The sequence below is a fragment of the Bubalus kerabau genome, chromosome 3, assembly GCF_029407905.1.
Source record: "Bubalus kerabau isolate K-KA32 ecotype Philippines breed swamp buffalo chromosome 3, PCC_UOA_SB_1v2, whole genome shotgun sequence".
Classification (NCBI taxonomy): domain Eukaryota; kingdom Metazoa; phylum Chordata; class Mammalia; order Artiodactyla; family Bovidae; genus Bubalus; species Bubalus kerabau.
In genome coordinates, this window is record NC_073626.1 from 178,638,005 (window position 1) to 178,690,966 (window position 52,962).

The following is a 52,962-nucleotide window of genomic DNA, read 5'->3' on the forward strand; positions in this document are numbered from 1 at the left end:
CCAGTACTTCCCACCATGCAGACTTACCTTTAATGCTTTTCATGAAATGGGTTAAAATGCCACCACTAAACAGTCGATCCACCTGAGTTGAATGTTAAATTTGAGGGTATCTGGATTAATTCTGGTCTTCTTCCCCAAATATGGACAGAAGCATAAAAGAAACTTCACATGAAACAGCTTGAAATCCTAAATATTCAAGTCTATTGTTTCTTTTTTTAACTTCGGAATGGCAGGGAGTTTTAATTGTTTAATTGAGGGGACAGGGACGGAGCCTGGAAATTGAAAAGGGGAAGAGAACAGGCACGCACCAGACAGGGGCATGGCCAAGGAAAGACAGCTGAACAGTTGCTTCTGAGCCCTTTGTGAAAACCACACGGCAGGAACGTTTGGGGCATTTACCTTCTACCAGCTAAAGTCCAGTCCTGTACTGGATTCATCTGCTGGAAACTCTGAGAAGCTGATGAATGACTGGGCTTTCTCCAGTGGAGTGGTCTCAGGAGAGCCTATCTGAGCTGCTGACTGCCTAGCTCTGGAGGCAGAAGCAACAAGACAGTGGATTTTTTCCCCCTTCTTGTATATCTAAGTCCAACAACTTGAAAATGGAATCCAAAAAAGTAGCCAAAAATGGTCTGTCCTAAATCAGATTAGGTATACATCTTCCCCAGGAAGTACTCCCATTATTTACTAATCTCTGCTTCCAAGCTGGGTTAGATGCTTGACCCTTTGTTCTCTCTTCTCCCAGCCAATAGCTCTGCCACTGCACTTATCCCATTGGATGATTAGTTTCAGTATCTCCCTAGAGAAAGGCTTAACCATTTTGTACCTTTGGTAGCCTTCTGAAATCCATGGACCAGCTCTCAGAACAATATTTATCAATACATGAAATAAAATACATAAGGTTACAAAGGAAACCAATTGTATTGAAATACAGTTCTTAACTCCAGACAGTCTCTGGAGAATGAGTCCCTTGAGTGCATGGACTGAGCGAGCCTTCATCTCTGTACTGGGAGTGCCGAGCACAAAGCCTGGCACATAGGTGACACTTACAAACATTCACTTAGTGAGGGAACAGAAAGATCGATGGCTACTGAAAGCTCAGCCTGAGGAATGATTCACTGCAACTGCCTGTGCACACAGCAGTGCCTTGCGTGTGTCTCACCCCATCTGAGCTCATTTAGACCAGGGCTATGAGGAAACCCACACTCAACAACGGGTACATAGCATTGAGCAATAACGACAGGCTATTGGAAGACCAGGAAAACAACAAAGCTCATGTATTTCCACCAGGTGGAATATTCAGAGTGAAAAGAAACAGGCTCTGTCTTTAGGAGGCGATCTCTTGACTTAGGAAGCATGATGCTCACACTACTTTAAAACAGTACCAACAACTCTGAAATAAGAAAGGAACCTGAGCTAGTGTGTAGGTGTTCTCTAGGGCTCCTCCTCTGTCCAGAGTTAAGCCTGTTGTCTCTGGGAAAGAGAAAAGTGTCCTTAAAAACCACAAGAGGGATGACATGTGCCTTTCTAGGTTCAAGTAGTAGTTTTAGACTTAGGCAGAAATTTTGTTTTTGTTTATGTACCAAAAGAAAATCTAAAGAAGCAAGAAATAAAAGTCATTTTCCTCACTAAAGATATATTAAGGGCCAAAGCTTTGTTCTAAATTGATTGCTTTGTCTATTGACTATTCTGAAAAGAAAAACAAAACCCCAATCTTAAAGCTGAAAACCACAACTGCATGGGATTCAGAAATTTCACCCTTAAGCCTTTTAAGATTGACCCTTCCAAATCAGAGGGCTTCTCTAGCTATACACAGCTATCGGAGGGACGGCAGAACGCAGTTTTCACTTGCTTAACAACAGGGTTTCCAACATCCATTGGAAGAAACATAGCTTTAGGTGGGTGCCTTCAAAAAAAAAGAAGGAAACTACAGGTCAAAGTTTTGTTTTTAATTAAAAAAAAAAAAAAAGATCTCCCACTCCTAAGATGTGTGCTTTCTTTTTTGACCTACTTTTCCTTTAAATGGTCTGCAGTTTCCCTACATTTTTCTTAGTGCAGTAAACAATGCATTCTTTAGAAATAAAAACCAGGGTCCACTCTTGCCCCAAACACTGAAGATGGTCAAAGAGAATCACAGCACAGAAAATGGGCCCAGCTCCAAATATACAAAAACATTAAAAAAAGAACAAAACAAAATACCCCTCCCCACCCAAAGACATTATGGTTACATTCCTGGTACATTTCCTATAATATAATGCTGCAGACAATGCTTCTTTCCCAGGAAGTCCAGCTTGCTCAGGAGACATCTACTTGATAGGCTGGGGTGTTGAGTCCTCCCTGCCAAACCTAAGGGTCCTTTATGAGCTCAATATCTCACAGAAACATCTGTGGTATAAATGGTAGAAATGAATCTAAAAGGGGATGAAGGCAGGCAGCCACCTGTCACTGTTCTCTGAATCAGCCAAAAAGCTGAAGAGCGTGGGATCCAGGAGACAGATGCCATTAACCATTCAGGGATACAGGGGAAAACAAGAGGAAGCACCAAAGGAGTGGCTGCTTTTGGTTCCAAAGTCAAGAAAGGGCCCCGCAAAAAAGGGCAGTTGGTCTGGAAGAGGAACTCTCCTGCTCCTGGAGTCATGCAATAAAAATGATGGCCTTGGAGCCCCACCCGCCCAGAACAGCCACAGTCTAAGGACCAGAGCGATTTTATACCACAACACAGTTTGCAAATGAATGGACTAGGAGGGTAAGTGCTTTGACAGAGCGGCTGCAAGGTAAGCCTTAGCCCCAAAGCACAGCTGTGACATCTCTGGATTCTTATCTCTGCCAAGCTGCAGGTCCCTGACGCCACCTGCTTGGTGAAAATGTACCCTTCCGCTTAACACTGGCCTTGCCTCAAAACGGCACCCATGGTGGTAACCCTCAGAGACAGCAAGAGGCATCAGTAGCACTTCTGGAAGTAAGATAATTTCCTTGCCCCATCCTGGCCAAAGCACTTCCCTTTTTAAGCTTCTGCTAGTTTGTTATCTTCCCCTCTAAGCAGAGTCAACTCACTTTTGGGGGTTTTGCACTGGCCTCTGAGGGCTTGTTCCAGGATACAACAACAAGTATATTTTTGCATCCATGTGTGAGTGGGTTGCCTTCAGGGTCAGATCTGTGTTCCCTGGTTTGGTCAATGCACCTTTATGAGACTAAAACCACGTGTATACACAGAGAGACTAGCCTGGAAAGTGACTTCTGGAGAGGGTTTCAGGTTATCTTGATGCCTCCCCTCAAAGAAGTAACTCTCTTGATGTAAGATGGTTAGGACATTGAATGACCTACTCTCAACTTCCAGAAGGGCAGCTTGTTTTGTCCATCTTTCAGAGAGGGGCTGGAAGGGACCCGACATGTTCAGTTACAACAATGAGATCTTGTTTTTTTTAAAAAAAAGGATCCTATGTGGAAATGAGTGGGACAATGATAAAAATAAACAAATAATTAAAATTCCAAACCAAAACATATCTCCTGGCCCCGAGACCCCCAGTTAATCTTCTAAGACCACAATCTCCACATTGTGGACTTGATGCTGGTGTTCTTCCATCTCAGCCACGACTTTCTCCTCAGTCCTCAGTTCGGTCTCCAAAATGACTGCTTTGCCCTCAGTATCCTCAGCCTCTGGGTCTGGGGCTGGGTCAATCTCAATGATGGTCTGCCCATCCTCTGAGGTGCTTTCAACTGCCTGGATGGCCGAGGTTAGGCCAGACTCCATGGCCACCAGCTCCACAGGGCTCACCATGGTGGTCATGTTGCCCAGGGTACTCCCATCCTGCATGGCGGTGGAGCTTAGCAGGGCCAAGCTAGACGAAGGGTGGATGGTCACTGTGTCTGGTGAGCTGCTCTTGGCTGAGGAGACCACTGTGGCATAACGGAAGAGCTGAGGGCCAGAAGGCAGTGTGTGGACAGTCACAGGACTGGAGCCCTGGCTGAGGGTGGCCACTGGAATATTGCCCATGGAAAATGACTGACCCACTGGCGTGATGGTGATGGGTGAGATGACTGTGAACTGAGGCTGGTGGACAGGAGGAGAAGGGCTCAGGACGGTGGTGGAGGCTGGCCGCTGGAGCCGGGGCCTTTTGGGAGGCTTAGGAGTGCTCACAGGCATCAGTACCACATTTTGAACTGTCTGGGATTTCAGCCTGTGATCCTGGGCTTGCTTCTTCTGTTCTTCCAACTGGCGTTCCAAGTCTATGGAAAAAAGACAGACTTTGTGTAGAGAGAAGCGTAATCTTGGGAACAGTAAACTAGGAGTGAGGAGACCTGGGGTCTTGTCCTGGTTTTGCTATTATTTAGCGACTTCACTTTCACTTTTCACTTTCATGCATTGGAGAAGGAAATGGCAACCCACTCCAGTGTTCTTGCCTGGAGAATCCCAGGGACGGGGGAGCCTGGTGGGCTGCCGTCTATGGGGTCACACAGAGTCGGACACGACTGAAGCGACTTAGCAGCAGCAGCAGCCTTAGGCAAGTCATGTTATCATTTTCAAGAAGGAACCAGACTGGATCTTTACAACTCCACCAGTTATTATATTTCATTGTGTGATTACAGGCAAGGTGATAATTCAGAATCTTGCCATCCTGTGATCCTACTACAGCTCAACTCTAGAAGCTCCTGTGGCATTTTGCCACCTGTCACCAAAATGCAAACCAAAGAAGTCTCCATTTGGTCTAGTAGTTTATATATGCCCTGCCTACAGATGAAAATAATATCTGTACAATCCCTTTGCAGTTGCCATGGACCTACAAAGGAGCTACAATGGCACTCTGAAAAACAGTGATTTCCAAACTGTCCTTCAAGACAGGATCACTTGCTGGTGACCCAGATGGCTTTAATCTACCATCAGCCCCAGAGATGTCTACACAAAGTTACAAAGGAAGTCCCTAAGAATTACAAAACTGAAGGAGGTCTTAGAGTTCTAACACATTCATTTTGACAGAGATCCAGAGAAGTAAAGCTATTTATTTAAGGTCACAGAGCTTGGGCCAAAACAAAAGTCTTCTGATAGTCAATTTGGTGGCCTTCCCACCCCAATACACCTATCACTATCCCTCTCCCAAGGGTCTAATCCAACCTTGATGACTACTGGTGAGTCTGGTTCTACAGCAGAACTTCTCTGCTGCTTAGCACCTGATATACATCCAATAAATAACCAGTTACACCCGAAGAGCACTATTCTTCCTGTGCAACACCAAGAGCAAGTCAATTCCCTGTTTGGAATAAAAGAGTGTGTATGTGCATGCATGTATACTAAGCCGCTAAGTCGTAGGGATAAAGAACATAGTCAAAAATTTTACAACGCTGCCTTTTAAAGGTTATAAGATACTACATTTTTTCCCCATCTTTGGTGGTAATCAAAGAAACGTGAACCTAAACAAGATATCAATTAAATGTATAGTTTTAAAAAAAGTTAAATCAGAGTGTATTATAAAAAACAACACCCAATGTTGGGAGCTCAAACTTGTGAACTAAATTGGTATAATCTACTCGGAAATTTGATAATAGGTCACAAAACTCCATAAACAAATATCAATACCATTTAGCCTCAAGCTTAGTCCTGTGAAGTAGCTTATTTCTTTATTTTTGGGGGGCCTCACAGCTTACAGGATCTCAGTTCCCCAACCAGGGATTGAACCTGTGTCACGGCATTGAAAGCCTAGAATCCTAACCACTAGACCACCAGGGAACTTCCATGAAGTAGTTTAAAAGGACATAAGAAGAAATGTTATATTCATATAAGTTCACTACAATAAATAAACCTTTGAAGAAAATTTTGAAAATTTAAATTCATCCCTAGAAAAATGTCGAGGTAAAATACTGTGTAGGAACTTGAAAAAATATTAGTATATCATAGAGAAAAAAGCAGAAAACACAACTTTATGTATATTGTGGTTATAACTAAAATATATGGACAAGGAACCAGAAGCCTACATTTCTAACGAAAACCATTTTTCAGACTGTTCTACCAGTCTGAAAGAAGACAGTGCTACCCTGGGCTTCACTGTCAAGGAGTGATGTGATCCCAGCAAATCATTTACTCTCTCTCTGCCTTTACTGGGTTATCTGTAAAATCAGGATAATAGCCTATAATATCCCTAGGAAGATGAAATGAAAAGGGGGATCTCTGAGAATACTTGGTAAACTGAATTTAAAATATAAACTGGACATAAAAATAAGTTTAAAACAACCTAAATTGTTCTTCTCTTACCAAATGATCTTTCTTGCCTTTTGTCTTCCCAACTGACTATATTCTACATCATATAAGATTGATAATCTATACCTCTAACTTGCTTTGTACCTTATTTCCTCTGAAAGCTTTTCATGACTTTTCTCTGGATATAAATTGTCAGGGAATGTTTAACAGGAGAATTCCTATGTGCTGTTTCTCACAAGTCCTTTGTTTCTTTTTAAGCGGAACAGCACGCTGCTCCCAGGAACTGAGGTCATTGTGTGAGACAGGCTTGAATCTCCTTTAGTAAACATTCTCTTTACAACAAAACTGCTTAGTCTCGATTCCCTTTCTTGAGATATGGATTGTCTCCTGACCTTGTGACCATCATCATCCCTTGTTCCCTTGGTAATGGTTACTGTACATTTGGTTTTCTGATCTTCATCATTGACGAAAGAAACTTCTTGTACTACGGCCTATATATACTCACAGAAAAATCATTATAGCACCTTTGCTCCATCAGAGCTTGGGTCCCCGTGTCTTTCTTTCTTTCTCTCTCTCTCTTCAGCTGATTCCTCGGAGCACAGAGACCCATCTTGCTCACTCTCCTGCCCAGGCTTCTAAGACTTGCTAGAGAAGGTGCCCTGTGCCTTCACCCCCCCTTGAGAGGGTGCCTGGTGCCTTCATGAGAAACCAAGTCCTGTGTCAAGGACTTTATTGGTTTTCTGCGTAAACCAGGGAGTATTAGCCTCTTTCTCTCTTTCACTTTCTTATTGTTGCCTCCAGACCACCAGGTCCCGGTGCATTAAAGGACCCCAACAAGTGGCGCCCGAACAGGGACACTGGTGTATGTGGCATTTTGGTCGGAGGGACTCAGGACCTATTGAGGTCGGTAAGTATTAAGATGCAGGTCAAACGGCTGAGGGACTCAGGACCTATTGAGGCCAGTAAGTATTAAGACATGGGTCAAATGGCTGAGGGACTCAGGACCTATTGAGGTCGCTAAGTATTAAGACATGGGTCAATGGCTGAGGGACTCAGGACCTATTGAGGTTGGGACCTATTGAGGTCAATAAGTACTAAAACACGGGTTATACGGCTGGAAAGCCCCATCATTTCTCTACTTTACTTCACCATTTGTTTAAAGCTCAGGGACTTTTGGTTTCGGGCCAATGAATAGAGGCTTACTTTCAAACACTGGTTAAATGTAATCCTTGATTCCCTGATAAAGGCAGTTTTGATTTAGAAATTTGGCACCAGATCAAAGAAAATGTTAGACGAGCCACCAAGCAAGGAAAAAATATTCCAATTGATTTCTGGCCATTTCAAGGTAAACTCTAACCCTCCTAATATTCAACAACAGACAGAACATTTATTGCATGAATATGAATTAGATGATAAAACTTTACAAAAGGCCCAATTAGAACAACATAAAATATTTCAAAATTTTCTTACTAGCCCTGCCCTGGCTGCTCCAAATGCTCCTCCCCTGCCAACAGGTGCAACTCCAAAAGTCTCTCCTTTGTTGGAACCTAATGAAAGTTATACTAATTTTTTAGCTAGATTAGAAACTGCTATTTCCTGTACTGTAATTAGAGAAGAAACCAAGAAACACCATGTAGGAATCCTCCTGTTAAATATTCCCTGACAATAAGTGATAATTCCCTTTGTTCTACCACCATACCTTCTATATGCCTTTGTTACAGAACTACTTTTTGCACATATTTCTAAGTCTGCTTTCCCTTGAGTTCCTGAAAGCCCTCAAGAGACTGAGATTACCTTACTCAACATTATATTTCTAAAATCTAGCTTGGAGACCAGCACAAAGCATTGGGTTGGCCAAAAAATTTGTTCAGGTTTTTCCATAAGATCATGCAGAAAAACCCAAATGAACTTTTCGGCCAACCCAATACTTATTTTTTTTTTTTTTAATTTTATTTTATTTTTAAACTTTACATAATTGTATTAGTTTTGCCAAATATCAAAATGAATCCGCCACAGTTATACATGTGTTCCCCATCCTGAACCCTCCTCCCTCCTCCCTCCCCATACCATCCCTCTGGGTCGTCCCAGTGCACCAGCCCCAAGCATCCAGTATCGTGCATCGAACCTGGACTGGCAACTTGTTTCATACATGATATTTTACACGTTTCAATGCCATTCTCCCAAATCTTCCCACCCTCTCCCTCTCCCACAGAGTCCATAAGACTGTTCTATACATCAGTGTCTCTTTTGCTGTCTCGTACACAGGGTTATTGTTACCATCTTTCTAAATTCCATATATATGCGTTAGTATACTGTATTGGTGTTTTTCTTTCTGGCTTACTTCACTCTGTATAATAGGTTCCAGTTTCATCCACCTCATTAGAACTGATTCAAATGTATTCTTTTTAATGGCTGAGTAATACTCCATTGTGTATATGTACCATAGCTTTCTTATCCATTCATCTGCTGATGGACATCTAGGTTGCTTCCATGTCCTGGCTATTATAAACAGTGCTGCGATGAACATTGGGGTACACGTGTCCCAGTACTTATTTAAAAGGGTTAAATTATACATATTCTCATAAATTCTGATTACCAGAAATAAGGGAAGTGCAAAATGTGTATCTATCAACCAACTCAGTATTAATAATGTAAAAAAGACAAGGGTCAGCTTTATTCTTCTGCCACTTATATTACTGGGCTAATGGAGCAATCTAGCAAACATCTTAATCCTTCAAAGATATAAAAGGAGGATCATATTGCTAGTTTTCTTTTCTTTCCTTTTGTGCTTCCTCTGCTTGACCTGATTCCACCTCACCCAGGACTATGTACAAAGAAAAAGCCAAATCTAATACTATGTGATTTGAAAGAAAGAAAGACAGAGAAGGAAGAAAACAGAAAAGGCAGGAGCGAGGGAGAGAGGGAGGAAAAGAAGGAAGGAAGGAAGGAAGAAGCCAGTCCAGTCCCAACAGAAGACAACAAAGAAATGCCAAGACTCAATGATGTTAGTATATCACCAAAGAAAAGAGAGAAGCTATACATACCTGTGAGAGTATAGAGAAACTGCTCTTCTCCCTGTTCTACTTGGTTCTTCCTGTTGTCCAAAACCTTCTTGACTGTGTCCATTAGGCCAAATGTATGTGCTACATTGTTAAGAACAGCAGCATCTATTTAAAACAAAATAGGTCTGTCCAGTTAAAACAGAAATGCTCCACAAACTCCCTACTATGCTACTTATAAATATAAAACAATTCAGAAATTAGAATGCTAATTGCATTTTCAAAAAAACAAAGATTTATCACAGGGCATCCCTGGTGGTCCTGTGGCTGGGACTCTGCGCTCCCATTGCAGGGGGGCCTGGGTTTGATCCCTGCCCCACATGCCTCAACTAAGACCTGGTGCAACCAAAGAATGAATACAAAGAAATAAATATTAAGTAAAAAAGATTTATCACATGTGTAACTAATTTTTATTTAATTGTTATATCTTTATACATCTCTCCATATAAATGAATACAAAAATAAGGAAAAAAATCTTGCATCTGGTTATAGGTTCTGACTTGGTTTAGAAAAACATGGTCATTCTGGACTCTCCTGGCAGTCCAGTGGTTAAGACTCTGCCTTCCAATGCAGAAGGCACAGGTTTGATCCCTGGCCGGGGAACTAAGATCCCACATGCTGTGTGGTATGGCACAAAAAAGAAAGAAAAAGAAAACATGGTCATCTACTAAGCAGAGCTAAGTCTGAATCTTGGTTTTGATGTTTCCTGTCTGTGTGACCTTGGGTAAGTCATTTCACTCCTCAGTTTTTTCATTTGAAACAAATGTGACTAATAATACTTACTCTGCAAAATAGATATGAAGATTTGAAATATCATATGTTAATTGCCAAACATGGGCATTTATTATTATTAATAGTATTATCCTTATGCCCCTTTAAACAAAGCTTCTTGAAAGAGCTGTTACTAACTGAGCTGTTATTAACTCAGACCACTTCTCTACCTATAGCTAGCTCTCTTCCACAGTCATCTCATCCAGTTTCATCAGTTTAGTTCAATTCAGTTGCTCAGTCATGTTTGACTCTTTGCAACCCCACGGACTGTAGCATACCAGGCTTCCCTGTCCTTCACCAATTCCTGGAGCTTGCTCAGACTCATGTCCATTGAGTCGGTGATGCCATCCAACCATCTCATCCTCTGTCATCCCCTTCTCCTGCCTTCAATCTTTTCCAACATCAGGGTCTTTTCCAGTGAGTCAGTTCTTCACATCAGGTGGCCAAAGTATTGGAGGTTCAGCATCAGTCCTTCCAATGAATACTCAGGACTGACTTCCTTTAGGATGGACTGGTTTGATCTCTTTGCAGTCCAAGGGACTCTTAAGAGTCTTCTCCAACATCACAGAGCAAAAGCATCAATTTTTTGGCACTCAGCTTTCTTTATGGTCCAACTCTTATGTCCATACATGACCACTGGAAAAACCATAGCTTTGACTAGATAGACCTCTGTTGGCAAAGTAATGTCTCTGCTTTTTAATATGCTGTTTAGGTTGGTCATAGCTTTTCTTCCAAGGAGCAAGTGTCTTTTAATTACATGCCTGCAGTCACCATCTGCAGTGATTTTGGAGCTCAAGAAAAGAAAGTCTGTCATTGCTTCCATTATTTCCCCATCTATTTGCCATGATGTGATGGAAAGGGATGCCATGATCTTAGAATTTTGAATACTGAGTTTTAAGCCAGCTTTTTCACTCACCTATTTCATTTTCATTAAGAGGCTCTTTAGTTCCTCCTCACTTTCTGCCATAAGGGTGGTGTCATCTGCATATCTGTGGTTGTTGATATTTCTCCCAGCAATCTTGATTACAGCTTATGCTTCATCAGGCCGGCATTTTGCATGATGTGCTCTGCACATACATAAGTTAAATAAGCAGGGTGACAATATACAGCCTTGATGTACTCCTTTCCCGATTTGGAACCTGTCTGTTGTTCCATGTCCAAGTCTAACTGTTGTTTTTTCACCTGCATACAGGTTCTCAGGAGGCAGGTAAGGTGGTTTGGTATTCCCATCTCTTGAAGAATTTTCCAGTTTGTTGTGATCCACGCAGTCAAAGGCTTTAGGATAATCAATGAATCAGAAGTAGATGTTTTTCTGGAATTCTCTTGCTTTTTCAATGATCCAACGGATGTTGGCAGTTTGATCTCTGGTTCCTCTGCCTTTTCTAAATCCAGCTTGAATATCTGGAAGTTCTCGGTTCACATACTGTTGAAGTCCAGCTTGGGGAATTATGAGCATTACTTTGCTAGCGTGTGAGATGAGTGCAATTGTGCGGTAGTTTGAACATTCTTTGGCATTGCCTTTCCTTGGGATTGGAATGAAAACTGACCTTTTGGAGTCCTGCGGCCACTGCTGAGTTTTTCAAATTTGCTGGCATATTGAGTCCTGTTTCATAGTTTCAAGTATCATAGACATGCTAAGAACTTCCACATGTAGCTATCCAGCCCAGATCTCTTTCCTACATTACATATTCATACTTCTGTTTAGTCAAGTGACATCTCCATCTGAAGTCCTCATAAGCATCTCAATTTAAAAGTCAAAAGTCAATTTTGATTTCCTACCCCAGCAGTCTTCATCTCAAGAAATTTTGCCACCACTCACAGTTCAGACAAAAAATACATTAGTTATCCTGGATTTCTTTCTTTTTTACCTGACATCTAATCCATCAGCAAGACCTGTCAGTTCCACATTCAAAACATATCCCCAGTATGATCATTTCTTCCCAGGTCTACCACTACCCACTTAATTCACACTACCACCATCTCTTGCCTCAACTAACTCCTTCAAGAGTCTTCCAACTGGTCTTCTTTTTTGAACTATTTATTTATTTGGCTGTGCTGGGTCTTAGTTGCAGTATGCAGGATCTTTAGTTGCAGCGTTCGAACTCTTAGTTGCAGCATATGGGATCTAGTTTCCTGACCAAGGATCGAACCTGGGCCCCCTGCATTAGGAGATCACAGTCTTAGTCACTGGACCACCAGGGAAGTCCTCCAAGTGGTCTTCTTGTTTCTATTCTTGCCCCATATCATCTATTCTCCCACAGCAACCACAGTGATCTTTTAAAAATAAAAATAACCTTATCATTTTACTCTTCTGCTCAAAATCACTATGATGGCTTAATGTCACCTTAAAATAAAACCCCAAGTTTTATCTTTGGGTTTTATTTACCAAAGCTTATCCAAAATGTCCCCCCTGCTTCTGTCCAACTTCATCACCTATCACTGTTTCCATTAACAGTCCACTGGAGCCATATGTCAGCACTCCTCTAATTCTTTGAACCCACTCAGTTTATTGTCATGTCAAGATCTTTGTCCCCTCTGCCTGGAGTGTTCCTTCTCCCAGTCTGTCACATGGCTATCTCCTTCAATTCAGATTTCTACTCAAATGCTGCCTGCTTAGAGGGGGCTTCTTTGACCACCCTGTCTAAAAGAATCACCCCTGTTTTTTATATTAGTTGCCTTAAAAAAAAACAACCTCCAATCATAAAAAAAAGATTCTGCTGTAAAGTTTAAGCGTATTTACATAATGTAAATACCAGGGGCTTCCCTGGCAGCTTAAATGGTAAAGAATCTAACTGCAATGCAGGAAACCCCAGTTTGATCCCTGGGTCAGGAAGATTCCCCTGGAGAAGGAAATGGCAACCCATTCCAGTATTCTTGCCTGGAGAATTCCATGGATAGAGGAGCCTGGAGGGCTACAGTCCATCGGGTCATAAAGAGTTGGACACAACTGAGCAACTAACACTTCCTGACTTCCTTACACATAGTGTATGAGTCATAAAGAGGTAACAATACACATCTAACAAATCTAAGGATGGACTTAACTAAACATACAAGCTTATGAGACCTCATAATGAGCCCTTTTGTATCAGATGATTAAAACATTTTACATTGTGCATGACAGCAAGTACCCTGTAAGTATGCAGAAACACTTATAAATGCACACAATAGTTCTGGGAGCCTTAAACTAACAGAATACGAGAATTGTCTAAGACATGTGGATTTCTTCAATTTTCAAACTCTATATATCTATTTATATCTATATTGAGAGAGAGACAGAGAGACTGCTTTCTGGCACCATTTACAAAGGCAAAAATTACCTGTGGAAAAAGCAATGCCAAACCTGAGTTTAAAACCAAGGTATGCTAAAAACAGAGCTACCACATATGATCCAGCAATCCCACTCCTGGGCATATATTCGGAAATGATGAAAATTCCAGTTTGAAAAGATATATGGACTCCAATGTTTACAGTAGCAATTTACAATTTGCAGCAATCAAGACATGGAAGCAACCTAAGTGTCCGTTGGCAGGTGAATGGATAGAGAAGATGTGGTATATATATTCAATGAAATATAACTTAGTCATAACAAAAGAAAATATTGCCATCTGCAGGAACACGGATGGACCTAGAGAATATCATACTAAGTGAAGCCAAAGACAAATCTTATATAATATTATTTATACGTGGAACCTAACAAAATAATACAAATGAATTTATTTACAAAATAGAAACAAACTCACAGACATAGAAAACATGTTTATGGTTACCATTTCCCCCATGGGAAGTGGGGGAGGGATAAAGAAGGACTATGGGATTAACAGATACACACTACTACATATAAAATACATAAGCAACAATGATCTACTGTATAGCACAGGGAACTATATTCAGTATCTTCTAATAACTTATAATGGAAAATAATCTAAATATATATAAATATATACACACACACAAAACGGAATCATTTTGCTGTACACCTAAAACTAACACAATATTATAAATCAACTACACCTCAATTAAAAAAACAATTCTTTACAGTTAAAATTTACAGTTATGAACTTTGTATAGTAACTTACTGTTTTATGATCCTTAATTTCCTAATCTGTAAAATGAGGATAATAATACCCGTACCTCAGTGTTTCATGAGGCTAATAAGGTCTGCCTACAATTGTTACTGTTTAATAAAGGCCACTATCGTTAGGATTAGTATGTTTACCTGTGACCTGGAAGGGAGCCTGGATGAGCCGCTGCTGAACTCCCCTAAGTAGCTCCTCTATTTCCTTCTGTATATTGCAGACAACCTCTTCCATCAGTCCAACATCAGCTATTCCTTTCCAGAACATCAAAGTGTCCTCTGGCAAAAAAGGATAAGACAGAAGGCAAATAAGGGATGCTACATATACTTAGGCTTCCCAGGTGGCTCAGTGGTAAAGAATCTGCCTTATTAATACAGGAGACATGGGTTTGATCCCTGGGTCTGGAAGATTCCCTGGGTCTGGAAGATCCCCTGGAGGAGGAAGTCCCAACCCACTCCAGTATTCTTGCCTGGAAAACTCCATGGACAGAGGAGTCTTGTGGGTTATAGTTCATGGGGTCACAAAGAGTTGGATACAACTGAGCACACAAATAAGGGATGCTACATATGCTTAGGTATAGCTCTACAATGTTAAGTTCAAAAAAAATTTTTTTTCCATGCTGTGTGGCTTCATGGGATCAGTTCCCTGACCAGGAATTGAACCCAGGCCCTAGCAGTGAAAGCCCAGAATACTAACCACTAAGCCACCAGAGAATTCCAATGATTTCTTATTCAGGCATTTTTGGAAGAAGAAAAGAAGCTTTTGGAACACCAGCTGCCTCCTTGAGTTGGTCCATAAATATCTGGACTGCAGGTAACTGTGATAATTACCTCACTGGGTCATACCTCTGGCTACAGGGAATGGGTATCTTCCTTCAATAAAAGTATTAAATTAAATATTAAATACTAAAACATTTATTTAAATAATTTAAAGATAATAATACTGGAGTGGGTAGCCATTCCCATCTCCTGGGTTGGGAAGATCCCCTGGAGTAGGAAACGGCAACCCACTCCAGTATTCTTGCCTGGAGAATTCTATGAAAGAGGAGCCTGGCGGGCTACAGTCCATGAGGTTGCAGAGAGTCAGATGCAACTGAGTGACTAACACTTTCACTTTTCACTTTCAATATATAATATTTCAAAAGTTAAATAATAAATAAATTAAAGACATACTCCCTCTAATCCTATACTTAAAAACACCAAAATGAAATAGTTGAATAGGCGGGGGTATAAGCTCCCTGAGGGCAGAGGCTATGTCTTTTCATCTTTCTATCTAGATCAAGCAACAGTGCCAGCTAAAAACAGGCAGCGATAAACATTTGTTAAATGAATTAATGAAAGACGATATAAAGCTTCTCCTGTCCCCTTTAAGTGAATCACCATTAATCATCATCTACACCACCTGCTTGCTAATTTTTTCTTCTAAAATCTTGCAGTTTGGTTTATCTAACGAATGTGCCAAAGGTGGAATCAGTGTGGCAGCATAAGAAGATGGACTCCAGAGCGAAACAGCTGAATTCAGCTCTGACACCAGTTGTGTGATTGGTCTTAGGCAACGTACTAAACATTTCTGAATCTCAATTTCTTCATAAAATCTAACTTTGCAAGGCTGTTACATGGATTCAAATAAGATGTTTGCAGCTATAATTAGTATTAATATGCATAAGAAAAACCAGCACAAGTAATGAAGAGCCCTTCTGTGTCCATAATCATAATGGTGATAAGAATTACAAAACCTTGCAAGAAATCTGCACGCCATAGATAGTACCTGAAATTTCCTCTGAGTCTTTCTTCACGCCCTCCTCTGTGGCCATGGTGACAGCAGCAGTGAGAGCAGAGTTCCATTCCAGCCCTGCCTCTTCCATGCTCTCTTCTGAGATGGCAATCTGTGTGATGCTACCTAAAAGCAGTGCATTAAAGGGAAGGCCAGTGAATTTTATGAAAAAGTCACAGCTATCCTTTCTCAGACAGCCAGAGATCCTGTTATTTAACTTATGGCCTTTTGTCTGCAGGTCCCTATATTAAAAACTAGAATCCTAGGTAAGCCAGGATGAACACTGGCTTTCCTAAAGAAAACCTGCCTTGCAGAAAATGCTTTCTTCTTACTCTGAATAGAAAGTGAAAGATAACTTACAAAATCACAAAAGAGCAATCTGAGCAATTATATTTTTGAAAAAGACAGAAGGTAGGCATGATTGCCAGGCTGTACCCAGACTTAGTGAGGATGAGGAGGACTTGAAATAATTGAAAAAGAAAATTATGGTGCTTAGTCAAGAGCCCTACTCCAAGTGTATTTGATACTAACCATCTAGAATATGTGAAGTTGCTATAACTTACTTATCAGCTGATGTAAGAGAAAGCAAGATAAATGAGACCAAAAAAAAAAAATCAGATAAGAGATCCATGAATAGCAGATTCACAGAGGAAAAACCTATTGCTATCGATTTAATATTAAGGTTTTAAACAAAGAGAATTGAGAAAAATCAAACTGATCCAGACAGAAATATAAAATGTGGATTCTCCACTCTGAAGGATATCAGTAAACAAGCAAAATATCAATATAGATGATCAAGTAAAGAAGGTTCAGCAAAATAAAAAGAAAGTAGATAATTTCACAGCATTTTTCACTTCTCAAGTCAAAGTGTCATACCACCAAATATTCACACTGCTAGATATTTTATACTTTCCCAAAAGAAACTCAGTGAGATTTGGCTTCTACTCACCCAGCAGTTAGGTTGGGAACAGAACATTAGGGTTGACCAAAAGAAACATTGAAGTCATTTTTAAAGCACAGTGCCTTCCTTACACTGCATTCTGTGTCTCTGTCAGGCATGTTTTTAAGTCTCCTGGAAGTAGTTTAGACACATTCTAAGAACTTTAGCTGCGCTAAGTTTCCAGCTCAACTAAATCCTTAATAATAACCTCAAATGGTTATATCTTTCCTAGAGAGCCCTCATTCCAAACTCAACAATACTGAAGTGTGTGCACCCTCTATCTCATTTGTGAAGATGTCTCAGCTTGTTTATCTGGATTCCTCCCAGACAGAGCTCTTTGACCCTCACAGCAGAGTCTCCAGAGTCCAGCCCAGTCAATGACACACTGTCTTTGAGACCTCTCAGTTCAACAGCTGAAAACCTTTCACCATTCTAAATCCAGTCGCCTGCCTTGACCATCAGAATTGCCAGGGATTTTCAAAACAATCTAATTTCAAAGATATACCAAGCAGCACTGGCACCAAAGTAACACTGTTAAATAAACTTATATGAATCCCCTTTCTAACGTTTACCATACATTGTAATACAGAAACAAGGAAGGAGGACTGGCCAGTAGGAATCATTTGGGAGAAAACAGAGTTCTTTCTAAAGCGTGGACTCCTACCCAAGATTACCATATCTTACATCAACACTCATGAGAATTAAAAACACAAAAGAGAATGAGGGGAAAAGTACTACTGAGCAACACAATGGGTTTTCAGGTGGTTTCCTACCCCCTACCATCGGCCGATGTGGGCGTCTGCACCACACTTGTCTGCTGTCCTGGCACTGGAGCTCTTGCACTGCTGATAAGAAGATCAAATTTGGTGCTTCTGCAGGTATTGGAGCAAACCTTGTCATGTTGGTAGAAATCAATCTGTCCGGAGTCCATCATTTTCCTGTGCAAAGAGAGACAAGAAGTACCAGTTCAGCATGTACTTCATGTATAGGGGACAGAGACAAAGTTGCGGAGTCTGTTCTATGTATTAGTGAAACCTAATAGTATTAAAGTCCTTAGGTCGCAAAAATTCTAACTGGGGCAATAAAATGTTCATGGTCCTGCCCACATGTACAAGCACTCCTCTTCCCTCCCTAGTCTACTCATTATGAGTACTCTCTTTTATTTCCCGTTATCACTAAGTTTTAGACATATAATTGTGACACTAGCTAAATTTCCCCATAGAATCTCATTGAAACCAAACCCTAAAGGGGAAAAGACTAACTCATATCCCAGCACAACTGAGAAAAGGCACAGGCGGATTCAAATTTTGTGGTTAGATTCTGAAATGTTAGTACTTGTAGACCAGCAAGATCTGTTGCCACTTCTGGAGACATAAAACTTCAGCACATGTCTTTCCTTTGAAAAAAAAAAAAAAAGAGAGATAACTCTCCTATAAATACAGACCAAAGCTGATTACACTAAACCCCCACTATAAAATGTCCTTATAACTAGATTCACAAGACATTGTTATTATAGGCTATGAGCAAAACCATAGGATATTTTAATTAGAGTAAACTCTATGTTATAATGTTACTTGGCTTTCGCTAAAGATTTTTTAGGCACTCTGGGTCTTTTATATTTGGGGAGAGTTGGCATATGCTTATTTATCTCGCCAAATAAAACAACCCAAGAACAACAAGAAAAGTTAAAGGTATTCACCTCCAATTTCATTCAACTAATAATTAACACATACAAATGATCTGGAGTGAGTTTTTCAAAATTATGCCTCTCACTATACAGATAACACATGAAGAAAAAAATTAACATTTCCTCTGGAAAATATAGCAAACTATAAAGAAAACAACTGCTCCTTAAAAAAAAAAAAAAAAAATCCCCCAACACAAAGATAATGTTAAAAAAAAAAAAACAAAGATAATGTCAACATTTTAGCATATGTTCTTCCACTAAATTTACTTACCTATATATTTTTTAAAACAACTAAATTAACTGATAGTCCATTTTGTTTTCTTTTTTACATTATAAGCAATTTTCCACGTAAAAAGTCTTTAGGAATATTTTAATGTATAAACCCATATATTTAGATGAGCCATAATTTACTTCAGATACACCTTGCTGCTAAGTCACTTCAGTCATGGCTGACTCTGTACGACCCCATAGATGGCAGCCCACCAGGCTCCCCCGTCCCTGGGATTCTCCAGGCAAGAAAACTGGAGTGGGTTGCCATTTCCTTCTCCAATGCATGAAAGTGAAAAGTGAAAGTGAAGTCGCTTAGTCGTGTCCGACCTTCAGCGACGCCATGGGCTGCAGCCTTCCAGTCTCCTCCGTCCATGGGATTTTCCAGGCAAGAGTACTGGAGTGGGGTGCCATTACCTTGACTGTATATTAAAGCAGACTGTAATTTTCACTATTCTGAATTATGTTGCAATAAACCCCATTATACTTGAATCTCTATAAGTACTATAGATTTTTCTTTAGACAGATTCCTTAAAAAATTGAAGACAAAGAGTAAGAGGCTTCTAAGGCTCTTGATACATGTTCTGCGGAGAACTTTTAATTCTTGACCACATTTTAAAATTTTCTATCAATAGGTGAGTGCTACTGATAGAAAATAATGTTAATTTTATGGGTAGGGGATGAAATTATGATAAACTTGCTGCAAAAACAGATGTGGTGAGGATATTATACATTCTAATTTCTGGGCTTCCCTGGAGGTCCAGTGGTTAAGAATTCACCTTGCAATGCAGGGGACATGGATTCAATCCCTGGTCCTGGAAGATCCCACATGCTTCAGGGCAAATAAGCGCATGCAGCACAACTACTGAGCCTGTACTCTAGAGCCCACGAGCCACAGCTAGTGAGCCCACATGTCACGACTACCAAAACCTGCACACCACAGAGCCCATGCTCTGCAATGAGAAGCCCACGCACCGAAACTAGAGAGTGGGCCCCCCTCACTGCAACTAGCAAAAGCACATGGCAGCAACAAAAACCCAGCACACAGCCACAAAGAAATAAATAATTTAAAAAAAAAACTATTTGCATTAAAAAAAAATAATGTTTATTTCTATGGCACAATGACGGCAAGGATTGCACTCATTGTGCATAACTGTTTCTTATGAACAGCACCCTTCTGCTTTACCAGATTATCCCAGAATTTGTCCGTCAGCCTACATCTCCATGGTAGCCACTCTTTCTTAGCACCAGGCTTAGCTCCACCTATGCTGAGTGATCTCAAGCAAGACTGTCATCTACTCCTGAGCTTCTCTGCACAGAGACGATCCTACCCAGCATTGTGACATCACAAGAATTTGCCCTAGATGCTGGAAGGAGTCGATTTAATTCAATTTTCCTTCTCTCACAGGGATTTTAAGAACAAGTTGATGAAGGTCAAATAATACATGGATCGTTCAAGCCAATCCTTCAGACAGAATAAAAATTCAAGTTGGAGAGGAAAGACTGGATTCTCTGGATTCTACCATGATTAAGTACCCCACAGTCACTTCAAAGGTGTGAATTTGCTATTAGAGCTCACCTGAGCATGATTCCACCCAGACGAATAGCTCTCTTCCAGTCCTTCAGGGTGGATTTGCCAGCCAGATGAACAAAATGCTTGGGGCTGATCAACTGATCATTGAACTAATGTAAAAGGAAAAGTCCAAAATAATCCAATGTTAATTTAGGCAGGCCATGAGGGAAAGAAGGACATAACTCTATTTGTTACAAACAAAACAATACCCAGATGACATCTCTCATCATAGCCTGTATTCTCTATCTTCCCATCCTATTGTGCTAGAGGAAGTGATCCTTCTCTGGCCCTGTCCTGGTGTTAATATACTGATTAGGATATAAAGTCCATTTTTGTGTCCTGAATCAAGCAGATGGTTTCGATATTGCAAAGGCTATTAAAATAAACTGAAGTTATCTATCCAGCCCTGATGACAAGATTCAGGATCTGGTAGAAAGAAAAAGGATGGTAGAAACCAACAGCACTGCAGAGCCTCAAAACTCTGTAATCCTTAATGATTCCAGGATGATGCTACTGACGGTGCCTACTACCTATGGGTAGAGCTGTGGCTACCAGTGGAGACAGAATAAACAATTATTTCCACATTGTGCTCTCATGAAGATTATTTTTATCAGTAATAATTTTGAAGAAATTCTACCAAACTACACACTAGTATAAGGCATTTTACATATACCATTTCACCTTCCAACAACCTTACTGTGTGTGTATGTATGTATAATTATTTGTATTTTAACATATGAAGCTCTGAAATATTACCTGACCAAGGTCACCTAACTAGTGATAGAGTTGAGACTCCATTCATTCAACAAAATATTTACTGATAAATATTCAGAGCACTAGTCCAGGTGCTAGGGATACAATGGTGAAGAAGACAAACAAATTCTCAGCTCTCAAAAGACTTGTATTCTGGTGGGACTTGAACCCAGGTCAGTATCACTCCAAAGTCCTTTTTTTTTCTTTTAAACTGTGACACAAAGGGACGCTACTAAATTAAGAACACTGAAATGGTGGGGAAGAAGAGGTTCTAAAACCATACCCTTTGAAAACAAGGAGCCCCAAAATAGACCCCAGCAAGGAGAAAAGACAATTACCTTGACACACTTTACATTTATTCCTGGACATACAAACTTCTTCCAAAGGAGAATGGCTTTGCTCTCCCCACAAGTTATGGGGTAAGCAATTTCCATATCCTCATTTGCTTCTATAGTGCTTGCATCTTGCAAATGGAAAAAATATCAGTTATTTATCAAACACTCTTCTTTAAAGTTTAATTCAACAGCTCTAGTCTCCTGGTTCCTCTGAGGGGCTAACAGTTCACAGTGATTCGTATTGTTTAGGAATCTTCTGGAAGAAATGTGCCAGACACTGTGCCATGTGTTTTTACAGGTTTAATCTTTTTTAATTCTTAAAACAACCCTGTGAGGCAGTCATGGTTTCCTATGTACCTGTATGGGACTCAGAAACGTGAAGGGATTTTCCAAGGTTAAACAGCTAAGTGAGAATATGGGATTCAAACACCAAGTCTGACTAATTTCAGAGTTCCTCTTCAGTTTCTTTCCACTGACTGCCTTCCAATCAGCACCTCATCAGCAACTTCCTTAATGACAGACACCAACCTTGAGACTCCAATTTCTTTGACAGATTTCTACTGATGAGAAGTCTTTTCAGTAACCCTAGCAAACTAATGTTAAACATCAACTGATAGCCCTAGCAGATCGCAGTGTCTCTCGATGTACCATCATCAAATTGATGGCTACAGCACCAGTAGAGCACATTGGGTAGTGAGGTGCGGGGGGACGGGAAGGGGAAATCAGGCACAAAAAGCAGGAAATCTCAACCAAGGAGGCTAAGGCTAAAAGTTCCAGAACAAGGCTTCCCTGGAGGTCCAGTGGTTACGACTCTGCGCTTCCACTGCAGAGGGCTTCACATGCCTCAAAGTGTGGTTAAAAAAAAAAAAAAAAGTACTAGAACAACAAAAAGACTTACCAATCCCTTCTTCAATTTTGTGTATTGTGTGAGTTTCTACTGCCACAACTGCCGTATTGTTCTCAGATCCAGCTTCATAAATCCTGTCGTAAAAGTGTCCATCAATAAACTACATAAATCACGACAAAATTAATATCCACAGCATGGGGTTAAGAAATTTGTTTTAATCTATCTCAAAAGGAATAAAATAATATACTTTACAACTTGATGTTAGTGTTCCGACTCAAGCCCCAATGTATCTAAATTCCAGGCTGCCCAAGACTGCTTAGCAGCTACTATCATGGAAATGAATCAACAACTTTCCTCATCACAGAGGAAAAGTTTCTCTTGCTACTCTATTTACACTGCTACTTGTAAAATACTTGTATTTTACACCAGACTTATCCCTTCCTAACTTTAAAAGTTCATGACATAGATTGTTGCTTCACTTGTAACATATTATAGAATTATCCAAACATGACTAAAAAGTAATACCTTTAGACAATTCAAACCAGGAAGAACTTACTGACTACAGAAGCTGATGTCCCTTGTTGGAATCTAGGCACTTTAGCCATTTTTACACTTCAGCATTTTTTAAGGCATCATAATCAAACTACAGATATGAGCAGAGCCTAGTTTTTTAGAAAAAGAGAGAGAGCGATTATGCCCAAAGTAACTAGCAGTAATGAAAGGTACCACTTAAGGAAAACTCTTTCTCCAAAGTGTTTCTGCCTTCTAAGAAATGGGCTCAGATAACCTGACATGAACACTGACATCCTTTGTTTAATTTCCACAATAAGCCTAACATGCTATTGACTGCACTTGCTATCCTGAAGTACTCCCTGAACAATACCCTTTGCATCAGTGATTTCCCTCCCCAATGGCGACACCTTTAGCACAGACCTCCCTTCTGAATTCCACAGCAGGACACAACTAACTGCTAATAAATAAATGCATTGGAATATCCCATAGGACTTGATTGAATGAATTATGTCTAAAATAACCAAGTTCTCTTTCCTCTCCCACCTCCCAAACTACTCTTCTTCCTATATTTCCCATCCTTGTAAATGGCACTACTCAGCACACAGTGGCCTAAAACAGAAGCCTGGAAATTACACTAAATTTCTCCCTTTTCATCCTCCTCAACTCCCACACAGCCAGTCACCAAGTCCTGCCAGATACACATCCTTAACACCCTCCCTGTCTATTTCCACTGCTACTGCCTTAACTCAGGCTGCGTCATCTCTAGTCTGAACCGGTCTCCTCACATCAACCTGATCTTCTATATTCCTTCCAGAATGATCAGGTAACACCCTCTGCAAAACCCTGCAAGAATCTCCTCCTTGCTGCTGAAATAAAGCCCCAAATACATAATATGATATTTAAGTCCCTCCATGATCTGGTCCCTGGTTTCAATTCTCACCAAACCCCCACCAGACAACCCAAGCCCCAGTAGTACCAAACTGCCATCTTCTTTTATCCCTTCTGTTCTTGCTCTTCTTCCTCTTCCCAGAACCTCTTTCCCCATCTTTTGTTTTTTAATCAGCTGGCTGTATGGTGCTTTTTCTTCCATCGCAGTCCTCTGGTATAATCACCCAATTCCTCCTCTGTGGCCCAACTGTACTTTAGGCTTTTGCCACAACAACTATAATACTTAATACTATTTACTTATTTACCTCTCTTTCTCTCCTTGGGCATAATCTAAGAGGTCCCTGAGAGGCCTAGTGGTTAGGGTTCTGAGTTTCACCGCTCTGGCCCAAGTTCAATCCCTAGCTGGAGAGCTAAGATCCCACCATGCAGCACAGACAAGAAAAAAATAAAACCATACCTCTACTTCAAGTAAATTTGGTAAGCTCATTCTAAGCTCATTGACCAATATGTACAAAATCCTTTAAAATAATAGATTCTTGTCTATACATAATTTCAACAACCAGTAAATTGCACTTGGGAAGTTGGGGCATAGTCTGTATTTTTACAGGCAAAAGATTTTATCAGGGAAAATCTTTCTAAAGCAACTCATAATAGTGATGGATTTAGCTTTATTCTCTATACTTAATAAAACTATAGTCAAAAATCATAAAATATGTTTAAAATGTTAAGGATTTATAAGATATCAATATGCCTTCTGAATCATCAAAGTAAGGCAAAATTAGGTTTACTAGAGCTTTTTTTAATAATCACCCCAAAATTTTATTATGATTGTTGTTATTCCTTTATTAATTCACAAACATTCTTTGAGAACACATGATATACTAAATCCTTTTTTCCCAAGAACACAGAAGCTTACATTCTAAATTGAAGTATAAAACATGCACACAAATTATTATGCTACAAATAATAAGTGGTAATTATGGATCGGTGAAGAACAAGTCAGTTACTATTAGCATTTACAATGACTGTGATGTTAACTTCACTAATAGTATAATGTGTGCATATAAATACATATAAATAGTATAATATATAGTACATATGGTATACATGTATAAGGGTTTTAAAGTTAAGGCCACATTATTGTATTCCAATTCACTGAAAACTGAAAATCTATATACTTTTTTTTTTATCTTGAATGTTAAGGAAAGCTATTCTGATTAATTGAGTGTGGGATTCTTACATAAGCTAAGGGGTACCCTAATGATCTGGGTTTATACATATTCCTAACACTTTAAACCTCCCACTAGGGAGGGAAATGAGCATAAGGAAAGTAAGGTCACTATTCCTCAAACTGAACTATTCCACTCAGCACACTGAGTAAATTTATGTAGTATTAAAATCACCAGTCCTCTCATTGTTAAAAACTCTTATGAATCCAAAATGAATTGGAAAGTCAAAAATGTAATGGAATCTTGGTACTTTCATCCCTTCTGAGAATTTCCAAAGTATATTTAAAGGTTTTATTTGAAAAGGTTAATAATCATCTTTTTTGTTTTTAAAAAGAAAGCATACACTGAACAAGTCTTCTTTGTTGGAAAAACTCCCAGAATAAAAAATCTTCTTAGTATCTCAGTACCTGAGTACCTGCTTCCCTAGTGGCTCAGAGGGTAAAGTGTCTGCCTGCAATGCAGGAGACCTGGGTTCGATCCCTGGGTCAGGAAAATCCCCTGGAGAAGGAAATGGCAACCCACTCCAGTACTCTTGCCAGGAAAATCCCATGGACAGAGAAGCCAAGTAGACTACAGTCCATGGGATCACAAAGAGTCGGACACAACTGAGCGACTTCACTTCACTCACCTTAGTATCTCTATTTTCTTAAAAACATGAATGTGGATATATTTTAACTTAGTATCATTATGAAAGTATCATCTTATATAATGCGTCAGGTTATACTCTACTTTTGCTTCATACGTATCCCTGAAAATGTGTATATGGTGAATATTTGGGAAAGTATAAAATGTCATATATGTAAAAAAATTAAAATGATGGGCAAAAGGAATTACATATTGAAATTTAACAATACTTATATAAAATCTCTATTTCTTGCCTTTTGAATATCAGCCAGCCAGTCAGTTCAGTCACTCAGTCACATTCGACTCTTTGTGACCCCATGGACTGCAGCATGCCAGGCTTCCCTGTCCATCACCAACTCCCACAGCTTATTCAAACTCACATCCATCGAGTTGGTGATGCCATCCAACCATCTCATCCTCTGTCACCTCCTTCTCCTCCTGCCTTCAATCTTTCCCAGCATCAGAGTCTTTTCAAATGAGTCAGTTCTTTGCATCAGATGGCCAAATTGGAGTTTTAGCTTCAGCATCAGTCCTTCCAATGAATATTCATGATTCATTTCCATTAGGATGGACTGGTTGGATCTCCTTGCAGTCCAAGGGACTCTCAAGAGTTCTCCAATACCACACTTCAAAAGCATCAATTCTTTGGCACTCAGCTTTCTTTATAGTCCAACTCTCAAATCTTTTAAATATAATCTTTACCAATTTATTCCTAGCAATGTATGCATACCTTTTGATTGTTTATTTTCTTCACGCTTGAATTACAGCCCATCAGGTGAAGTATGATGAGACTGAACACTGACACCTGATAATTTTCATCTTTGTCTCAAGTGTATTAAAATTAAAATGAGACCTATATATCTCATCACTAAAATCACTGTTTTTGTACCCTGCTCATTTTTACAAAATGAGGCTAAAATCCAATAAAATATTAAAATAATTAAATAATACAACTGACAAACATCTCAAAATGCAATAGCCACCCCCCCCCCAAAAAAAGGCAATACCTCAAAATGTTTATTTACTAGCTCATGCATTAAAATTCACTGTAGACAGTGGATTGGGAAGTCAATGTATGTTGGACAAAGATGCCTCTACCTAATCAAGCAATGCCAGGTTTCCAGATAAGACAGTATCATTTGGAAAATAAAAAAGACAAACAGAAAATTAAGTGGAACCAAATCTTCAAAAGAATTAAGTCGCGAAGTAGCAGAGAAGTTTTTTCTGTCTCCACTGTGGATAAGACTAGTGACAACTGGAATACTTTAGGAAAGACAGAAGAACCTGACCTTTAATTCTTCTTGATGTTACTGTACCTCAAAAGGTAACGACGACAAGCATGTGTGTATCAAAATAAAATTCCCAAATGAGTTGAATAAGCCTCCATAATCTGTGGTGCCAATAAAAATTTAAGACACTCTATATGTTAGACATTATTTATATCAACTTTCCTTTATAGACCTTAGAATATCTCCTTTATGCTTAACAATATTTAGAAATGTCAGACTTCCCTCGTGGCCTAGTGGTTAAGAATCTAGCTGCCAATGCAAGGAACGTGGGTTTGATCCATAGTCCAGGAGGATTCCACATGCCATGGGGCAACTGAGCCCGTGTGCCGCAACTACTGAAGCCCAAGCACCCGAGCCCAGCAAGAGAAGACACTGCAGTGAGAAGCCAATGCACCACAACTGGAGAGTAGCCTCTGATCACCACAACTAGAGAAAGTCCACGCACAGCAAAAAAGACCCAGCACAGTCAATAAATACACATTATTAAAGAAGAAAGAAATGTCAGAAAACTATGGTTACGTTTTTAAAACTAATAAGAAAGTGTCCTTATCTTTTACAGATACATACAAATGTCTGGGATTTGCTTCAAAAAAAATTCAGGAGTGGGTGGATGTAGAGATGAAATCAGACCGGCCATGTGTTGACAACTGTTGAAGCTGGGTGATGGATGCTTACACGGGGGTTCATTATCATATTTTCTCTATTTGGAGGTATATTTGAAATTTCCTATAATAAAAAGCTTTTTAAATTACCAAGACAGGTTAATAGTTTAACAGTTTTTCCCTAGAACTTTTTAAGGCAAGGTACATGACTTAGTAGACCGGGATTGGATTACTGTCCTTCCTCAGTATTGTGGGGAGATTGGTTCCAGAAAACCCCTGCAAATACCAAAATCCACAGATGTGCAAGTCTTTTATAAAATGGCATAGTATTTGCATATAATATACATACATCCTCCCATATACTTTAGATCAGCTATTGCATAAATCAGATGATTAAAAATTAATTAATGATTAAAAAACTATTAGCCTATTAGCCTATCTTGGTAATTTAAAAAGCTTTTTATTATAGGAAATTTCAAAAATACCTCCAAATAGAGAAAATATGATAATGAACCCTCATGTAAACATCCATCACCCGCTTCAACAGTTGTCAACACATGGCCGGTCTGATTTCATCTCTACATCCGCCCACTCCTGAATTTTTTTTGAAGCAAATCCCAGACATTTGTATGTATCTGTAAAAGATAAGGACTCTTTCTTATTAGTTTTAAAAATATAACCATAGTTTTCTGACATTTCTTTATTTTTTAATCATTTTTACTTATTGATTGAACTGGGTCTTTTTTGCTGTGCGTGGACTTTCTCTAGTTGTGGTCATCAGAGGTGAAAGGAGTACGTCAAGGCTTATTTAACTTATATGCATGCAGAGTACATCATGTGAAATGCTGGGCTGGATAAAGCACAAGCTGGAATCAAGATTGCAGGCTGCTGCTGCTGCTTCGGCTAAGTCGCTTCAGTCGTGTCCGATTCTGCGCAACCCCATAGACGGCAGCCCAGGCGGCTCCCCCATCCCTGGGATTGTCCAGGCAAGAACACTGGAGTGGGCTGCCATTTCCTTCTCCAATGCAGGAAAGTGAAAAGTGAGAGTGAAGTCGCTCAGTCGTATCCGACTCTTAGCGACCCCATGGACTGCAGCCCACCAGGCTCCTCCGTCCATGGGATTTGCCAGGCAAGAGTACTGGAGTGGGTTGCATTGCCTTCTCCAAGATTGCAGAGAGAAATATCAATAACCTCATATACGCAGATGACACCACCCTTATGGCAGAAAGCAAAGAAGAATTAAAGAGCCTCTTGATGAAAGTGAAAAAGGAGAGTGAAAAAGTTGGCTTAAAATTCAACATTCAGAAAATTAAAATCATGTCATCTGGTCCTACCACTTCATTTCAAATAGATGAGAAAAGTATGGAAACAGTGACAGACTATTTTCTTGAGCTCCAAAATCACTGCAGATGGTGACTGCAGCCATGAAATTAAAAGATGCTTACTTCTTGGAAGAAAAGCTATGACCAACCTAGATAGCATATTAAAAAGCAGAGACATTACTTTGCCAACAAAGGCCCATCTAGTCAAAGCTATGGTTTTTACAGTAGTTATGTATGGATGTTAGAGTTGGACTATAAAGAAAGCTGAGTGCCAAAGAATTAATGCTTTTGAACTGTGGTATTGGAGAAGACCCTTGGGAATCCCTTGGACTACAAGGAGATCCAACCAGTCCATTCTAAAGGAAGTCAGTTCTGAATATTCACTAGAAGAACTGATGTTAAAGCTTAAACTTCAATACCTGAAACTTTGGCCACCTGATGTGAAGAACTGACTCACTGGAAAAGACCCTGATGCTGGGAAAGATTAAAGGCAGGAGGATAAGGGGATGACAGAGGATGAGATGGTTGGATGGCATCACCAACTCAAGAGACATGAGTTTGAGCGAGCTCTGGGAGTTGGTGATGGACAGGGAGGCCTGGCGTGCTGCAGTCCATGGGGTTGCAAAGATTCGGACACGACTGAGTGACTGAACTGAACTGAAGATTATTTGTAATATCTAATCTAATGTAAATGCTTATAAATAGTTGCCTGTGTGTGGCAAATTCAATTTTGCTTTTTGGAACTTTCTGGAATTTTTTTCCCACCCAAGGTTGGTTGAATCTGAAGATGTGGAATCTACAAATACAGAGGGCCAATTGTGTGTTTGCCTAGTGAAAGTTGCTCAGTCGTATCCGACTCTTTGCCACTCCATGGACTGTAGCCTGCCAGGCTCCTTGTCCATGGAATTCTCCAGGCAAAAATACTGGAGTGGGTAGCCGTTCCTTTCTCTCGGGGATCTTTCCAACCCAGGGATAGAACCCAGGTCTCCCACATTGCAGATGAATTCTTTACCATCTGAGCCACTAGGGAAGCCCGTAGAATACTTCTGATCCTTAAATCTTTTATATATTCCCCAAGATAAAATAACTAGCCCCCTCTTCTCTCTGGAGATCTAATTCCTGTTTACCTTTCAAGCCCATTTAAGAATCTTATCTCTTCTCTCAAATTCATCGTGATTTTCTGAATCACTTCTCTGAATTAAAAAGCACATCCTAAGCATGCCACTTGGCATTCTTAGATTTTGCCATGTAAGTGATCACTCTACTTATAAACATGTAGTTTTGCTTTGCACAATTAGACCTCAAGCTTCGTGATGGTGGGAACCATGTGCTATATTGCTTTCAACACCTTTGTGATATGTTGTATAATGGTAGGCGATGGATACACATATTTTTAATAGACTAAGCTTGACAATTTGCCCATCCATGAGGGCCCAGAGAACTTCTGGTAGGAATACTTTTATAGCTGCCTTGCCTATTCTCCTCTGACTGTAACTATCTCTTTTGGCAAAAGTACCACATGTACCAAGGCACTGCGCTAAACGGTGTGGATAAATATGATAAGGGAACCATGCAGCTTATCCTCAAGGAACTCAGAGTAGAGGGCGAGAGACGAGGAAACAGTCAGTTGTAATAAGTACTGAATGACAAATATAGCACACAATACATTATAGAGATGAGAACTGAGCTCTGAGAGTTGATGTTGAATGTTCCATTCTGCTACATCACCTTAAAGTTATAATATCTCCACTCTTTAAACTCCCCAAAATTTTCAGAATATTCCAATCTTTAGTCACTTACCCTTGTTGCACAGGCTGTAACTGCAAGATCACTTGGGTTTTAGTATCTTCAGGGCTCTCCCCTTCATTTCCTTCAGTGGGTACCACAACCACGTCTCCCACTGGGACACTCACTTCTGCATTAGCCATCTTTCACATGAAGTCAGATAGCTGGGAATGCTGTCAGAAATAAGAAGCACCAGTAATTTTGTCTGATTTGAAAAGATGACAACCATAGGCAAGGAACAGCAATATAATAACTATTAATTCCAAGGGCATCCTGGAGATCATGGTCTCCTGAAAAAGATGGGAATTGTGAGAAGGGGCAGACATCTTTCCACAGAAATGCCTTTGGACTCACTAGCGACGGGAGATTTTCTTAGTATGTGTGATTCACCCAGTGGTATGCTGCAGGCAGCTCCACCAGCTCCTGAGAACCAACTGTGCACGTGCCTGTGTGCTCAGTCGTGTCCGACTCTTTGCAACCCCATGGACTGTAGCCCACCAGGCTCCTCTGCCCATGGAATTTTCCAGGCAAGAATACTGGAGTGGGTTGCCATTTCCTACTCCAGAGGATCTTCCTAACCCAGAGATTGAACCCACATTTCTTCCACCTTCTGCACTACAGGTAGATTCTTTACCACTGAGTCACAGGGGAAGCCAACTGTGTACATCTCTTTGCAACTCCCGGTTTAGCAACATCAAGTTGGTAACTTGAAATCAGTGATGCTGGGAGTATATACACCAAAGAAATTGGCAAGCATTACAAATCAGGGTATTTTTTATTCTAGAGAGCTGGTATATGGCACATTACTAGTTCCATCCTAAGTGCTTAGAAAGTAAGAATCATCTATTTTCTTTGCAACCAGCCATTACACTTCATCAAGTGTTCTGAAACTAAGTTGCATGGAAAAAGAAAGATGATTTGCATTGTATGGCTGTTTAATAAATGCTGTGTCCAACTGTATGACCTCCGGGAACATCTTAATACCTCTTTGCCTCAAACGAATGGAGATAGGATCTTGCCTGACACTTCACTTGCAGAGCTGTTGGGGAAACTACTGTCCAGTACCAAAAGGTCTTTGACTCTAAAGTAACTCAAAGCATTATTTCAATCTTTATGAAAACTCAGAGGGTCCTAAGTTATTCTGCAGCTGTTAGTCTTCACAGCTGAAAAGAAAGGAGGATCATGTAAGAGAATATAGATAAGAGTACTGTGTTGACTGAGATATGTGAGTACTTGAAGATGATTAGGACTGCAATGAACCGTGCCTAGACACACAATGGATATGTATTTGGTACTCAAGATGACCAAATCCACATTTCAGCTCTGCCACAGCAATTGTTTGCCTATAATACACATATTTAACATAGCACTCAAAGTCTCCCTCATTTGGCCTCCCAAATTTTCCAGTTTTATCTGCAACTATAATACCCCAAGAATCTTAAAATCCGGCCACATCAATCTCTCACTGAATTCTGGACGTGTAACATGTATAGGTTTCTGTACCTGTGTCATTCTGTAAGCCCCAAACTCCTTTCTCCCTCATCACCTTCTCCCTTCAAGGCCCAGTTCAAAGCTCACTCCTCCACAAGCCTCACCTCCCCATTTTCTTTCCTGTAGGCCCCCAATACTTGCTTGCCGCTCTCCTCTAGTGTTTAATAGCACTGTACCTTGTACAGTGGGTAACTGAACATGCATCTGCCTCCATGACCACACTGTGAAGACAGGTGCTGCTTCTCTAAAAATCTTGTCTCCTACAGCCTTGTTCACTGTAGCCACTGACATACAGCAGTTCAATCAATTTTTGTTTGTGTTTGACCAAGTTAAAATTCCTCACATATGACTTAGACCTGCCCTTTATGATTCTCACATTCAAAGTTTTTCCTGGATTCAACACTTCCTATATCCAAAAACCTCTTAAAATATCTTAGGCATCTTAAACTGAAAGCATGTTCCCTCTCAAACCTGCCCCTAGGTTCCTTGCCTCAGTAAATGGAGCTACCCTCCATCCATATTCTCAAGCCAGAAACTAAGGAGCTATTTTTGACTCCTCTTTCTTCTCTTTCTAAATTCAACCAACCACCAAATAAATCCTAGCCATTTTATCACCTATATATCTCTTTCAACCATCCTCCACTCTCCATCTGTGCTGCCATCATCACATGCTGAACCACCACACTGTTACCTGGATTTTTCCAGCTGCTTCTCATCAGTATCCTAACCTCTGGTCCGGATCTCCAACTCATTAGATAACAGACAAAATGATCTAACTAAAAGCCATTTTCCCCACTTAAAAAACCCTTCAGGGCACTCCCTCTGCTGCTATTACGGTGCAAACACCCTGACTTATAAAACCCACCAGATCTGTCCCCTGCCCACCCTGCTGGCCTCACTTCCCACAGTGCTTCCTCTCACATTGTGGGCTCCTGCCATTGCATTTTTTCCAAATTCTCAAACATGCCATATTTCCTCACCTGAGCCTTCACACTTATTTGCTCTACCTGGAATTCTTTTTTTCTGTTTTGGCAAGTCACTGCTATACTTTTGTGACATTGAAAACATCACTTCCTCAGAGAGGCCATCTGTGACTTCCTTGACTAGATTTGAGGGGGTCTTTTTGCCTCCTTCAGCGCCTGGAGCATCCCTGTCACAAGCATCAGCCCACTCTGTCAGTCTCTCCTCACCAGACTGCATCCTGGGAGAGAAAAACCAGCTTTACTTTTTTAACAGGCTTCCCTATGCTCAGTGCCCAGGGCCACAAGTGCAACAGTTTTCAAATATCAGACTTCTATTTACAGAACTGCCTACCTAAAACTTTCTAAGGAAATCTGGTCCACAGCAGGTATGTAATAAATTTTCATGCAGTCAGTGACTCACTTTACCCTAAAAGACTTCTAGAACTTTCTTCTTTAATTTAGGGGACATAAATTTGCTTAGAAAGCTTGAACTGGCCGTAATGATGGGGAGAAATCACATCGGACAGTTAGGCTCCTTAGATATGAAAAGGGATGGTATCTGCTCTTAAGGAACTACAGAAGGGAAAGAGATATGTGATACTGTCATACAGTAGAGGAAAAAAGCAATTACAAGATACTAGAATATACAATCTGAACTTCTGTAAATTAAAAGTTTAAAACTGGAGTTGGGGGGATGGGGAATCAATGGACCAGTTTGGCTGGCTGCCAGAAACAGAACCTAAATGATTAGGACCTTTGAGTCTAGAAAATGCCAAAAGGAATATAATGAAGTATAAAATGCCATCAAATCCTAAAATAAGTGAACTGATCGATATCTTTAAAGTTTGAACCATAAAAATGTAGGATGAATTGAAATAATCACAGCTAACATTTGTCAGACACTTATTTGTTGTCAAGCACTATCCTGCTACATATTCAACGAATTTAAAAGATATAATACTTTAGCATATAACAATCACAGATAATTTATTATTTCAAAAAAGTGGTTTAAATGTTAAATTAACAGCATAGGTAAATTAATGGATTAGAAAAGCAAAATTAGAAGGATGCTTCTAGTTCAACCTTCTACCCTAAGGTTGAGTTCTCTCTCTACAATACTCTGAATAAGTGGTTGACTAACTTCTTGATTGATACTTTCCTCAATAAGAACTCATATTTTACTTCTTACCCCTCCCACACCTTGGAACTCAAAAGCAATATTATGGCTGCTTCTCTAACCTTCTGAGAGTTTACCAGAAAAGATAATTATAATCATCCACAATAAGTCTCTCATTGTCAGTCAGAGACACAGGTCTGATCCCACATGGCAATTCTTACATTCCTCAGAGAAGCAAGTTTGGGTTGAATATCTCTTACTACCCTAAATACCATATTCCAAGCAAGAAACCTTAACCAGCTCTACAGACTACACTGGCTAATTGGAAGGTCATTTCTTTGAGCTGAGTGTAAATTGAAAAGTGGCTCTTGTTTATAGCAACAAAAACTAAGGGAAGATGAGTAAGTTGCTCCTTTGGGTATTTTATGGATGGGACCTTGGAGTATTCATTGTGGAATCACACAACATTCTGTAATTCTAGAGAACACACATAAGGGAAATATGTCAAACTTCTGTGAAAAGGAAGAATTATTTGTAGTTATTTTCAAAGACAAGACACCTTGAAAGTAACTACATGATTACTCACATAAACTATCAAAAAATTAAATCAATGATACCTGACCTACTCTGGATTAAATTCATTTTTGTGTTCTGAAAAGTTTAAAAAACATGGCAAGATGTAAGCACAAGTGTCACATGATCATAGGAACATGATAGTTGGTAGCTGAGAGGGAGTCATAGAAATACCATATATCCTGAAATTTTCTAACTCCAAAATGTATTTGTTTCATACTTAAATTTTGGTAGACTATGTAGCCTATTCTAAGAAATTTCCAACTTAAAAACTTTATTATTACAGGAGGTCAAAACTCCTTGATTTTTTTCCTTCTTTATTCTGTTTCGTGTATTTACTAGGTGATCCAGGGCGCTACCAGATGTAATGAAGCCAACAGATCACTACACAGGACCACTGAGGTAAAAAGCCAGAGCAAATGAAGTTTCGGATAAATCACTTAATAGTGACCACTCTGTAGGTGTTTGGAGAAGCAACTGCAAAAAGGGTTTTTTGAAGGGTCAACATACTACAGTTGAGGAGATTTCTTCTTAGGACAAGAATAAAACACAGTCCAAACTAACTCCATGAAGCTGAGTACAAGTTGGCTATTCAATATGTTTGCTGTAAACACGAGTAAGCCAACTAACAGGTAACTAATGAAAAAAGTCAAGTCAGTAGAGATTAAATACACATAATCGATAAAAGGCTGACAAGTTAGGTCAGTCCAACAATTTAATGAAAAAGTCCCCCAAACGTTCCATAAGCAAAGAGAGAGAAAAGAATCCTGTGAGACTAAAATTAGCTGATCCTCTCTTTCCTTAATCCTCCAGGTTAAGGAGGAAAATGCCACTTCTTGGTTCTCCTAAATAAACACGAGTTAAGGCCCCTGTTTGTCTGTTAGGAAGTGCTTTTGAATTTCTCTCATCTTGAGAGAATGCCTCCTCCTCCTCCTCCTCCTCCTTAGACAGCCAAGGCTTCCCATGATCAAGACTTGACGTGTCTTAGTCTGGATGGATCACACTCCAGGACCCTCAAGAGTCTGCTCTCACCTCTCCTGCCCCTCAATTAGGAAACACCAGGCCAATTCCCCCGTCGTTTTAGAAAGCGGGGATATGCTAGCCTTCTTCCCAACAATCATCTTCTCTCCGGTCCTCAAAAACTCAGGTTTCCCCATCCGCGACAGGCCACATCACCCTGCTCTCTACCTATATGAGGTACTACTCCAAGCTCTCTTTTATTCCCTCACAGATCTGGACCCTTAGGTGTCTTCCTATCGCCCCCACATCTAGGGGAAGGTAGAGGCCTGCTCCCTTTCCCTTGGAGCTCTTCTTCCTTGTCCCCTGCTTACTGGACCTGTCACTGTGCCTTCAGGGAAGCACCTGCCTCTTTTCCCCTGGACTGAATGGCCGAGGCCTCTAGGCGCCCCCGGGTGAACCTTGGACACTCTTCCTCAGCAGAACCCACTCTCTGCCCTGGCTCCCCACCCCAAGGCTCCGAGAGGTCCTCTCGGGCAGACAGCGGGCTTCCTTCACTCATCGCCGCCCCCTCCTGTCACCACTACCCCCTAGCCCGAGCGCGACCCAGGCCTCATCCCCAGCTCCTCATCGAAGGGCCTGGTGCTCCCTGGATCCCGCCTTTAGGGATACCCCCTGGATCCCCAGACCCCTCCCCGGGGTCCTAGATGTCAGGGCCTCTCAGTCCGGAGTCGCTCCGGCCCTTCCTGGTCCCTCGGCAGAGGACTTCCGGGCCCTTCAGTCCGGGGGCGCCGGGGCCCCCCAGTGCCAGGCTCGCCGGCCCCCCGCCGCTCTCGGCCGGGGGCCGAACCCGAGCGGCGCGGCCGGCCGCGCTGGGGGCGGCCCGGCTGCTCAGGCGGACCCAGCGGCAGCGTCCCCCCACCCCCCCGCGGCGCCGCGACGTCCGCTCGCTCCCCGGCGGCGGCGGCGGCACGCACAGGGCGTGGGGAGGCGCCCGCGGAGGCAGCAGCCCCCCGCCCCCTGCGCGCCCGCCCGCCCTCGCCGGCCGCCGCACGGCCCCCGCGCCCGCCCCCCCGCCCCCACCCACCCCGCGCCCGCGCCCGAGCGCCCACCCCTCCCCCTCCTCACCGTCTCCGTCGGGCGGGCGGGCGGCGAGCGGCCAGGGCGGGCGGGCGACGGAGCATGCGCAGAGGCCGCCACGGCAGCTACCGCCACCGCCGCCGCCAGGCCGGGCTTCAACACTTCCGGCCGCCGCCACCGGCGAGCTGGAGCCTTAAAGGGGACGCGTCCCTATTGCCAGCCCGCGGAGGATGAACTTGAGCCGGAGAGTTTGGGGCCTTTATCAGAACAAGCAGCTCCTGCTCTGGAAAATTAAGTGTTGGGAGGGACGCCAGGGACCCTAATAACTCGTCTAACCCCACTTCATGGATGAGGAAAACGTGGTCTAAATTAAAGACACCTCATCCGCAATCGGGAACAAAGGCAGGACTCCTCTTGGAGAACTCTGCGTGCCCCTCGTCACTCCTCAGATCCGGTTTATGAAGCTTACATTTACCAGACTTTCAAAAGTGATGATCCAACTACCAATTCGGAATCAAAAGATCTGGTTGAGTATAGAGTCTGTAAGCAAACTCCTTTGCCCTCTCTGACACATGCGTGTTTGCCAAGCCTTTTCCGGCTGCGAGTTGGTTCTGGATTCCAGTCAGAACCCATAAATTCTTTGGGGGTTACTTGACAGCTTTAAGCCCCTATTTCGTCTAGGACATAGGTTGTTATTAGCGTTTAAAGAAGTGATACTTGAAAATGCTTAGGAAAGTTCCTGGGGCCAGTCGTAATAATTAGCAAATATTAAGACCTTTGTGGGAATTTCCCTAGAGGTCCACTAGTTAAAAATCCTTGCTTCCAAGGCGGGGGAACAGGTTTGATCCTGGTCAGGGAACTAAGATCTGTTCTGATAAATAAAAATAGCTAAAAAAAAAAGAAAAAGAAAAAAAGACCTTTGTTTGGCCGGGCCTTGAAGAAGATTCCTTTATCTCATATAATCCTCTCTGCAACTCTACTAAGTAGCTTCTTTTCACTCCCGTTTTACAGATAAAACACAGGAGGCCAAGAGAAATTAATGAACCCCTCAAGGTCACCAAACTTGTAAGTAGTATAGCCAAGATGCAAACTCAGGTCCTTCTTTCTGCGGAGTGTGTAGTTATAAGCACTCAGATGGTCGCTACCTTTGTTAAGAATGAATGAGGTGGTGGTATACAGGCACTTTTTTGAGTGGGGGGGAGAGAGTTGCTTCCCCATCTTGCTTGCTCTTACGACTCACATCTCTGTTCTCTGTCATGAGGAAGTAACAGGAAGTTTTACAGGCTCTTGATTCAAGAACAGGCGAGGCAGCCCAGGAGTCAAACAAGAGAAAAGGATTTGGGGGCCAGAGAACCTGGATTCTAGGCTTGGTTATCAAAGTTCATCACTGCAGATGGTAACTGCAGCCATGAAATTAAAAGAAGCTTACTCCTTGGAAGAAAAGTTACGACCAACCTAGATAGCATATTTAAAAGCAGAGACATTACCTTGCCAAAAATGGTCCATCTAGTCAAGGCTATGGTTTTTCCAGTAGTCATATATGGATGTGAGAGTTGGACTATAAGGAAAGCCGAGTGCTGAAGAATTGATGCTTTTGAACTGTGGTGCTGGAGAAGACTCTTGAGAATCAGTCCCTTGGACTGCAAGGAGATCCAACCAGTCCATCTTAAAGGAAATCAGCCCTGAATATTCATTGGAAGGAGTGATGCTGAAGCTGAAACTCCAATACTTTGGCCACCTGATGCGAAGAACTGACTCATTTGAAAAGACCCTAATGCTGGGAAAGATTGAAGGCAGGAGGAGAAGGGGATGACAGAGGATGAGATGGCGGGATGGCGTCACCGACTCAAGGGACATGAGTTTAAGTAAACTCCGGGAGTTGGTGATGGACAGGAAGGCCTGGTGTGCTGTAGTCCATGGGGGTCACAAATAGTCAGACACGACTGAGCAACTGAACTGAACTGATCAAAGCTCAGGGATCTTGGCCAAGTCACATCTCCTTTGTACCTTGATTTCCTCATCTGTAAAACTGAGATAGTTTTTTCACTGTGCCCATCTCTCAGGGCTGTTTGCAGGATCAAATGAGGAGGTTTAGTATCCACATTCATATCTATTCTTATGATCAAGAATTTACACATTAGCAGATGATTCTGAATATAATAGGGACTGCTCATGACTGGACTCTTGATCTTTGTGAACTATTTCATAGTGATACCATCTATATTTTTTTTTTCATCTATATCTTTTGATTATGCATCGTGCACTCATGGAACGTTTACCAAAACCCTGTCCCTGTCTTCCAGAAGCTCTCAGTCTACCTTCTTCAGAGACAGAATTGTAAACATACGAAGCAGTACAGTGTGATTGGTGTTATGGTAGAGATACAAACAAAGCACTGAAAAAGTGCAAAGGACTCTCCCTGGAGGATTCCTGAAAGGCTTCACAGATGAGGGGGCATTTGCACCTGGTCTTAAAGGATGACTAGGCGTTCATTAAGGAGAAGGCAATGGCACCCCACTCCAGTACTTTGCCTGGAGAATCCCATGGATGGAGGAGCCTGGTGGGCTGCAGTCCATGGGGTCGCTAAGAGTCGGACATGACTGAGCGACTTCACTTTCACTTTTCACTTTCATGCATTGGAGAAGGAAATGGCAACCCACTCCAGTTTTCTTGCCTGGAGAATCCCAGGGACGGGGGAGCCTGGTGGCTGCCGTCTATGGGGTCACACAGAGTCGGACACGACTGAAGTGACTTAGCAGCAGCAGGAGTTCATCAAAGGGAAAAAGTGAGGCAGAACATTCCAAAAAGAACAAGTGAGTGTGAAGAGGGAGGCTCGGAACCAGATGGTCCTCATAAAGAGTAAAGAGGTATTCTACAAGGAGTGGGGACCCACTGGAGGTTGAAGTCCTCTCTGGCTGTACTGCTAACACCCAGCCCCAGCCCTCAGGACTTACCTAGATCACTGAAGTAATTCCTAGTACTCAGCAACCCTGTCCACCCACCTTCTAAATGTTATCTATCCTAGGTACCTAGAGAGAGTAATCTTTTAAAGAAACAAAGTAGGTGATTTCTGTGTTTAAAACCCCTTAGTAGCTTCCCATTGCACTTAGAATAAAAACCCAGACCCCTCACTAGGACCACCATGTGTGGTCTTCTTCCTGCCCTCCTCTGCCCTCACTCCCTGTGCTCCGGACACCCTGTGTGTGCCTGGAACCCCCGCACAGGCCCTTGTCACTGGCTCTTCTCTCTCCCTGGGAAGCTCTTCCCTCAGGTTTTCAGGGTTCACTCATCTTTCATTCCTCACAGGCCTTCCCTGGCTCCCAACCTTAAAGCGGGATCCCCAGCCATAGTCTACTCCCTTTCCATCAGGGCACTGGTCAGGTTCATTTGGAAGACTCTTCAGGGCACCACATCTGAGAGAGCTCCTATATCCACGTCCTAGTTATTGTCTCCCAACCTCCAGCTGATTTGCATAGCAGTCTCCACAATGTGAAACCCTCTGGATTATTTCTTGACCTATTTTGTGTCAATCCATTGAGTATGGTACATGGCAAATGTTTTTTGATTAAATGACTGAAGAATCAGAAAAAATGATAAGATATAGACTGGAGAGGAGAAAGACCAGGACAAGGAAACTTATGTGAGGGAGACTAGGATCATCTTACTAGGATCCTCCCCACAGAGAGAGAGATAGGCCTCATGCAGGGCAGAGTTCATGGCTCTGGACACAGTTCCAATCGGAACAGCAAGTCTTAGTGACCAAGAGAATGTGATGAATGAGAGAAAGGGACGAGGCTATTCCCCAAGTAAAAGAATGAAGTAGGAAGAGTTGGGATTGAGAGAAAGTGGAAATGATGAGTCCACTTGAGCTTCCTCAGTCTGTGATATTTGAGGGGCATCTAAATGAAAGCCTCCAGGAGGAAGTTGGATTGACTTGTCCTCAGGCAAGAATCTAGGGCTAGATTTGAGGACTTGTCAATCAGATGGACTGTAGAGGCCAAGAGTAAATAGGTCACCTAGGGAGAGTGTGCAGGGAAGGAGGAAGGAACCTAGAGGCCCAAACCTGGGCAACATTAAGCCCTGAGGAAACTAAAGGAACCAGCTGAAAGTGGTCAGAGTGATTAGCTCCCTGGACAGAGGAAAGTGAAGCCCAGAGAGCAGGCAGGGAGCTTCCAGAAGAAGGGGATGGCACTAGCCATGTCAGATATTGCAGAGAGCTCAGGCAAGGAAAAAAAGGTCACTGCATGTGGCAACTACAAGGTCGTTGCTGATCCTTCAAGGATGGGGTCACCTCTGAGGTTAGGAAGGAGGCCAGATTCTGGTGGCTCAAATGGTAAGTGGGAGGAGAATTAGCAGAAACAGTGAGTAGAGACAATATTTTTTGACCAAAAAATATTTTTTTGACTCGTGGTTTTTTTTATTGTAGTAAGAACACTTAACTTGAGATCTACTCTCCTAACAGGTTTTTAGGTGTGCAATACAATATTGTTATCTGTAGGCACAATGTTGTACGGCATATCTCTAGCCTTATTCATCTTTTCTTCATCTGTTGTATATATATACTTTTTTATTTATTATTTTTTATTGGAGTATGATTGGTTTACAATGTAGTGTTCGTTTCTGCTGTACAACAACAAAAATTTTTAACAAAAAGGAGAAACTAAGATATAAAGGACCAAGGTGATTATTTTAGGAGGAGAGGGACTTCCCTGGTGGTCCAGTGGTTAGGACTCTGAACTTCCACGGTGGGTGGGGCCCCAGGTTCCACCTCTGGTGGAGGAACTAAGATCCTGCAAGTCTCTGTGGGGCCAAGATATAAATAATAATGATAAATTAACAGGAGAAAAAGTCATGTGAAGGTCTTCCTTTTTTATTTTTTCACTTATTTTTCCTGTAATCCCTTTTCACTGCAGGAAATTGTAAAATACTTAATAGGATGGAGAGGGACTTCCCTGGTGGTTCAGTGGTTAAGAATTTGCCTGCCAGTTTCGATCCCTGGTCTGGAAAGATTCCCATATGCCTTGGGGCAACTAAGCCCATGCACCACAACTACTGAGCCCACACACCTAAACTACTGAAGCCTGTGGGCTCTGGAGCCAGTGCTCTGCAACAAGAGAAGCCACGGCAATGAGAAGCCCAAGCACTGAAACTAGAGAGTAGCCCCCACTTGCTGCAACTAGAGAAAGGCTGAGCTCAGCAAAAAAGACCTAGTATGGTCAAAATAAATAAATAAAAATAAAAGGATGGAGAAGCAGGGGGAAAAACCCACTTATTTAACATGGAATATGTTTCCTTCCAGTCTGTTTTCTATGCATTTTTTCCTTATCATGAAGAAATGTCTTGAACATGCAATCCATGTTATACTTCTTTTTCCCTTAAACACTGTTTCCTAAGCATTGAAGAGAATAATTTTTCTTCTCCTTCTCCCCCACCCCTCCCCACCCCACCACATCTCCTTTCCTTCCCTTCTTCTTTTAAATACGAGACATACTTGAATGACCAGTCTGGCTCTATCCTTCCCTATAGCATTCTCGGGTCTCTCTGATTTCTAGGCAGACAATTTTGTTTGGGAGATAATTTTGTTCATTTTGATTGAATAAAAAAGCCAAACAGTGGAAGGGCCAGACATAACTGGGGGAAGCTGGCAAGGTGAGAGGACCCTATCTGGGATGTTCAAGGCACTTAGGCCCCCCTGGTTAGATTGTAGGTGTGAGCTGGACATAGGCCCACCGTGGCTGCATGGTTTGAAAACAGAAGGGAAACTTAGATCTATATAGCCTCCAAGGTCCTGTTATTAACCCAATGTAACATGAGAGGTTAAGAACTTTCCCACATTCGGGGAATTCCCTGGTGGTCCAATCATTAGGACTCTAAGTTTTCACTGCCAAGGGCCCGGGTTCAATCCCTAGTTCAAACTAAGATTCTATGCAAGCTACACAGCTACAAAAAAAAAAAACAACAACAAAAAAAACACTTTCTTACATTCATACATCTATTTATTGGCTAGCTTGTATTTGAACTTAGGTAGTTGATTCCAGAGCCCATGCTCCTAGTTATCCCACCTCTGTGGAACTTCTATCCCTGGTCACACATAAAATCACTCGGGGTGGTCTTATAAAATACCCATACCAGAGCCCCATCCCAGATGAATTCGACTGGAATCTGTGAGGGTGGAGTCTGGCCATGAATATTTTCTAAAATGGCCTTCAATTACTCTAGGGAACAGCCAGGTGGAAAAACCGCAGCTCTGCTGGCTCTTGACTATGTCTATTCCAAGCCCAGTAACAACAGCAGCAGCATGAATAACAACAGCTAAAGTTTACTAAGTGCCAGCCCATTTTAAACACCTGGTATTAATGTACTTGGAAGGTACTAGTAGGGTCCCCATTTTATAATAGGAAAACCAAGGTCACATAGTTGGTATGCAGTAGAACCAGAATCTGGGTTCTTGATTTCAGTCTGTGCTATCACCTAACCAAGATGATCTCCTGAGACTAGCTGCTGACAGGATTGAAGGGAAAAGAAACTAACATTTCTTGAACCCTTCCTCTGTGTCTGCAGTGTACTAGAAGTTTTTCCATAGATAAAATTCCAGGTAGGGAATTTCCTTTCCAGGTAGGGAGTGATATTCCCTTTTCTCAGAAGAGGCAAAACAGGCTCAGTGAAATTAAGGGGCACAACCTCAGGTTACAAGTACAAGAAGTTGCAGAGCTGCCACTCCCAGTGGGTCTGTCCAAAGTCCAAGCTCTATTCACTTATTTGGAGTAACTAAAATCATCAAAATCATAGACAGAAAATGGAATAGTGGTTACCAGGGACCTGGGTAAAGGGAGTATTTGAGAAGCTAGTGTATATAATGGGTGCAGAATTTCAGTTGAGGATGGTGCAAAAGTTCTAGGAATGGTTGTTGGTGATAATAAACAATGACATGAATGTACTTAATGCCTCTGAACTGTACACTTACACATGGCAAATTTTATGTTCAGATCAGATCAGATCAGATCAGTCACTCAGTTGTGTCCGACTCTTTGCGACCCCATGAATCGCAGCACGCCAGGCCTCCCTGTCCATCACCAACTCCCGGAGTTCACTCAGACTCACGTCCATCGAGTCAGCGATGCCATCCAACCATCTCATGCTCTGTCGTCCCCTTCTCCTCTTGCCCCCAATCCCTCCCAGCATCAGAGTCTTTTCCAATGTATATTTTTATAATAATTTTAAAAATTAAAATAAATAAATAAAATAATTAAAGACAGTGAAGAGCAAGGTTTTGGGTGTGCCTATGATGACACCACCCTTATGGCAGAAAGTGAAGAGGAACTAAAAAGCCTCTTGATGAAAGTGAAAGAGGAGAGTGAAAAAGTTGGCTTAAAGCTCAACATTCAGAAAACGAAGATAATGGCATCTGGTCCCATCACTTCATGAGAAATAGATGGGGTAACAGTGTCAGACTTTATTTTTTGGGGCTCCAAAATCACTGCAGATGGTGACTGCAGCCATGAAATTAAAAGACACTTACTCCTTGGAAGGAAAGTTATGACCAATCTAGATAGCATATTCAAAAGCAGAGACATTACTTTGCCAACAAAGGTCCGTCTAGTCAAGGCTATGGTTTTTCCAGTGGTCATGTATGGATGTGAGAGTTGGACTGTGAAGAAAGCTGAGCGCCAAAGAATTGATGCTTTTGAACTGTGGTGTTGGAGAAGACTCTTGAGAGTCCCTTGGACTGCAAGGAGATCCAACCAGTCCATTCTAAAGGAGATCAGCCCTGGGATTTCTTTGGAAGGAATGATGCTAAAGCTGAAACTTCAGTACCTTGGCCACCTCATGCAAAGAGTTGACTCATTGGAAAAGACTCTGATGCTGGGAGGGATTGGGGGCAAGAGGAGAAGGGGACAGAGGATGAGATGGCTGGATGGCATCACTGACTTGATGGATGTGAGTCTGAGTGAACTCCAGGAGTTGGTGATGGACAGGGAGGCCTGGTGTGCTGTGATTCATGGGGTTGCAAAGAGTCGGACAGGACTGAGTGACTGAACTTACTGATGATGTCCCTGGCCCTGGGCAGGAAGCTGGCTGCCAGCTGAGGGAACTTAGGCTCTACCAGGCATAACAGTGCCCATGCCAAGTGCCTGGTAGAGAGCATGTGCCCATAAGTGTAGCTCCTGGGAGTTACCTGGTGGCCCAGTGGTTAAGACTCCAAAGCTTCCATTGCAGGAGGTGCAGGTTCAATCCCTGGTTGGGGAACTAAGATCCTGCATGCCACACAGCATAGCCCAAAATAATAATAATAAGTGTAGCTACAGATGGGGAGACTTAGGCCCAGAGAGGGTCTTAACTGTAGCTATTCATTGGAAGGACTGATGCTGAAGCTGAAGCTCCAATATTTTGGCCACCTGATTCAAAGAGCCAATTCACTGGAAAAGACCCTGATGCTGGGAAAGATTGAAGGCAGGAGGAGAAGGGGACGACAGAAGATGAGATGGTTGGATGGCATCATCAACTCAATGGACAGGAGTTTGAGCAAGCTCCAGGAGATGATGAATGGCAGGAAAGCCTGGCGTGCTGCAGTCCATGGGGTCACAGAGTCAGACATGACTGAGCAACTGATGGACAACAACGACTGGGCTCTGTTCTGAAAGGCAGGTGGGTGGTGCCAGTTGGAGTATTAAAAACAATACCAGCTGGCACTTCTTGAGTGCTTATTACATTCCAGACATGATTCCCAGTCCCTCTGTGAGTGTGGATTACCTCATGTACTCTTCACAACCCCTGCTGTGAGGAGGGTACCATTATTGTGTTCCTTTTACAGATGAGGAGACTGAGGCTGAGACAGAGATTGATTCAAGATCACAGAGCCAGCAGGACTTGAATCTTGTCCTCTCTGACTCCAAAACCAGCAAGTTAGCCTTTTGCTGGGGTGGTTGTGGTGGACATTGGGCATGGGTGGGGCTGGTGTGGGGAGGAGGTGATTCACTTGACTGTATCTGGATTCATCACAGAGTTTTTTCTTTTGCACCCACGGGAAGAACTTCCTCTTTTTCTGACTCAGTCCCCATATCGGCTTCTGCGAATGTGATACAGAGGGTGGGGAGTTAGAAGCAAAAGTACAGGCAGTCTTTAGTAAACAAAGATTTTTTGAGACTCTCTATGTAGCAGGCAATGGTCCAGGGGCTAGGAGTCCTGCAGTGAATAAAATAAATTTTGTCTCTGTTCTCATAGAGATTCTATTGCATAGTGCATATGTTGGGGGTAGGTGGGTAGAAAGATAGGGGAAATGGGGGAGAAAGGAAGGAAGTGGATATAGACAAAGAGCAGGATATACCTGGTATGGTAGGGCTATGAAGGAGATGTGCCAGAGAGAGATTGAGAGAGAATATGACTGAGGAGGGGACCTAACTAGATATAGTTAAGTGAACAGGGAAGGCTGGCTCAGGAGCTAAGGCCTGGAGAATGAGAAGATCCCAGCTGAAATCCAGAAGTAGTGTTTCAGGATTCTGTGGGGAAACAGCAGAGGCAAAGTCCATGAGATCCTCACATGTTGGAGGAGAAGGCCAGTCAGGCTGGAGCAGAGAAACAGAAAGAAGTCAAGAGAAGATCCCAGTGCCAACACATGTAAGGTCTTGTAGACCCCAATGAGGAGTTAAAGGTTAATTCTAAGTGACAGGAAGGCCACTGAAGGAGTTAAGAATGAAGACTAGAAGGGAGCATGACAGGAAGTCAAAAGACCACTTAGGAGCTTCTGATTATAATAGAACAGGTGATGGTGATGGTTCAGACCAAGTGGGGATTCAGAGAGGAGGTGGTCTTAGAGGGGTCTCTGGGAAGTTACTAAGTGATGGAGGGGGAAGTTATTAAGTGATGGATTTGCAGAGGTGAAAAAGACAAGAGAAGAAGCAGGCTTGATGGGGGATGGGAATCTAAGGGGAAGTGGGGATAGAAATTATGAAATAATTGCAGAGTTAGTAGCTGTCCATGCAGCTGGAGACAGTGTTCTGGGCTGGAAGTAGATACCAGAGAGGAGGGACCAGAGGCTATCCTTCTAGGGACCCATAGGTCATACCTCTTCACAGATGGATAACATAAGGTCCAGAGGATATCTGAAGTTTTTGTTTAAAATCGTTTATCAACATTTACAAATCCAGAGATATCAAATAAAAGGTTTTCTGCCTCCTTTTCTAAATTGGTTGCTCTGGTCACACTGGGCCCTTCCCCATGTACTAGGAAGGCCGTAGCAGGCTGGTAGGGGAGCCCCCTGCTCCTCCAGATTGAACATAAACTCTTCAGCTGATCCCACCACAGCAGGTCTGCTGCAGATTTCACTCAAAGCCTGGTCCTGGCAGTCCTAGAGTTTCAATTTCTGGCATGGGCAGGAGGTGACACCATAGAAGAGGGAAAAGTTGGTCTGGGACACAGTATATACTTTCTCCCATTCTGTAGTGGTTATCGATAGTGGTTGTGTGTGTGTTAGTCACTCAGTCGTGTCCAACTCTTTGCGACCCCATGGACTGTAGCCCACCAGGCTCCTCTGTTCCATGGAATTCTTCAGGCAAGAATACAGGAGTGGATAGCCATTCCTTTCTCCAGGGGATCTTCCTGATCCAGGAATCTAACCCCACTTTTCTGCAGTTCAGGCAGATTCTTTACCGGGTGCTGCTGCTGCTGCTAAGTCACTTCAGTCGTGTCCGACTCTGTGCGACCCCATAGAAGGCAGCCCACCAGGCTCCCCCGTCCCTGGGATTCTCCAGGCAAGAACACTGGAGTGGGTTGCCATTTCCTTCTCCAATGCATGAAAGTGAAAAGTGAAAGGGAAGTCGCTCAGTCGTGTCCGACCCTCAGCGACCCCATGAACTGCAGCCTTCCAGGCTCCTCTGTCCATGGGATTTTTCAGGCAAGAGTACTGGAGTGGGTTGCCATTGCCTTCTCCATTTACCGGGTGAGCCACCAGGAAAGCAATTATTGATGCACAAAAGTTGTAAATTCTAATAAAGTCCAATTTACTTATGTTTTCTTTTGTTGCCTGTACTTTTGATGTCATATTTAAGAAATCATTACCAAACCCAATGTCATAAAACTTCCCTATTTTCTTTTAGTTTTAGCTCTTAAATTAGATCTTTGATTTATTTTTTCTATGTGGTTTAAGGTAGGAGTTCAGCTTCATTTTTTTGCATGTGGCTATCCACTTTTCCCAACGCTATTTGCTGAAAAGACCGTCATTTCACTATTGAATGGTCTTGGCATTCTTATCAAAAATCATTTGAGGCCATGATTTATTTCTGCACTCTCTATTCTATTCCATTGGTCTACATGTGTGTTTTTACACCAGTACCACAATATCTTTACTTACTTTGCTTTGTAGTAAGTTTTGAATCAGTAAGTGTAGTCCTCCAACTTTGTTCTTTTTCAAGAGTGTTTTTGGTACTCAGAGTCCTTTGAGATTCCAAACAAATTTTAGGATGGGTTTTTCTATTTCTGCAAGATATGTCATTGGGATTTTTACAGGATTTTTTGCATTGAATCCAGATTACTTTGGATAGTATTGGCATCTTAATAAGATTGTGAACATGGACGACCTTTCCATTTGTTTCTGTCTTCTTGACTTTCTTTCAACAATGTTTTGTAGTTTTCATGTACAAGTTACACTCCTCCTTGGTTAAGTTTCTCCTCCTTGGTTAAATTTCCTAAGTATCATATAAACATTCCTAAGTATTTTTTTCTTTTTTTTTTTTAATAGAGAAATCAATATTTTACATTTTATTTACATAAACTGATTACAAAGTTCAGTTATAATATAAATATATAATTATATCATTGATTATAATTATTTATATAAAAATAATTATATCAGTTATTTTTTTCCCCATAAGTACAAATGATTCTTAGATGGAGGAGAGGTAAACTCTCAATATTTCACTTGAAATCATCTCTTAGTGAAGATAAATTGTGGTCTTTACATAAATTGTACGTTGACTTTAATGGATCATATACACCTACTGTTTAAACTATGCCTAAGGAACAATTTAGTAAATTGTAAATTGCATTACTGTCTCATTAAATGGAATTATTTCTTAATTTTCTTCTCAGTTAGTGTATAGAATACAATTTTTGTGTGACCTTCATTTCTTATCAGTGGTCACTGATTGCAACATTGGAGATACAGACCAATAGGGGAGCTCAGGAATCAGATTTGGCTGGTTTTGAGAAAGAGGCCATGACAGCATTTGCCTACCTGAAGGATGGAAACTTCCTCCTCTCTTCTGACAAACTACTTCTCTGGTGACTCAGATGGTAAAGAATCTGCCTGCAATGTTGGAGACCTGGGTTTTATCCCTGGTTTGGGAAGATCCCCTGGAACAGGGAAAGGCTACCCACTCCAGTATTCTGGCCTGGAGAATTCCATGGACTGTATGGGGTCATGCAAAGAGTTGGACATGACTGAGCAACTTTCACTTTCACTTCTCTGACAAACTGACACCCTTTTCCCCTCCATCCTTCAAAATACCAAAGCTTCATAGCCTCTCAAAATCCATATCCCTGAACCACCTCCCCTCCCATCACCCACCTGCAGTAAACCCATCCTGTTGTGAGTCTATGATATGATTAGAAGTAAGTCTATTGGGGGTGGGTCAAGGAGGGCCTCCCTGAGGAAGTGACATTTGAACTGACACAAAGAATGAGGAGGAATTAGTCACTTTGGGAAAATGCAAGAGGAAGACAGGCTGCTGAAAAAGAGAAAATTTACAGTTTTATTAAAATACAATTTACATATCATAAAACTTACCCATTTTAAGTGTACAATTTAATGATTTTAGGAAACTCATAGATTTATGCAACATAATTTACTTGTAGAACATTTTCTTCACGGCAGAAAGATGCCTCATGCCCATTTGTAGTCAGTCCCTGCTCTCAACTCCACTCCCAGGCAATCACTAACCTACTTTCTGTCTCTATAGCTTTGCTCCTTCTGGACATCTTGGGTAAAAGGAATCATATAATATATGGTCTTTACTGACGGACTTCTTTGTGAGTCTGATTTTATTTTTCATCATTTGTATTGCAGTGACTGTGCATCCTCATCATTTTTCTAATCTTTTCATCTACCCCATGTTTTCTGAGAACTAATTGGAAAATATAGAGAAATAAAAGGAAAAAAGCTTCACTCTCCCAGTAAATCTTCCATCTGTAATAGATTCCATTCTGGTTGACATTTTTCTTGGATATTACTCTGTGCAGTCAGAGCAAGTTTCCTTTCAGAAGATCTGGACTCATCTCGTGACCCTGCTGCTTTCTAGCTCTGTGTTGGGGGCCTTTCAGAGCTTCTGTTTTCTCATTCATTAAGTGAGCAAAACAATACAACCAGCCCTCTGTATCCCTGGGTTTTGCATCCACAGATTCAACCAACCACCGATTAAAAAAACAGAAGAAACCCATAAAGTTCCAAAAGGCAAAACTTGATTTTGCTGCCCCCCCCCCCCGCAGCTATTTTACAAGCATTTACTTTGTTTTAGGTATTGTAAGTAATCTAGAAGTGATCTTAAATATACCTGGAGGATGTGCAGAGGTTATATGCAAGTATGGTAAAGAATCAGCCTGCCAAGGCAGGAGACACATATTCCATCCCTGGTTGGGGAAGATCCCGTCCCTGGAGGAGGAAATGGCAACCCGCTCCAGTCTTCTTGCCTGGAGAATTCCATGGATAGAAGAGCCTGGCGGACTACAGTCCGTGGGGGTTGCAAAGAGTTGGAGACGACTGAGTACGCAGGCACACACACTATGCCATTTTATATACAGTACTTGAACATCTGCGGATTTTGTGTACCCAAGGGGGGGTTCCTGGATCCAACTATCCTACTCCCCACCCGTGCGCTGATTTGGAGTGCGCTACAGTGTGCTTAGTGGCTCGTATCCGACTCTTTGCCAGGCTCCTCTGTCCATGGGGATTCTCCAGGCAAGAATACTGGAGTGGGTTGCCAAGCCCTCCTCCAGATCATCTTCCCAACGCGGGGGTCGAACAGAGGTCTCCGGCATTGCAGGCAGATTCTTTACGTCTGGGCCTCCAGGAGTTTGGAGGGACCATCCTATATTGCAGAACACTAACAGAATGAATGGAATGAATCCTTGTAGCAAAACCTCGCTCTCTTTTCTTCGGTCGCAAAAGGCAGCATGCAGGATCCTAGTTCCCGGACCACCTGCGCCCCCTACAGCGGCAGCTCCGCATATTAAACATTGGACAGAGAATTTCCTAAATGTCCTCTTAAACATAATTTAAAATATGAGATGAATTTTTTGAAGGTTTTACACTTTTGTGCCTCTTAATGAGCTGCTCTGCGAAAACGTTGTTATCAACAATAAGACTGCTACTTACCTGGTGTTTTAAAGTAGTGATTCTTTTCAAAGGGCAGAAACGACAGGAAGAACGTAAACACAAACTTAGATAACCGATAACGTATACATGTAGTAAAAAAAGACTTTTTACAAAAGAAGCTTTGTATTATGATTCCGTTACCCTGATAAACTAACAGCCAAGAAAAGTGTAAACATTCCTGTCAGCTGCGTGGTTCAACGGTAAAATACACCAACACACCATTTACTTTTTCTAACTCGCGAAAAGAAAAAACAACTGCTCCACTCTATATGTTTTCCCATTTAAAAACTTAAGTTTCTTGAATATCGAGATACAGAATACCCACGAAACTAAAAAATCAAAAACCACTAGGTGCTAGAGAGTAATATGAAAACTATTTTAAATTCTATCTTATACACATCATAAGTAGGGGCGCCAGGACCAACGATCACCAGCTGCCCTAGTAACAAAAATTATGCTTCCGAAATCTCTTGATGTCGATTCCGCACGTAGAGCAAACGAGCTGCCCTACATGTGCCACTCACGACAGAAGCCCTTTTTACCTTGCCGGCTTCCAAAGCAGGGTGGCAGTGTCGGCAAATCCCTTTTATGATAAAGGTGAAAATAAAGTCGATGCAGTTTTCCATTCAGAGTTCCCAAAGTTGAGGCTGTAACGGCAGACCCTTCTGAAAGGAAGAGAAGTCTTCATAAGGAGACTCTATCATCTGTCTTTGGATTTTTATTTAAAATAAAAGCAGAGACTTGAGTCGTATGCAAATATGCGCGGTGCTTGCTGGGAAGGTGCCTGCGGGTTCTCAGGGAGGCGTAGGGGAGGGGTTTGTAGGAAGGAGCGCGATTCTCTACTGCGCGGGAGCTGCGCTGCGAGACTGACTTTCCGGTAGATACACGTACCTATCTGGGTATTCAAATCTCACCCTATTAAAATTGAAAATGCACAACTTGTGCTACTCCTAGGCGTTCACCCCGAAGCGGCCACACGAGCACTGGAGGGGTCGGATCACTGTAAAATCAAAACACTGGGAGCAATTTAAGCTTCACCTACATAGCAACGAACAGCAGAATGTGGTGGGTTTATAGTGGAATGCCATCTGCTGCACCTCGAAGGAGTTAATTGGACATCAAAATACACAGATTGATAAAAAGCAGTAGAATAAGGTACAGCGTGATACCATTAACGTAAGCAAACAAGCAAAAAATACTGTGCTTTATCAACAAATATTTAAAAACTGAGTGAAAAATGTGTTTGAAGAGGGTACCGCATGATATCATTGACGTAATAAAAAGCACATGTGTGCATACAAAACCCAGTGCTTTATTTTTTTATGGTTACATATTTGTATTAATACATATTAATGATTAACGCTGGAAATGAGTCTTGGTACAGACACACAAAACTTTAGATTTACTTATGTTTTGTTAAAAACCCATAACGATTATTTTATTAAATATTTTGTTACTTGTGCAATTAAGACTATTTTAAAAATATAGTCCTGGCTTTCTGTAATTTCTCTGACATTTCTTAAAGTTAGGTTTGCGTGCTAAGTTGCTTCAGTCTTTCTGACTCTGCGACCCCATGGACTGCAGCCCGCCAGGCTCTGTCCATGGGATTCTTCAGGCAAGGACACTTGAGTGGGTTGCCATGCACTCCTCCAGGGTATCTTCCCCACCCAGGGATCGAACCTGGCTCTCTTGTGTCTCCCGTACTACAGGCATATTCTTTACCGCTGAGCCACAGGGGGGGAGCCCTAAGGTTAGGTTCATTGAGGTATAATTTATATACAGTAAATTCACCTTTTTTATCATACAGTTCTATGCGTTTTAACAAACTCATATAGACATGAATCTGTTATCACAATCAGTATTTCTATCACCCCCAAAAGTTCCTTTGTCCCTTTTT

The 52,962-nt window shown here is 41.7% G+C and overlaps 1 protein-coding gene, 1 long non-coding RNA gene and 1 other non-coding gene across 7 annotated transcripts; 1 reads left to right on the forward strand and 2 right to left on the reverse strand.

The window, feature by feature from the left end:
- Positions 1 to 897: 897 nt before the first annotated feature.
- On the reverse strand, positions 898 to 36,871 carry GMEB1 (glucocorticoid modulatory element binding protein 1). Of its 3 annotated transcripts, none has more exons than XM_055573929.1 (10): positions 36,749 to 36,871; positions 30,536 to 30,693; positions 22,320 to 22,402; positions 21,425 to 21,549; positions 20,340 to 20,443; positions 17,587 to 17,744; positions 15,861 to 15,992; positions 14,234 to 14,371; positions 9,232 to 9,354; positions 898 to 4,224 (listed from the first exon to the last, which is right to left on the reverse strand). In XM_055573929.1, exons 2-10 carry the CDS (start codon positions 30,661 to 30,663, stop codon positions 3,524 to 3,526), a joined length of 1,692 nt encoding a protein of 563 aa, XP_055429904.1. In that variant the 5' UTR covers positions 30,664 to 30,693; positions 36,749 to 36,871; the 3' UTR covers positions 898 to 3,523. The 3 variants fall into 3 exon arrangements, with proteins under 3 accessions (XP_055429904.1, XP_055429906.1, XP_055429907.1); XM_055573931.1 differs by lacking the exon at positions 36,749 to 36,871 and adding an exon at positions 35,696 to 36,165; XM_055573932.1 differs by lacking the exon at positions 36,749 to 36,871 and having other exon boundaries at positions 22,320 to 22,428; positions 30,536 to 30,621.
- Positions 36,872 to 37,111: 240 nt separating this feature from the next.
- Positions 37,112 to 47,688, forward strand: LOC129646946 (uncharacterized). Of its 3 annotated transcripts, none has more exons than XR_008712220.1 (4): positions 37,112 to 37,242; positions 37,712 to 41,033; positions 45,513 to 45,603; positions 47,330 to 47,688. It is a non-coding gene; the product is annotated as an uncharacterized LOC129646946 (long non-coding RNA). The 3 variants fall into 3 exon arrangements; XR_008712222.1 differs by having other exon boundaries at positions 37,712 to 37,765; XR_008712221.1 differs by lacking the exons at positions 45,513 to 45,603; positions 47,330 to 47,688 and adding an exon at positions 43,687 to 43,901.
- A 3,784-nt stretch (positions 47,689 to 51,472) lies between these two features.
- Positions 51,473 to 51,605, reverse strand: LOC129648116 (U11 spliceosomal RNA). The gene has a single exon (XR_008712699.1). It is a non-coding gene; the product is annotated as a U11 spliceosomal RNA (small nuclear RNA).
- Positions 51,606 to 52,962: the final 1,357 nt, after the last annotated feature.

Coding starts and splice junctions, on each gene's coding strand:
- GMEB1 (XM_055573929.1), bottom strand. CDS start 30,663: ATGGCTAATGCAGAAGTGAGTGTCCCAGTGGGAGACGTGGTTGTGGTA. Junction 20,444..21,424: donor TAAATGTAAAGTGTGTCAAG/GTAATTGTCTTT, acceptor CTTTTACATTAG/TTCAATGATCAGTTGATCAG. Junction 14,372..15,860: donor AGACTCAGAGGAAATTTCAG/GTACTATCTATG, acceptor CTTTTTTGCCAG/AGGACACTTTGATGTTCTGG.